Source organism: Petromyzon marinus, chromosome 61 (genome assembly GCF_048934315.1).
Source record: "Petromyzon marinus isolate PM22_M1 ecotype Great Lakes invasive population chromosome 61, UKy_Petmar_22M1.pri1.0, whole genome shotgun sequence".
In the NCBI taxonomy this organism is placed as follows: Eukaryota; Metazoa; Chordata; class Hyperoartia; order Petromyzontiformes; family Petromyzontidae; genus Petromyzon; species Petromyzon marinus.
Window position 1 is genome coordinate 8,853,084 of NC_133727.1, and position 72,089 is coordinate 8,925,172.

General features: G+C 46.5%; 1 protein-coding gene across 1 annotated transcript; it reads right to left on the minus strand.

Moving 5' to 3' along the window:
• Positions 1-26,565: 26,565 nt before the first annotated feature.
• Positions 26,566-32,294, minus strand: LOC142906078 (exosome complex exonuclease RRP44-like). The gene is made up of 3 exons (XM_076053517.1): positions 32,094-32,294; positions 30,182-30,399; positions 26,566-29,209 (listed from the first exon to the last, which is right to left on the minus strand). Exons 1-3 carry the CDS (start codon positions 32,235-32,237, stop codon positions 28,987-28,989), a joined length of 585 nt encoding a protein of 194 aa, XP_075909632.1. The 5' UTR covers positions 32,238-32,294; the 3' UTR covers positions 26,566-28,986.
• Positions 32,295-72,089: the final 39,795 nt, after the last annotated feature.

The window sequence follows — 72,089 nt, forward strand, 5'->3', positions numbered from 1 at the left end:
AATAAATATTAATTTGATAAACGAGCGAGAGTCTTGCAATACGAGCAGCTTTGTACTGCCGAGCGTCACGTGATCACAACTGATATACGAGTGCTTTGATATACGAGTGCTTTGGATTGCAAACACGTTTCCGGAACGAATTATGCTCGCAATCCAAGGTTTTACTGTACAAGAGTTTTAATACCACGAATAAACAATTTAAAATGTAGGACTATGAGCCCATTAATCTTCTGAAACCAATGTTTTTCAGTAACATATGTTCAAGCAGGGCAATTTCTGGACTGGGTTTTTTTCCAACAAAGGGCCTATGTACCTAATTGTTATTTAACGTCACATTTTGGAGGTGGAAATAGACCACTCATTTTGTTAACAAAGTAGTCACAACCATCATTAGACCTCCTTTGCCAGTACCAAAATATAATAGGGTTTTTCCCCTTTTTTCTGGCAACAAAACTGAAACCTTTTACAAGGAATCATGTGTGCGTTAACCACAATACTTGTGGTGAAAATGCAAACAAAAACACACTGATAATATTTGCAATATATGCGTACGCCTTTTGGCGTCCTCTGGTCTCGCACCAATTGGGCCGAGGCTCAAAAGAAAGCCGTCCCTGGTGTGGACCAATCAGTCTCAAGGACAATGTATATATTATCATAGTGTGTTTTTTGTTTGCATTTTGACCACAAGTATTGTGGTTAATGCACACATGATTCCTTGTAAAAGGTTTCAGTTTTGTTGCCAGAAAAAAAGGGAAAAACCCTATTATTAAAGTAGTCACAATTAACGTATATACTGTGGTTGTGGTGGCGTAGCTATCGAGTGTGCAGGCAGTGCAACTGCACCAGGACCCACAGGCCGGGGGGGCAGGAGCCAGGCTACGACACCTACGTAGGGTGCAAAAGACGTTCAAAATACAAATATTTTAGCCCAGTAGCTCTTAACCTTTACTGCAGCCTTGCAGTAAAGGTTAAGAGCTACTGCTCATGCCAAGAACGCTATGCCACTGCTTCATTATAAATTTGTTTTTAAAACTCACACAGATACGATCGAACAGCATTGTTCCTTCCAGACGCAGGCTTGTGAAACGTGTACCTCTTTATCACTGTCACCGTCCCCTCGCACACTCAGAGTCCCCTCCAGGTAATTCTCACGACTCGCAAGGAAGGTTCCCTGGACAAACCGGCCGGAGCGCACACCTTGCTGCAGCTGGGACAGCGGGAGATGTTCGGGGAAGATTACCCGGGACTCCACCACATCCTGCACACGTACATAAATCTAGGATTTATTTGATTCATAATAAAGGTTTTTGGGTTAGATCGCGTTATTTATAAATGTGTCGTAACCCTCCACCACCCGACACAGCCAATCAGCAAAAAAAGTGTCACGTTGACAAAAGACAGATAATTCACTACTTTAGCCCACCGGTGTGTTGAAGAGTGAATACAATTGAGTACTCAAACTGTAAATGTTGCGGATTCACTCTTCAACACACCGGTGGGCTAAAATAGTGAATTATTTGTCTTTTGTCAACGTGACACTTTTTTTGCTGATTGGCCGTGTCAGGTGGTGGAGGGTTCCGAGACATTTAAAAATAACGCGATCTAACCCAAAAACCTTTTTAATGAATATTGGTCGCGAAAGCCTACGTGTTAAACCGATTTATTTGATTGATTGACCATTGCTGGTGAGGATGAGACGTTCTAAAAGGGAGCTGTTTAACACGTATTATTTTGCGACCAATATGATCCATAATAAAGGTGTTTTGGGTAAGAGCGCGTAAATGTGTGTAGTTAACCCGGCACAGCCAATTAGTAAGGTTTGTTACGTAAAACAAAACGTGTCAATTAGTTACTACAGCAGCACGCCAGTGTATTGGAGAGTAAACCCACAGCACTTGCAAATCGAGAATATCGTTTCCCTGGCGATTACAACCAGCGAAACGTCGTACTCAGCGCAAGGCAAGTGTCCCTTTCTTCAGTGAGGCAGCTGGATGCAACGCGGAAGTGAGAGGTCGGACAAGGGTACAGGCCCGCACCATAAATATGAGGGGTGGGGGCAGAGCTGATGCACGCATACGGAGTCTCACCTGCTCCGAGGCCAGTGCCAGACGGTCAATCAACTCAGGGTTGTCCAGCAAGCTGCGCACGTATTCCTCCACTGGGGGTACACAGACACGCGCAGATAAACGCAGAAATTATAATTGGCGACACGATTTACCGGACGATTTAGAGTGCCAGCCAAAATGTAAATTTGTTACTTTTCAAGTCATGGCTGCTGGATTTATTAATTTTCCTGTTTAACTGAAGCACTGTTTAACAAGAGGCACTACAGGCTTGATTCAAAGCTTTCGTGACTGCAGGAATTACTCTTTGTATTTTTCCGGTAAAGTCACGTATAAATAATAAATAATAAAATAACATAATAGCGTACGACGTTTCGGTTGCAACACAAGCAGCCATCATCAGGTACAGAAGAGCTAAATTTACGAGAGAGAGGAAACACATAACCCCAGATGTACATACAGACACACAAGTAGGGGGGAACTAACACAGATACAGCAGGGGACACAGAGAGAGAAGCATACCAAACAAACAGGGTTTAGCACCCGAAACGTCGTGATTTGTTTAATTTTATACCTATATTACTTTACCGAAAGAACCAAAGAGTATGTTTAACTGTGTCTCTGTGACTGTGCGTGTTTAACTGTGTCTTTGTATGTGACTGTGTCTGTGGTGCACGTCTTTGTTGCCCTTAATATGTCTGTCTGGGTGGCGAGTGGTCGCTCAGTGGTTAGTTCACTGCGCTACGAACCCAACGGCCAGAGTTCGATTCCCGCTCACGGCCAACACCAGTGACAATTATCTGAACCGGTCTTGGGCCTCCCCAGGTGGACTCAGTCTCAAATGAGTACCTGGTGCGGTGTGTAAACATCTACAATGGGGAGACAAAGGCGGCCGGGCGTGGTGCTGGGCACCCACCCCGTCGTGTACCGTGGCCGACCTTCACAGAAGTTGCCCCAAGTTTGTTGAAGGCCACACAGGGAATTTTTTTCTTTTTTTTAGTGCATCCACCACGACCTGGCTGCGAGGAATTTGCTGGTAACGCATGGACACATCGCCAAGATTTGCGACTTTGGGCTGGTACGGAACGTCCAGACTGACCCCAACTACGTGGTGAAGGGCAAAGTGAGTCCTTCACCTTACTTAGCATCATCAGCATCATTATCAGTATCGCCAATGTCATCACCATCATCGGAATGGAAGGCCCATCACTTTAATTGTACTCAATGTTTTTATTTTATTTTGCACAGCCCCTAAGAAAAAAAGAGTGGGGGTGCTGCCACACACGGTGGTGCAATGGCTCTCCCACCCTGGACTTGCAATCCAGAGGTCGGCAATTGGATTCAATCTCCCTGCTCTGCCGACAGTTCAAAATATGGGGCAATTTCACAAATCCCCTTCCTCCTCCCCCCCACCCCCCCATGTGGTACACGGGGTAACTGGCCCAGAAAAACAACCTGTGGTGGTGACCACCAGGCTAACTACACTAATTACAACATGACTAGCTACGACAGAACGGGACCACAGCTCGGGTCCCAGTCCATGTGTTGGAGACTCGGTAGAACGTAGACGTAGACAAAGGTTTCTTCAAGATGAACAACCACGCCGGTCCCTCTGGGGGACCCGGCTTATATTCTCTGTGGCGTGGCTGGCTCCGCCCTTGGCCACGACCACCTTCTAGAATCATCGAACAGCAGGATCTGGATCCCGACCACGTGACCACCCCTAGCCCCCACTTGGGGCCCCTTTGTAGACTTAACCGGTCACGTGTCCTCTCGGGTCAACCAGAGTGCCATGGCATTTAGTAACCCGTTTCCTACGGCCAGCACTCCCACACCCTATCCTGTCGAGCTGGCACTGCACGCCAAGCGTGATGCCATCCAGCTGATCAATCAGCGCTGACCAAGCCCCTCTAGGGCCGGTACTACACCCACACCAGAGTGGTATCCGCGATGTCAATACACCGCACGCCGTGCCTCTCTAGGGCCGGCACTACACAGTGACATCCCGTGATGTCACTACACATTTAACCCTTCAGGGTAGTGGAGGGCTAGATGACGCTAATTTGGCCAGATGAATGTGGCCTGACGCAAAAAACGTATGACGAATCGCGATGCATCGGCCTGAACTGAATTTACTGAACGTATTGTTGTTGTGCTTGTGGCCATGCGGTCATGTCCATTAGGTGCCTCTGCCTGTAAAGTGGATGTCTTCAGAAAGCATGTCCCATGGGCTCTACAAGGTGCAGAGCGACGTGTGGTCATACGGTATGCTACTGTGAGAAATCTTATATTTTGCTGAGACAAACTTTCACTTGCCACAAACATTCGGGGCCCTGAGTACAGAAGATCCTCACAGCAGACAACGATTGTAGTCTTATCTTACACTATGATTTTTAATTGCGTAAAGTTCAGATTTAAAGCTTTCGTGACTGCAGGGATTCATCTTCTTGGTTCTTTCGGTAAAGTAACGTAGAATGGAAATAAAATAAAATAAATAAAACGTAATAAAAAATAAAATTTTCATGACGTTTCGGCCACAACACAAGTAGCCTTCTTCAGGTGAAGGAACATAACTGTCGGGACGACAGCACTTCAATGACTGCTGCTAAGATACGCAGTGTCGTTTAAACTAGGTGGGAGAGGTAAAGCGCCTTGACAAAGGAGTTTACATATCAAACAGGATAATTTAGCATTGAAATAGCTGCGTTAAAGTGTTGGATCAGCAGGGTGTTAAAGTCAGAAATTAGCATGTAACTGGGAGATTAGCATGATGTTAATGTGAGGGATTAGCATGTGACTGGTCACAGAAATAGCTATGTTAAAGTCAAAGTTTCCATCTCAACAGAGGCATTTAGTATATGGACGCTAAAGGACTGCAACTACCCAACTATCATACAATAAACCGATGTGAAAAAAAACTAAGTAGAAACTTCATCAATATAATAAATGTACTCAATATATTCTTTAATAAATTGAGCTATAAACATAAAGTAACTGGGTATACACTACACTATCTAATGAATACCATATAGTAAACTAATAAAAAAAACTAAAATACAAACTACATCAATGTTATCAATAAACTCTATATACTCTCCATCAGCTGAGCTACTAACAATAAGTCGTTATACATTACAATGCCATATGGCGAAAAAAATGGGTGGCGTTTTTTTCCTTCTTTCCAACGTTAGCACCACGGAGAGCGACGAGCCTCGTTCAGACGGACGAGTCCATCCATGCTCGGAACGGAGGAGGGGGGAGAAACAGCCACGATGTGCTGCTCTGTCCTGTGTTGCATTACAACCATGCCATAAACTAGACTACTATACATTGTAATGTTATACCTTCCAATCTAAACTACATTGTATAATATCGTATACACAGCCCAATGTAAGCTCTAACATTATGCATTATATTGATATGTCTCCAAATAAACTTTTTCCTACATTACACAACTATACACCGTAATATACACTACCATAGACAAACCCACCCTTGAATTATACAATGCGTTACTTTAGACTACCCTATACTTTAGACTGTAAAATATTAGACTTGTAATATTACACTATGTATTATTCTACCAACCCTACTGTATACCACACAGCTGTATATTCACAATACAATTACGATACTATATATTGCCTTATGAATTATGTTAAACATTACAATGTTATACTATTTATTATTATATAACATGCTATAAACCAGGGGTGTCCAAACTACGGCCCGCGGGCCAACTGCGGCCCGCCATCCATTTTTAATTGGCCCGTATCAAAGTTTAAAAATATAATGGACTATGGCCCACTGTATTGCATTTCTTAATTTAAACACTAGATGGCGCTATTGTCTTGAACAAGGCAGCGTCTCCACAAAGCAAGCAATCGAAGAAAACATTTGCTCAGGGTCACCAGAAATGCCGGAACCGAAGAGACGCAAGATTGCAAGCGAGTGCAGAAAATTTCAGACTCGGTGGAAAAATGATTTTTTTTTCATAGAAACCAAGGGGAAGTGTGTTTGTTTGATTTGTAATGAGAGTGTTGCCGTGATGAAAGAGTACAATGTACGACGGCATTATGAAACGAAACATCAGACCTTCACGTCTTACACTGGCGCCGAGCGGAGAGAGAAGGTAAAGCAAATGGCAAGCTAGCCTGCTAACGCAGCAGCAGGGTTTTTTTCCGTGCTAACAAAGCTCAAGAAAATGCAACAATAGCCAGCAATAAAGTAGCTCAACTCATTGCCCTACACGGGAAACCTTTCTCAGACGGTGACTTCATCAAACAGTGCCTCACTAAAGTCGTGGGAATGTGCCTGGAGAAAATGCAGGATTTTAACGATGTTAGTATGTCCAGAAATAAGGTTGTGTGGCGAATTGAAGACTTGTCGGCTAACTTAAAACGGCAAGTGTCAGATAAAGCTTGTGCTTTCGATTTTTACTCTATTGCATGTGATGAGAGCACAGATGCCACGGACACTACACGGCTGTTAATTTTTTTGCGGGGAGTTGATGAGAATTTTTGCATTACGGAGGAACTGCTTGATCTTCGGAGTCTAAAGGGGACAACAACTGGGAAGGATATGTTTTGAAGCTGTGTCAGATTCAATTAACCAGGCTGGACTTAAATGGGACAAGCTGTGTGGAATTACAACGGATGGGGCTCCAGCAATGACAGGCGAGCGCAAAGGAATGGCTTCTATGGTGAGTGCCAAGGTGCAGGAGAGCGGAGGTGAGACTGTTAAAATGCACTGTATCATCTACCAAGAAGCCCTCTGTGCTAAGATAATCCAGCTTGGCGATGTGATGAACACAGTTGTGAAAAATGTAAAAAAAAATTATGGCCCGAGGGCTTTACCACAGAGAATTGCAAGCGTTCCTCTCTGATGTCGATGCTGAATACGGGGACCTACTCTACCATTCTCAAGTGCGCTGGCTCAGTCGCGGCTCCGTGCTGCAGTGGTTTTATTCCCTGAGATCAAATATCGACAAGTTTTTGAAAGAAAAGGGCAGACCTCTCCATGAGATCAGTGACCCTTGATGGTTGGCAGGCCTGGCTTTTTTAGTTGATCTCACTGATCATCTCAACACCCCGAACAAGAGACTACAAGGCAAAGAGCAGCTGGTACCACAGCTGTATGTGCACATGAAAGCATTCCGTGCGAAGCTCCGTCTCTTCGAGTCACAACTGCGCAACTTCAATGTAGCGCGCTTCCCCACGCTGACCGAAATCAATGCGCATTTCCAAATGCCAAGCTCTCTGCAAAAATGGGAGAATATGTGTCTGTGATCACATCTCTCATGACAGAATTCAGTCAGCGCTTCCAAGATTTTTCTGTCATTGAGAAGGAAATCACACTGTTTGCGGCTCCGTTTTCAATGGATGCAAAAGAAGTGGAGGAGAGTCTGCAATTAGAACTGATCGAAATTCAGTGTGATGATTCTCTGAAGAATCAGCATCAGCTTCTCTCCCTACCTGACTTCTACCGGAGTTTGGAAAAGGCCAAGTTTCTTCTGACGAGACACCATGCAAAACGAATGATGAGTCTGTTCGGCTCAACATACATATGTGAGCAGACATTCTCTCTGTTAACGCTGAACAAAAGCAGGCTGAGAACCAGAACGACCGACAGCCATCTCCGTGACGTCCTTCGCATCTCAACCACCAAACTTACTCGTGACCTGCCAGCTATCCTTCAGACCAAAGCGCAGCATCACTGCTCCCACTGAGCGTAACATTATTCCCATTACAGGTGACTTAAAAATATACACACCGTTTTCATTTGTTAATAAGCCCAATTACTTCATAAATTCAGTCAATTAAAGTTGATGACAATTTTTTTTTAACAAACGTTAGTTGATGTGTTAACAAGCCCAATAATTTATTTGTGTAATAAGCTTGAAATATCCACATCCCCTATTTGTCTTCTTGTCTCTCCCTTCATATGGACAATGAAGGGGGATCAGCACCCTAAGAACCAATCTGAGGCTGTCACTGAGAGAATTACCTGCCAACCTTTTTGTAAAAAATAAAATTAAAATATACTAATGAAGAGCTATGATGGAGGCTTTTTTTCTTCAAACATGTTCAATAATCAAACGTAATTTACCTGCATTTGATTGATTTTGACAATATTAGTGCATGAGAAGTGAGGCAGTATACCTCACGTCTAGTGAGTGGCCCAATCCTTCGTATATTTTTCTGTATGTGACCCTCGGGAAAAAAAGTTTGGACACCCCTGCTATAAACCATACCATTGACCGTCGTGTGAAAGGTATTAAGAGGCAGTGGCAGCGAATGGACTGCGATCTGAAAGTCACCATAAAATACAATCAATTAAGTACCAAATGGTTTATAACGTCTTTCCAATGGTTACTAAGCCAGAATCCATCTTCTCGGTTGAAATTGTTTCTGTGTTTGTATATGGATGGCCTCATGAACGAATCTCTCATGGTAGCCGGATGGCTTGCAGAGAACGTCCGTCTTGGAGAAGTCAATGTCATGTGAGCCCACTGAATTATAACAGTGATCTGCCACGGCTGAGGTGCTCGTCCTACCGTGTTTCAAGTCTGCTTTATGTTCGCGGATGTGGTCCCAGATATGTCGTTTGGTTTCTCCAATGTAACTGCTACCACAGAGGCAACTTAGTTTGTAGACGCCCGGGTACTGTATGTCTGGAACCACATCTTTTACAGACGGAACCAGATCACGGATTTTATGTACTGTGTTGAATCGGACCTGGATTTTGTGTTTATTCAGGATTTTGGAGATCTTTTTTGTGACCCCCGCAATGTAGGGTAAGGTGATGGTTTTGAATGGCTCCTCAAGAGGATCCTTCTTCATGGCTGGAGTGATGGCTTTGCGGATTGTGTAGTCGGAGTAACCATTAGCCTTGAGAGCTTGGTGTACGTGCTTAAGTTCACTGGCAATGTGTTCCTGGTCGGAAATGCATTGGGCTCTATGGTATAGAGTCTTGATGAGGGAGTTCTTCTGGCATGGATGGTGGTGGGAAACCGGTTTTAAGTAAGCATTCGTATGCGTAGCTTTCCTGTCGACAGAGTGGCTCATTGAACCATCAGGTCTCCTTTTAATTAGGACATCCAAAAAGGGTAGCTTGCCATCTTTTTCGACCTCCATGGTGAATCTGATGGCTGGGTGTATGGAATTGATGTGGTCGAGGAATTGGTTTGTGTTATGGTCGAAACGTCGTGAGAATTTTTATTGTTTTATATATATTTTATTATTTTGTTGTTTCCCTTCAACGTGACTTTACCGAAAGAACTAAGAATATGAATTACTGCAGTCACGAAAGCTTTAAATCAAAATTTCATTGGAAAGACGTTATAAACAATTTCAGTTCTTAATTGATTGTATTTTATGGTGACATTCAGACTGCAGTCCATTCGCTGGCACTGCCTCTTCACACGACGATCAATGGTATGGTTTATAGCATGTTATATAATAATAAATAGTATAACATTGTAATGTTTAACATAATTCATAAGGCGATATATAGTATCGTAATTGTATTGTGAATATACAGCAGTGTGGTATACAGTAGGGTTGGTAGAATAATACATAGTGTAATATTACAAGTCTAACATTTTACAGTCTAAAGTATAGGGTAGTGTAAAGTAACGCATTGTATAATTCAAGGGTGGGTTTGTCTATGGTAGTGTATATTACGGTGTATAGTCGTGTAATGTAGGAAAAAGTTTAGTTGAAGACATATAAATATACAGCATAATGTTCGAGCTTACATTGGGCTGTGTATACGATATTATACAATGTAGTTTAGATTGGAAGGTATAACATTACAATGTATAGTAGTCTAGTTTATGGCATGGTTGTAACGCAACACAGGACAGAGCAGCACATCGTGGCTGTTTCTCCCCCCTCCTCCGTTCCGAGCATGGATGGACTCGTCCGTCTGAACGAGGCTCGTCGCTCTCCGTGGTGCTAACGTTGGAAAGAAGGAAAAAACCGCCACCCATGTTTTCGCCATATGGCATTGTAATGTATAATGACTTATTGTTAGTAGCTCAGCTGATTGGAGAGTATATGGAGTTTATTGATAACATTGATGTAGTTTATATTTTAGTTTCATTAATTCGTTTACTATATGGTATTCATTATATAGTGTAGTGTATACCCAGTTACTGTATGTTTATAGCTCAACGTATTGAAGAACATATTGAGTACATTTATTATATTGATGTAGTTTATACTTAGTTTTTTTTTCACATCGGTTAATTGTATGATAGTTGGGTAGTTGCAGTCCTTTAGCGTCCATATTCTAAATGCCTCTGTTGAGATGGAAACTTTGACTTTAACATAGCTATTTCCGTGACCAGTCGCATGCTAATCCCTCACATTAACATCATGCTAATCTCCCAGTTACATGCTAATTTCTGACTTTAACACCCTGCTGATCCAACACTTTAACACAGCTATTTCAATGCTAAATTATCCTGTTTGATATGTAAACTCCTTTGTCAAGGCGCTTTACCTCTCCCACCTAGCCTAAAAGACGCTGCAAATCTTAGCAGCGTTCATTGAAGCGCTCTGCTGATTAGAGAGCATATAGAGTTTATTGATAACATTGATGTAGTTTATACTTAGTTATTTTTCACATTGGTTTATTGTATAATAGTTGGGTAGTTGCAGTCCTTTAGCGTCCATATACTAAACGCCTCTGTTGAGATGTAAACTTTGACTTTAACATAGCTATTTCCGTGACCAGTCACAGGCTAATCCCTCACATTAACATCATGCTAATCTCCCAGTTACATGCTTATTTCTGACTTTAACACCCTGCTGATCCAACACTTTAACACAGCGATTTCAATGCTAAATTCTCCTGTTTGATATGTAAACTCCTTTGTCAAGGCGCTTTACCTCTCCCACCTAGCTTAAAAGACGCTGCGAATCTTAGCAGCAGTTATTGAAGCGCTGTCGTCCCGACAGTTCTGTTCCTTCACCTGAAGAAGGCTACTTGTGTTTTGGCAGAAACGTCGTGAGAATTTTATTTTTTATTATGTTTTATTTTTATTATTTTATTTCCATTCTACGTGACTTTACCAAAATAACCAAGAAGTTGCATAAAGTTGTTGCATGCTTGGGCTCCAGATGCCGAAATTACCTTTTAAAAAACGGCTACCAGTCTCATCAGATCTCAGAAGCTAAGCTTGCAGCGCCCAGCCCTGATGGTAACCCGGGGATACAAATTAATGTGGAGAAACAAATGTTCGCTTGTGACGACCAAGACTACGCCTGTCCTCCCAAGGGCAGGCCTCACTGATTCCGAAGACTTTCATTTTCAGGAGGGTCCTGCCGAGTATTTTTGCAGTAGGGAGGCGATGTTGTGCTGTGCAGTGCCGGAGAGTAAGCTCATGCAGCCGGTCCACCCTGTCCTCTCTCCTCCCGTCGGGATGGGTCGGTCGCAATAGCGTTCAGAAACACCCTCCACGTCACAAAACAGTTCAATTTCTCAATCCGCAGGTCAGCTCAAATCTGTATTGTGGGCGTTCCCTTGTACTCTACTGTGTACGTGGGGCTCTGGATCCAATCCCCTGATCATCATTGCATTCACTTAAATAATAATAAATTCTCCTGGCCACCCATAGAAAATAAGAGTGCACAATTATACGTGTGATTCATCACAGGCGAGCTCACACCGGCCACACTTGCAGCTTAGGGCCTCGCATTAAGAGAGGGGGGGGATCTCTAAATACGAAACAAGAAATGGACACGAGGTTTCGAGTTTTAACATAATTGTTTAATAAATATAGATCGGTGAGAAAAAAAGACTCTCCAAAGCAGTTATTTTCATTCTGCTGACAAAAATATACAGGCATTCATAGAAGGGGCCTCTTAAACTTGACAATGGCATAGGGCCCCAGCAATGCCATCATCCGGCTCTGCTGCCGAGTGTCATCCCAGTGAAGTAATTTGCAGGTAACGTTAGCATTGGGATGCTTGGCCAATACCCAGTTACATTGTGATTGTGTGTTTTCTAGCTATGTGAGCAAACTGGATAATTAATTAACCAAGGCCCTTCTTGTTGCGAGGGTCAAAGATCACCGGTGCACCACCCTGCCACCTGAAACGATAATAGTTCGCTTATAATTTTTTGGTTATTTTAGTGTGCACATTTACACGCGATAATCACATCTCATCTCAAGCATTTGAAAAGGGCACCCTCAGTGGCAACTGTTCTCTGTGTGACACACGGTTATTCAGCACCTAACCTGTAAGCAGGTCAAGTGCTGTTTGCTGCGAGCAATCCCAATTGAGTGATTCGCAGTGAAGTTTTTTTTACATGACAATTTTCGCCTGTGATGCTGACACACGATGGCCATACTTTATTTTAAATAATGTCTTGGGCTCGTTTTTATTTTTTTACGTTGAATTTTATTGAGTAAATCACGAGCCCGTTACAGTGCGCCACGGGACTGCACGTCATTCGAGTGGTGCATTCACAATGCAACCGGACCATTTATTAGTAGGGGCTGACGCGAAGGGGGGAGTGAGGCCCGCGCCCCCCCATAAACTCGGGGGGGGGGCATTGTGACAGGCGTAGAGTTGTAGTTGTAATCTGCTCCACGTTTGTCTTGATAAAGGAGACCTGTGCAACCTGCTCGGTGTGTGACGTGCGTGCTCCTCGGTGTGACGTGCGTGCCGCTGGATGTGTGATGTGCGTGGGTGTAGGAGAGGCCCCTTACCCTGGCGCATGGCAGTCGGTGACAAGTTCTACCGCTTGATCTGCGATGGCTACTGCATGCAGCCACCCCCTACTGTCCACCGCAAGTGTAAGCCGCCCCCCCATACCTCCCACACCGGGTTTTATCAAATGCTGGTCTGATGCGTTTCTATTGTCGATGCAGGTGGCTGACGGAGGAGAATGCTAAGTCTTTGTTCTGGGATATTCTTTGATTTTAATTGTAGTGATTCAATTAATTGATTGAACAATTGCTTAAGGGTGAATAATGTGATGTGTTATTGGCAGTGAGTTGTGCTGGCTGGTTCAGTATCGTTGACACGGCCATTATGAATCCTCTTAGTCTGGAATGTTCTACTTCCAGCCGTACGTGCTGTTGCGACCCACAGACTCCTCACATACAGTGAGGGAAAAAAGTATTCGATCCCCTGCTGATTTTGTACGTTTTCCCACTGACAAAGAAATAATCAGTCTATAATTTTAATGGTAGGTTTATTTGAACAGTGAGAGACAGAATAACAACAAAAAAATCCAGAAAAACGCATGTCAAAAATGTTAAAATATGATTTGCATTTTAATGAGGGAAATAAGTATTTGACCCCCTCTCAATCAGAAAGATTTCTGGCTCCCAGGTGTCTTTTATACAGGTAACGAGCTGAGATTAGGAGCACACTCTTAAAGGGAGTGCTCCTAATCTCAGCTTGTTACCTGTACAAAAGACACCTGTCCACAGAAGCAATCAATCAATCAGATTCCAAACTCTCCACCATGGCCAAGACCAAAGAGCTCTCCAAGGATGTCAGGGACAGTATTGTAGACCTACACAAGGCTGGAATGGGCTACAAGACCATTGTCAAGCAGCTTGGTGAGAAGGTGACGACAGTTGGTGCGATTATTCGCAAATGGAAGAAACACAAAAGAACTGTCAATCTCACCTCGTGGAGTTGCAATGATCATGAGAACCGTGAGGAATCAGCCCAGAACTACACGGGAGGATCTTGTCAATGGTCTCAAGGCAGTTGGGAGCATAGTCACCAAGAAAACAATTGGTAACACACTACGCCGTGAAGGACTGAAATCCTGCAGCGCCCGTAAGGTCCCCCTGCTCAAGAAAGCACATATACATGCCGGTCTGAAGTTTGCCAATGAACATCTGAATGATTCAGAGGACAACTGGGTGAAAGTGTTGTGGTCAGATGAGACACTAAATGGAGCTCTTTGGCATCAACTCAACTCGCCGTGTTTGGAGGAGAAGGAATGCTGCCTATGACACCAAGAACACCATCCCCACCGTCAAACATAGAGGTGGAAACATTATGCTTTGGGGGCGTTTTTCTGCTAAGGGGACAGGACAGCTTCACCGCATCAAAGGGACGATGGACGGGGCCATGTACCATCAAATCTTGGGTGAGAACCTCCTTCCCTCAGTCAGGGCATTGAAAATGGGTCGTGGATGGGTATTCCAGCATGACAATGACCCAAAACACACGGCCAAGGCAACAAAGGAGTGGCTCAAGAAGAAGCACATTAAGGTTCTGGAGTGGCCTAGCCAGTTTCCAGACCTTAATCCCATAGAAAATTTGTGGAGGGAGCTGAATGTTCGAGTTGCCAAACGTCAGCCTCGAAACCTTAATGACTTGGAGAAGATCTGCAAAGAGGAGTGGGACAAAATCCCTCCTGAGATGTGTGCAAACCTGGCGGCCAACTACTATAGTTGCGCTATCATTTATGGCCAGGTTATCATTTTTGGATCAGGTTGCTGCCCAAGAAACACAATATAGCTCAGTTGGCCTTGCCTGGTAAAATAAAAAAATATATTAATAGTTTTTAGTTCATTGTCAAAATAGCAGCTCAATAACTGCTCGAAAACATAAACACATGTATTAAAAATGTCAAAGCTCGATCACTACTCGATCAGATAGACATATGTTAAAAATGTCATGGCTTGATCACTGCTCGAACAAATAGACACATGCTCGATCACTACTCAATCAATGCTCAATCATATAGACACGTGTATTCTAAATGTCATAGCTCGACCACATAGACACCTGTAGTAACAATGTCATATCTGGATCACTGCTGAATTAATGATCAATCATTTCGACATACATATTAAAATGTCATTGCTTGATCACTATAGTCTTGGTTCTTTCGGTACTGACCCGTAAATGGTGGACACTGTACGTATAGGTGCCATAAGATGTGAGTCGTGGAGTTAGTTTGCAACATTGGACCCGAGCTCACTCTGCTTCATTATCTGTGGCGTCTAGGTGCTGTGGGTACGCGGTCTCGACAAGTAGTGACTTCAGTTCACCTTGAGGATCCGACGTACTTGCTGTGCAATTCAACATCGCATACGGGACCACACTTTGACAACATCGCCAACAAACATCGTTGACACAGTTAACTGACTTGGTAAACTTCGTTGACTAACATTAACGAGGCTGAACACGTCAGTAACATAGTTAACAAAGTTGTTGACAAACGCGAACATCCACGACATCTTTTGTACTGTCAAGGCGATATCTTCCGTGAGTAAATCGCCCCTCGCATTCGTCCAGATGCGTGATGTAACAGGATAAAATTTACCTGTGATAAAATAATGATACAATATGTTCATGCTTAGGGAAGCCAATCAGGTACAATGGGAGGGCTGACAGCCAAAAAAATTCACCATTGGGCTTTTTTGATCCACAAATCGTCTTTTTTATGATACGTAAATTGTCTTAAAGGAATCACTTTACTGATAAAAAAAATCACCTTTGCTTAATCACTTATTGATCACGTACACACATTTATTCAACATGTCACATAGCTCTCTCAGTCCTCAAACAAATAGATAATATGTATCCAAAATATCATAGCTCAACACAATTGATCCGTACATGGTGTAAATCATGTGTATGTGCCACAAATTGTGAGTTGTGGAGTCAGTTAGCAACATTTGACCCGAGCTCACTCGGCTGCATCATCTGTGGCGTCTAGGTGCTGTGGGTACGCAGTCACCAAAGCGACTCCAACAAGTGGTGACTTCAGTTCTCCGTGGGGGTTCGGGCCTTCTTGCCGTGCGGCTGAGCATTGCAACCGGGACCACACACCATCAACATCGCCACTTCATCAACATCGCCAAGAACTATTGTTAACACAGTTAACTAACTTAGTAAACTTCGTTGACTAACATCAACGAGGTTGAACACGTCAGTAACATAGTTAACAAAGTCGTTGACAAAGTGAACATCCACGACACCTCTTTGTACCGTCAAGACTATGTCTCCCGTGAGTACATTTGCCCCTCGCATTCGTCGACACACATGCACATATGTTACACACACCCCCGTGTCGCCTTCACACAGACAAACACACACAGACGAATGTCACCCTAGATTCGTATGGACGGCTGGGGAAAGCATCGTTAGTGTGCTTCTATTAAGACTGAGGCAGCTAACGAGTGATCCTTTTGGTCTGCACCATGCTGCCTTTCCCACCCCAGTGTTGATGTTTATACACCGCACTGGGTCATCAGTGAAAGCTTAGTCGACCTTTCTCTATTTGCTCACCCCCGCGTGGCCCCCTACAGCCGCCCCCCCCCCTGCTCGGGTGGGATAGGGGTGGGGGCACGGGAGGAGATGTGGGATCCACGTGGGGGGGCAGAGGGCAAGTGGGGGGTGTCCCGTTGTGCTATTTTCCGTAGACTTGCAATACTTTGCAGTAATTGGTCGAAGCGGTATCCACACGCGTGAAGTTAGATATGGGGAGTGACACACGTGGGGAGGGGCACGGGTTTGAGAAATAAGATGATGGTTACCATGGTGATCGTTATGGTGGTGATGATGAAGACGGTAATGATGGTGGTTGTAAGCTATGATGTGATTAGAGTCTCACATGCGCTCCTGTGATTTTGTTGCATGGTGGAGAGAAGAGCAAGCCGACGGGAAGTGAGTACTGTAATTCAACACACAGACATACACACAGATACATGCACCTGTATACAAAGACAGATCCCCGTATAGCCTTAACAGAATATTGAGTCAAGTGCTGTTAGCGAGTTAGCACCTATGATGGGGTGGGTGGTCAGCACCGCATCCGGATGCCTTTGTCTCCCCAGTGTTGATGTTTATACGTTGCACAATGTACTATTTTAAGTCTGAGTAGATGTAGGGGAGGCACACGACCGGTTTGATTTATTAGTCACTGATGGTTGTGAATGGGAATCGAACTCAGGTCAATCCCCACAGACACTACTGCTCCAAACCACTCATACAGACACTGCACATAGACACAAAGACAGAAATCTTGTGTATAGCCTTGAAACACTGTAGGAGCAAGTGCTGTTAGTGAGCACCTATGACGGCCGGCACCGCACACGAGGGGTGGGTTGCCAGCACCACACTTGGCCATCTTTGTCTCCCAAGTGGTGATGTTTACAAACCGCATCAGATACTTATTTGAGGCTGAGTGGACCTAGGGGAGGCCCCTAACCGGCTCAGATAACAACAACAGCCCTCATTCGCCACTAAGTGACGGAGACGTCACCATTCCGCTTGTGCCAGGCCTGGTACACTCTGAGGCCACTTGAAGTGTCAAAGGCTTGCCGACAGGAGATCAGCGGACAGACCCCAGTGCGATGGGTTGACTGAGATGACTGGCAGACGCACCACCTTTGCATCCTACTGTGCCAACTTGCTGCGTTTTAGTCATCCAGTGCACCGTCTGTTGTTGTGAGCATCGCTCCTCTCACCCTGCCTATATCCTTCACGAGCTTCCTCCATAGAGGCCGATCTTGACACCAGTGGTACAACTCAGCTCCGTAACCTCCTGTACTGCATCAGTCCATCTCTTCTCCAGGCCGTGCCACGCCCATTTAGCCCCCTCTATCTGGAAAAACAGAAGCTGCGTGGGCATGCGGTGGCTGAGCATGCGGGCTACATGACCCAAGCAATGCAGCCCTGCCCACCAGTGGAGCTCACTGATGGGAATGTGTCCCGATCTTTCAAGGATTTGTGAGCTCTTCACACATTCCAGCCTAGTTAAACCCAGGGTGGATCGTAGGCAGGCCAGTCTGAAAGTTTAAAGCTGGTTCAGATTTTTCTTTTATTCTATCATTGGCCGAGTGACAGACCGGGTAGATACCCCACAGTGTTATGAAGCTGATGAAAATATGCCACTTGACCAATTCGAAGTGACACCTTTGCTGCCCAGGTACGTAAATTTCTCCTCTCTACAGCTACCCCATCACTCAAGAGTAGTTGAGGGGGCGGAGTATTAAATTACACAAAATACTCAGGCGGGTGCTTAGTTTTGGTGGGGCTGATGGTAAGGCCCCACCTCTTTATCACACGCTCCATGCTTAGCAGCAGAACCTCCAACTATTTTTCAGTGTGAGCATCAACTTCCAAATTATCAGTGTACATAACATGGTTGACCAGTAGGGAGCCATCCCTTGACCTCACCCAGGCATCAATCAGCCTCCCATTGTATCTGTAGCAAATAGAAAAAAATCCACCGATGCAGCCATAAAAAGCTTCAAGAACTATGTGGTCGAAGATGATGCTAAATAATGTGTCAGCCAGAGTAGATCTCTGTCGCATCCCACTGTAAACAGGAAATTGCTCTGACTCCCATGCATGCAACTTTATCCGGGCCTGTCCACCATCGTGAAGGTCCTTAATGATTGTGAGCAGAGGGTTAGGGACTCCAAAAACACGAATAACAGTCCAGAGCCCTGGCCTACTGATTGTATCATAGGTCTTGACCAGGTCGGCGCTGCAACACTACACATACTCTTTGGTTCTATTCGGTAAAGTCACGTAGGTAAAAAATAAAACAACAAAAATCACGACGTTTTGGCAACAACACAAGTGGCCTTCATCAGGTGAAGGGACCAGGCTGTCTCGAGGACAACGCTGGAGTGAAACAGAGCCACGCTCAGACCGCGACCTTTAAGCTGTGTGCGAGGAAACAAGGTGCCTTGATAAAGGAATTAGCATAAAATTAGCATTTGATTTGCCGACTTAGCATGATGAACGGTGTAGAGGTGGTGTACATGCGGGTGCACATGCCGGTTGGCGCGGGGGGGGGGGAGTTTACCTATTGATGGTGTGGAAAGGGAATTTTTAAGAGCTGCGAAAGTTTGGGGTACCACTACTTGAAAAATATACTGTACCACTGAAAATTAGTTTAATGTTTGGTTCGATTTAGAACATCTTTCCAATTGTTGCTTAATTTGAAACCATCTTCTCGGTTGAAATTATGTCTGTGTTTGTAGATCTGAATTGCCTCGTGAACAAATCTCTGATAAAAACCCGTGGGTTTGCAAAGAACCTTGGTATCGGAGAAAATTATATCGTGATCGCCCACAGCGTTGTAACAGTGATCAGCTACGGCAGAAGAATTTGTTCTGCCGTGTTTCAAATCTGATTTGTGCTCGTGAATTCGGTCAGAGACATGCCGCTTTGTCTCCCCGATATAGCAATCACCGCAGGTACAACTCAATTTGTAAACCCCGGGGTACTGTAAGTCAGGAATGACATCCTTCACGGATGGGATCAGATCACGAATTTTGTGTACTGTATTGAACCGGACCTGGATCTTGTGTTTGTTTAGAATTTTGGAAATCTTTTTAGTAACGCCTGCTATATATGGTAGTGTGATGGTTTTGACCGGAGTATCAAGTGGTTGTTTCTGTATGGAGGGAGAAACAGCTTGGCGGATGGTACGGTCAGAGTATCCATTCCTTTTGAGGGCCAGGTGTACATGTTTTAATTCACTGGTCAGGTGGTGTTGGACCGAAATGCAATGAGCCCGATGGTATAACGTTTTGATGAGAGAATTATTTTGGGCTGGGTGGTGGTGGGAATCAGGTTTCAAGTAGGAATCTGTGTGGGTGGGTTTCCTGTAGACAGAATGTTCCAATGAGCCATCAGGTCTCCTCTAAAACAGAACATCTAAGAATGGTAGCTTGCCATCTTTCTCCACTTCCATGGGTAATTTGATGGCGGGATGTCTGGAATTGATGTGGTGTAGGAAAAGGTTCAGAGCTGGGAGGCCATGTGGCCAAATGACGAAAGTGTCATCCACATATCTCTTCCACAGGGAAGGTCTGAGGGTGGAAGTCTGGATGGTGTCTGATTCAAATTTCTCCATGAAAATATTGGCTATCACTGGTGACAAGGGGGATCCCATGGGGGTACCCTCATTTTGTTTATAGAAGGAGCCATTCCAAGTAAAGTAGGTATTGTTGAGGCAGTGCCTAACCAGTGCAGGTGTATCGGGGTCTAGTCCATGTTGGACCAAATTTTCAATTATTTCAATGGTATCAGGTACTGGGACCTTGGTGAACAAAGAGACCACATCGAAGCTGACAAGGATATCATCAGGGGACAGTACAACGTCTTTGACCATAGAGACCAATTGGGCTGAGTTAAGTACTGCTGAGGCGGTCTTGCCAGTGAAAGGCAGCAAGGTATCTGACAGAAAACGGGCTAGTCTATAGGTAGGGGAGTTTATCGTGGATACGGTGGGTCGTAGTGGGTGCCTTCTTTATGAATCTTGGGAAGACCATAGAATCTAGGGGGTCTTGCAGCAGAATGTTTTAGGGAGGGACGTTTAGTTGGGTCGATTAGGGAGGTCGAACTTGTGATGATCTTGTTGGTTTTTATCGCTAGGCTATTGGTAGGGTCATTTTTAATTTTTGAGTAACTTCCATCGTTGAGCAGACTCTGGATTTTGTTGTTGTATGAATCTTTATCCATAGTTACAGTAGCGTTGCCTTTATCGGCTGAGAGGATGACTATATCACTTCTGTTTTTTAAATTCGCGAGTTCAGAGCGTATGGATCCTTGCAGTCACGAAAACTTTAAATCTAGAACACCACACATGTAAGGTATGGATTTGTTACACTGTTCAACCACACACACAGACACATTTTAATTCAAACAAGTCCCTGATTTGTAAAAAAAAGAATCAGAGTACGAGTCATCAAATAGGCAATTGACACTTGGTCCAAAGAATATGTGATACTGTAATAGAAATACATGAATAGCTAAATTCATAATTTTGGTTAATAAGGCATAACCCAGTGCACAATGACATTGATGAAAAGACAAACAGTGCGACAAAGGAAATCAGCTTTCAGTCTGTATCAGACGGTCTCAGACGCGAGTGTTGAGAAGGTGACATGGCAGGCGTTTAGAAACCCGCTGTGCCGGCGGATGTAAAGTCGTTACACACAGTGTCTTTCGAACAATACAACAGTCAGGTGCTTGATGCAGCTGGTGACTTTCCAGATGTGGTGGGGTATTCACGATGTGTAGAACGATGCAATTGTACTTCTTTCTCGAATGGCAGGTGTTGTCGGGCTTTGACGATGTGTAGCACGATGGATTTCCTTCAGTATCCAACGTATAGAGGTGTCTTCACCATGATAATTATTCACAGGCTTGTTGGTTTACAGTCACGTTTTTCTAAACTCATGTGATTCATGGCACGTGACCTTGCAGCACAGTTTTGAGCAATGCCTTTCCTTCTCCAAGAGACACACATGTATCCTCTCTTTCTGCAAAACTCACTTTAAGTCTTCTTAATTTGACTTGCCATATGTATCGGCTCAATATAAATTGACAACTGCAAATCTTAAACTTTGCTTTTTAAATCTCCACTGTTTTACCACTATACCGTCTCCACTACCTCTGAGTGGTTACTCAGCATTTCAGCCATTCTCGTGCAAGGAATGACTTCTGTTGAGAGCAACCTCACATGTGTAGGGGTGCTATGGGGAATAAACACATGGCACGGGAAGGTGTGGTTCACCCACACCTTGGTGGCTACAACAACGTCCGCTAAGGCTCCAGTGGGTATAAAGTGCGGGGAGCCAGGGAGCTCGGGGCAGAGTGTGGGGCCCGAGGCTGAAGCAACCAGTGAAGAAAGAAGGCCAGCTAGGTGAGACCCTGGAACTCCTGTGACCGCTGCCCTTTTCAGGGCCGGCACAGCAAGCCAGTGGTGCGGCCCCAGAGCCCCAGAGTCAGAGTCCTTCTAAGGGCCGGTATGGTCGGCGGGGTGCCGAGATCTGTGCCTAACCAGGGCTGGATCTGATAGCCTCCCTTAGAGCCCTACCAGGAGGAACTGGGAGCCTAGAGCTTAGGCTAGAGAGCCTGGGGTGTGTTCCTGAGTTATACGGGTGGAGGGGCCGCTACCCCTTCTAGTGTAACCCTTGTTAAGGTTTAAATAAATAGTGCTGCTTCTATTCTGCCGTCTCCGTGTCCTGGAACCCACTACAACTGGTGTCAGAAGTGGTCTTAAAATGGACACAAGGAGTACAAACCGATCACAGGAACCCCAGGAGGAGGACGGCTCGCCTGGGATTGCGCCAGAGGCCGCGGCCGACGATCCTGGGATGCCCCAGACGCCCCAACAGCAGCCGCCGCTGGAGGAGTGGCCGCCGATGGAGGACGGGTTGCAGGCGGCTCACTCTCGACTGGCTGAGCTGCTGTATGCCGCGGCTTCCACGCTGGAGGAAATCAACCGTGCGGGGCTGCGGGCGCAAAGGCGGCAGAGAGACGAACGCCGTTCAACGGCCATTCCCGCCGAAACACAGCCACCAGATTTCGGATTTGCCGCCATGGCAGTGTCCGCCATGGCGATTGGAGGGTCGCAGCTCCACGTGGATGCTGTGGGCCAATCAGCGGTGGTGACGTCATCACCAACGGACGCCCGCTGGCAGGACCAATCGGCGGGCGCATCGTCATCACCTGCGCGACCGCCGATGGGTGTCCCCAGCCCCTGTATCACCGGCGGAAAGGCCGGAGATGGCGCGCAGCACCTCTCAGAGACGAAGCGATCGTTTCAACAACGCCTGCCGGTGTTGAAGGAGTTCGTTTCAGACGGCGGCGACTGGGGGGCCTTTCAACGCCGCTTTCTCGCTCATCAAGAGATGGCTGGCTGGACGGACAACGAGGCGTTGAGTGTGCTACCGGCCATGCTGGACGATGACGCCCTTGCTACGCTCATCACAGCTCCCAGATCAACGCGATCTACGCTACAGTCGGTGCTCCAGGTCCTCACCATAGTCTACGGGCCATCGTCGGACTGCCGCAAACTCTTCCACGAGCGGTGCAAGGGCCAGAAGGAGCCACCGCTGGCGTATCGCACGGCTCTCCTGGCCCTCGCAAAAGCGGCTTTCCCGCGGATGGACGGCGAAGGGGTGGACGCGATGGTGACGGAGAAGCTCCTGGCGTTGGCCCAGGAGCTACAGATCGTCATCGTCGCAGAGAACGACGCGGACATGTGCTCCTTGCGGGCAGCAAGACACATCCACGCGCACCTGATAGCGCAGCGTCGATCACCTCTCGTCCCCAAGGGCGCAGCTGCGGTGTGCGCTGGGACGCCGACCACCCCCCCCCTCCGAGGAGGTCTTCGCGGAGGGTCGCCCGTTGGAGTGGAGATCCGGAGGGAGGCCGGCTCGGACAACACTGGATCGCCAGGAGCACCCCAAGGCGCTCATCACGTGCTACAACTGTGGCCGCAAGGGCCACGTGGCTGCGGAATGCCGGGCGCCTCGTCAACGACAGCCGGGACGGTCGGACGGCGCTCCAGCCTACAGGCCTCCGCATCGCAACCCGGCAAGTCGCGGCACCCCACATGCTCGGCCTGTGCACACACCTGTCCCCACCTCGCGCGTTTCGGTGTACGGGCCTCGGGGTACGCTCATTGGTTTGTTGGGTGGCGGCGGGGTCGAGAGGGTGCTCAGGCCGGGGCAGTGGACAGAATTGGCCCACCGCATTGTTGCTGCGTCGGCAGGCTCGTCCGTGGTCGCGGGTCGCATTGACGGGGTCGAGGTGCGTATCCTCGTCGATACGGGAGCTTCGGCGACCATTGTGTCAGACTTGATTTATAATATTCTTCCCGTTCAAAGCCGCCCCTTGCTCCCAGTCACCGTTCTGTGTTACGCAGCGAACGGGGGTTCGCTGGGTATCATAGGCCAAATTCGAGCACAAATTTGCATTGGCGATATCAAACTCTCCGGGCCGATATTAGTCTCGTCCTCGCTGGCGGTTCCGTGCTTGTTGGGGACGGACTTTTTGGGCAAAATGCCGATTAAAATTCTAATTGATCAGGGTTGCATTGAGCTTCCCTCGGGCCGACGGGTAACATTCCTGCCTTCCCCTGTCACCTCAAGGGCAGCGTGCGCGTCGATACAAGCGTTCGTCACTCGTACTGTGCGTGTATCTCCCGGGGCGCAAATGCTCGTGCCCCTTCGCTTGTGTCGGCCTTTCGTGCCCGGTGTTCTGGACCAGGGAATTCTGTTAGGGCCCTCGAGGGCTGGGGAAAACGGGCTGGATCTGGTGGCCGCTCAAACGCTCGTTAAGGGGAGCGATGACCCGTTTATCCTCGTCCTTAACATTGGCGTACAGACGGCCGTCGTTCCTCAGGGAACTGTGCTCGCGCACGCGACGCCGGTCCCCGTGGTAGACACGGTTATGGGTAATGTGGGGACCGATCCTCTGGCTCAACCGCATTCTGAGGGGGACGATAGTTGGATGGACGCACTATGTTCGGGCACGAGTGATCTGTCCGACTCCCAGCGTGCCGGCCTACGCACCCTTCTGACGGAATTTTCCGATGTCTTTAGTAAACACAAATATGACATTGGGTGCATGAAATTGTTGCATCATCACATTGACACGGGTGACAATGCCCCGGTACGCCAGAATCCTTTTCGGTTAAGTCCGGCCGAAAAAGATCATGTCAAATCGGCAGTGGATGACATGCTGGCTGCAGACATTATAGCCCCTTCCACCAGTCCATGGGGAGCACCCATAGTGCTTGTCAAAAAGCACGATGGGTCCTTGCGATTCTGTGTGGATTTTCGCCGCCTTAATAAGATCTCCGTGGCCGACGCGTATCCACTTCCCCGGATGGACGAAGCTCTGGATGCTCTGGCTGGCGCACGTTTTTTTTCTACGTTGGACTTGTTATCCGGATTCTGGCAACTCCCATTGGATGATGAGTCCAAGCCAAAGACTGCGTTTCGCACACCACACGGCCTATTCCAATTTAACCGGTTATCTATGGGATTACACTCCGCTCCGGCGACATTTCAGCGCCTTATGGAACTGGTTTTGGCTGGCTTACAGTGGAAAGTCTGTTTGATCTATCTGGATGACGTCATCGTGTTCAGCAAGACATTTGACGAACACCTTTTGCGCTTGCGCGCCGTGTTCCTCGAAATGCGTGCTGCGAATTTGAAATTTAAGCCGCAAAAGTGCCACCTGCTACGGGAATCCGTACGCTATTTGGGGCACATCGTCAGCCGCTCGGGCATATCCACCGATCCCGCAAAGACGCAGTGTGTCAGCTCCTGGCCAGCCCCCACCTCGGTGGCTGAGGTCAGGAGTTTCATTGGATTTGCGTCTTATTACCGGCGGTTCGTTGCGGATTTCGCGACCATTGCTAAGCCCTTACACGCTCTGACGGCGAAGGGAGTGAAATTTCACTGGGGCCAGGAGGAGGAGGTCGCTTTTTGTTCCCTTCTCGACGCTCTCATGCGGGCCCCTCCATTGAGCTACCCCGATTTTTCGGAACCCTTCCTGCTCGATACAGACGCCAGCAATACGGGCATTGGGGGTGTGCTCTCACAGGTGATCTGTGGTGTGGAACGCGTCGTGGCTTATGGCAGTAGGGTTTTGTCTCTGGCGGAACAGAGATACTGCGTCACGCGTCGGGAACTCTTGGCTATTGTATTTATTATGCAACAGTATCGCCCATATCTGTACGGTCGGCATTTCACTGTCCGTACGGACCATGCGGCATTACAATATGCCTTGCAGGTGACGCAGCCTTCGGGGCAATTGTCCCGATGGCTCGAAATCCTTCAGGATTATGATTTCACGACCACATATCGGAAGGGTGCTCGGCACACTAATGCGGATGCGCTGTCTCGCCTGCCGCCCGCCTCAGATTGCGCTTGTCTCAGGGGATCGGGGCGTTGTAAGCCGCCAGAGGATAGCCCCCCCTTAGATATCCCGGTTCTCGCTGCTGCCACTGAGGACCCCTTGCCTGAGGGTCCTGTCGGGTAGGGAGGTGCGGACTCCTTGCTGGGGTTGTCCGTTGCGGAATGGGGGCGCCTCCAGATGGAGGACGCATCCCTCCTCGCGTTGCGTCGTCGCGCAGGGGGTTCCGTGTGGGGGGTCGTGGGGATTGATTCGTACGGGCTGCTCCAGGGGCTCCTAATGCATTGGGATGGGAGGGCCTGCCGTCACAGGCTTGTGGTGCCATCCGCTTTGCGGGGTAAGGCCGTTTGGGCCGCACACGAGTGGCTTTTGCACCTGGGGACCCACAAGACCCTTGCCGTGCTCCAGCTGGATTTCTTCTGGCCGGGTATGGCAAGGGATGTGGATGACCTCCTGGGTGCATACACTCAGTGCGCCCAACGAAAACCACCAGCGAAAGGCGCCTGCCCACCGCTACAATCTATCACGGTCTCTCGGGTTAACGAACTCGTCGCACTCGATATATTGGGGCCCTTCCCTGCGACCCCTAGGGGTAACAAGTACCTGCTGGTTGGCGTGGAATATTTCACCCGATGGCCTATGGCATGGCCTCTCGCTAACCAGTCAGCAGCAGCCGTTGCCGAGGCCTTTGTCCAGGGCTATGTCCTCGACAAGGGTGCTCCCGAACGGCTGCTGACTGACCAAGGGAAGAACTTCTCTGGCGTCCTTCTGCACGAGGTGTGTGCGCTTCTTGGTACGAAAAAGATTCGCACTTCCCCCTATCACCCACAAACCGATGGCATGGTGGAGCGGCTGCATAGGACGCTCACATCTATGTTGTGTCACCAGGTGTGCGGTGACTGAGGTAGAAGCAGTGGCCAAGCAGGAAGTGGTGAAAGATATAGCGGCCAATGTCATAGAGGGGATTGAGAGAGATGCAAAACAGGTATTAGCAGAAGAGGTAGAGCCAAATGAGGTCGATCGGAATGAGGGAATGGCCAAACAGGAAGTGGCGGAGAAAGTTGATAATGTTGTGGAGACAAAGAAAGAGGGAGATGATTGTGTTCAGAAGAAACGTAGGAATAGGAAACTACGAAGGATTGAGATGAAAGTTCGGGAAGTAAAAGAGATGAAGGAAAAGGAGATTGAGAGAGAGGGGAATGATGGAGAACCCAAGAAGGAAGTGGCGAGTCAGGTAGAGGCAAATGAGGTAGACGTAGCGGTGATTGAGGTAGATGCAGTGGCCACACAGGAATTTGTGAAAGAGGTAGTGGCCAATGTCATAGAAGGGATTGAGAGAGATGCCAAGGAGGACTTAGCGAAAGAGGTAGAGGCAAGTGAGGTAAATGGGAATGAGGGAATGGCCAAACAGGAAGTGGCGGAGAAAGTTGAGAATGTTGTGGAGACAAAGAAAGAGGGAGAGAATTGTGTTCAGAGGAAACGTAGGAATAGGAAGCTAAGAAGGACTGAGATGAAAGTTCGGGAAGTAGAAGAGATGAAGGTAAACGAGATTGAGGGAAAGGGGAATGATGGAGAGCCCAAGAAGGAAGTGGCGATTGAGGTAGAGGTAGCGGTGATTGAGGTAGATGCAGTGGCCAAGCAGGAAGTGGTGAAAGAGTTAGTGGCCAATGTCGTAGAAGGGATTGAGAGAGATACAAAGCAGGAATTGGTGAAACAGGTCGAGGCAATTCAGGTCGACACGATCGAAGAAAAGGCCATGCAGGTCTTGATCAATGAGGTAGATACGAATGAGGTAAAAGGCCAAACAGGAAATGGCAAAAAAAAGTTGAGAACGTGGTGGAGGAGATAAAGCAGGCAGGGGCAAATGAGGTTGAAGCATATGAAGTAGATGCCATCCAGGAAGTGGCAAAAGAGGTAGAGGAGATTGAGGGAGAGGCCAAGCAGGAGGTGGTTATGGAGGTAGAGTCGAATGAGTTAGAGGCGAATGGCGTAGAGGTGATTGAGGTAGAAGCAGAGGTAGGGGCTATTGAGGTGGAGGAGAGTGAGGCGATTTTGGTAGAGGCGAATGATGTAGAGGCAATAGAGGTAGACGCAAAAGAAGTAGGAGCTATTGAGTTAGAGGCAAATGAGGTAGAGCTGAAGGAGGTCGACACGATTGAAGACGATACAAAGCAGGAAGTGGTGAATGAGGAAGGAAGATGTGAGCAACCTTAGAGGGCAGAGAGTGTTCAGGAAGAGAAGAAAGAGATTAAGCACATCCCATCTTCTAAGGGAGAGAGAAAGGACAGTTTCTGGCGTTGGACTTGGAGCTTCCTGTGCTGCACACGGCAGCTGGAGAAAGATGAGGAAGAGGAGAATGAACGAGGAGGAGACAGAGGGAAGGAGCGCCAAGACCAGCAGCTGGGAAACAAAAAGAAAGAAAAGTGGTGGAGACTCCGCAGAGGGATAAACTAGCGTGTTCTCCCAGACATAGACATTGAGATGTGGTTGGATGGACATGGATATTTATATATGTATATATATTTAAGTTGTAATAAAAACGTACTTATGTTTCTTGAACTCGACTTCTGGTACAAAATATGTATTACCGAAGCTATCAACAGAAGGTTTGTACAGGATTAACTGCACTTATGGCCAATGTTATGTCGGGCAAACAGGACGAATGATCAGCACGGGACTAAAAGAACATCAGATAAATATTAAATACACGCGTGCCAACAAGAACACTCAATTGATAATGTTGAAGTTCTGTGCAAAAACTAGCTACGACTGGCCAAGACTAATTAGAGAATTGAAAGAAAGAAAAATAATTTTAACCATTTGGATAGCTACTAACTTAGTGCTGCGTGGAAGCAAATCATCAAATAATACATTGTGTAAATGCATGTCTATACAGAGTACCATACTTTAATAGGGATTACTGTTGATACGACTATTTTAATACACAATGGACAGGAAGGACAAGATCTAAGGGCTCGCAGAAGTGTGATCACCACATCTATGCCTCTATTTTTAGGAACGAAACATGTGGACTTCTCCACAAATCTGGCTGTCGCCTGATGAAGCTAGTTGTAATTACTGGCGAAACGTCGTACTCAGATTGTAAATCTTGTGACTTGGCTCGCCAACACACCGGTGTGCTGGACTAGTGACAAATTGGCATGTTCTGTTTACGTGATAACCCTTACTAGATGGCTGTGCCAAGTGGTGCCGGGTTTTAATGACATTTATATATTTACGTGATCTAACCCGATTCAGTTGCATGCAACCAAGTTACACTCATCGCGCAGGTATGGGGCCGCCTCAAGAAATGCTTGTAATCGATGTATTGATGATGATGCACCATGGTCCCCAGTCTCATACTGATCCCGAGACTCACGCAGTCTGTGCACTCCCAGCTTGTCGGTGAGCGCCGGGTACGTGGGGTCGGCGCCCACGCACACGGCCAGCAGCCGGTGCACAATCACATCCGAGTATCTGTAACGGTACAGGGAGACAACAACAACAATATTCACATTTGTTGTAGCCTCTATTTAATATGAAGATTAAATTTACAGTAGATACAGGCTGCGGTATGGCCACGAGATGCCAACGGAGCAGCGGTATTAATCCACCAAGCATTCATTCTGGTGGATCTCAGCGGGTTTCACGATCCACCAGAAAGCTACGCAAACAATGACTCAGATGGATTTAACGCTGTGATAGAATACTGTACTCTGGACATACCACGTTCTAGCACCATCTGCTGGTGGAAATTATCTTTGTTAATGTATGAATTTAATTCTTTGTTGAGGATTTTTTTATTTGTCATCAGATGTAACGCAAATTGCTGCCTGCTCATATCTGTGTTCTTATTTAAGATCCACAACAAAATCGTTAGCGATCCATGGCAGAATTGCAATTCACTTTTGGCCGCCGCTGCAACACGGCAATGGATTCTTGATTCTGCACGTGGAACACTGTCACCCTCCTTGTAGGCGTTGGTGTTCTCCAGATCCTCTAGTTTTTCACCAACACAAGCCAAACAACCATTTAAGGAATTGGCCAAACTTCCCGTTTATAGGACCTTTTAGAAAAATAAGTCAAAATCTGAATCTTTATCATGGAGAAATCCGATTCGCGATAAAAGCTCTTTTTGACAGATGTCCAGTAGGTAGATGATAGGAGTGCTAAGAATAGGAAAGGTAAACAAATCACTAAAAGTAAATAATAGAAAAAAGATATACAAGTTGTATGTTGAACTTCATTCGCACCGTACGTAGCCAACCGTGCTAATCGGAGGTGTGCCGTAATGACAAGTTAACATTGCATAAGTACATCAATTAATAAATAAATTCCTAAACTTGGGAAAGGCAGCACAGTCCCAGACCACACCAAGACAACAACATAGTCCCCTCAATAATTGCGAAGGTCGATTTCACGCGTGTGCCTGACGCCAGAGCATGTCACCGTCGAATGGGCGATGTGAAGTGGGTGTAGCTGGCGGTGGCGAGCCCGTAGTGGTGGGTGTCGGGCTCCATGCCGGAGCAGAAGTAGATGGCCTGCATCATGCAGCGCGTGGCCAGGATGCGCAGCAGAGTGTTGAGGTATGATGGCGCTCCCGGCACCGCCGCCCGGTCCAGGGACTCGGCCAACGCCTTAGCCGAGTCCACCTGGATCTCGATGTTCTGCGCAAAAAAATCGGGCACACCGGCGTTTGTGAGGTGACTATCCCGCACGTGGCTTGTAGTTCAGTGATGGGGAAGCAGCAAGGGTTGTGGTGTATTGGAAAGAAAACGTTATTCAGCGCACTTCCTGTAGGCATTCAGGTTTCCATAACCTGGCTTGCCAGAAGGCAGTACAGCAAGTGGATTAATCTACATCTGGCACAGTGCCTGGCTGCCTTCCAGCGTTGTCTGTGGTTCGTCAGACCTTTTGAGTTGTTCTGCCTCTAAGGGCGAGTGGAAACTATACGGCTACATCTCAAGATAAAGGTAAAAGGTGCAGCCCTGCAAATGCTCGCTCAGGCCAATACTGACATCGTTTCAAGACACCTCTGCTTCACAGTAGGGGGTAGCACATTCCCACCCATTTTGAGCATAATGTTCATCACAATAAGTCGACCTGATATTTCAACATTTCAGTGCTGGAATTTATCTAAAATTAAATACAGTACTACATTTATCGTGATGGTTTTTTGGTGCTTAATTCTGTGGAGTAGCTGGGAAACGAGCCGAGTCCTTCAACTCCCTACACTTGATAACATAGTATGTTCAATGCGGCTGCTGGATTTTGAAGCCAGGGTCCCAGCTGTAATCTCTGCGTCATAGGGTGACCCAGGTGACCCTTGCAAATGAGACTATTATGGTCTCTTGAGTTCTCACCCGGTTAAACCAAAAGACCTCAAACAAAAATTTGAGCCACCCGGCGACCTCTGAATTCCTTGCGAGGAGGATGATATTGAAGTTAGGTTAACAGCAATCTAGAGACAGTAGAACCCCTCTTAAAGACGGTAATTGGTTCCACGAACCCGAGCATTAAAGGATTTGGTCATTAAGCGAGTATAGGAAATACGTGTTAAAAGCTTAATTCGGTCTGATAGCATCGAAAGTTGTTCACCCAAAAAACGTACTTTATAATATTTAAACAATGGATATTAATACAAAAAGATACTAACGTTATAAACACATCATATTAAAATAAACACTGTTAATAAATGCATTAATTCATTTTGATTTAAAGCTTTCGTGACTGCAGGGATTCATATTCTTGGTTCTTTCGGTAAATTCACGTGGAAGGGAAACAATAAAATAATAAAATATAAAACAATAAAATTATCACGACGTTTCGACTGCAACACAAGCAATCATCATCAGGTGTGAAAACCACAAGAAAATTTGAAAAAAGTGGCGATTATTTTAACGTTAGCACCACGGAGAGAGATTTGATAAACCATTTCGGGTCTTAATTGATTGATCACGCTTAAGGTGGCTTTCAGAACGCATCCATTATTTTTCGTCTCCCCCCTCCTCTTTTCCGAACATAGATGGACTCGTCCATCTGACCAAACTGTCAAATCTCTCTCCGTGGTGCTAACGTTAAAAATAACTGCCGCTTTTTTTCAAATTTTCTTGTTGTGGTTTTCACACCTGATGATGATTGCTTGTGTTGCAGTCGAAACGTCGTGAGAATTTTATTGTTTTATATTTTTATTATTTTAATGTTTCCCTTCTAAGTGGCATTACTTCATATTTACTGTACCTACAACAGCCCGTCGTTAACAGAGAAATGGTCGGTTAACCCTACACATTGAGCTCTATGGAGGCCCATTGTTAAGCGATTAGTTAACAAGGGTGGTCGTTAAAAGGGGTTCTAACTCTACCTTTGATTTCGCCGCCTTCACCAAGATGTCGTAGTTGGAAGGCGGAGGCGCCGGGTGGCGTCGGAGCAACGCACACTCGAGGAATTCGTCTACGATGCGCTCCGCCACGGAGACGTTGGCGAGCAACATGAACTCCTCCACCATCGAGTTGGTCTCCCTGTGTACATGCACCAGTTTCCGCCACCACAACACATCAACCACAAGGGTCAAGATTCTTTATCTTAGATTATTTTGCTGATAATAAATTTCCCACGTGATAAGCCACTTTGTTCAGCTATCATTTGTGGTCAGGGTTTTACTTGGTAAGATAAAAATAGTTTAGTTTTATTTGTATATTTGTTTAAGTTATTTGTTTACCTTTCCAATACTTTGCAATCCTAACGTGTGCTTGTATTGTTTGTTGTTGTAACGTTGTGACCTGCCCCAACTGGACATCTGTGAAAAAAGAGCTTTATAGCTCATCGGATTCTTCCAGTAGAAATATATATTTTGATTCTGATAGAGAGATCTGCACAACAGTCGGATTGCAGTCATGGGAGGTGTCTTGTTGACGAGACTCACTTGAGTTCCTTGGTCTGCAGGTCGATCGGGTCATGGGTTTCGCTGTCCATGTGGAATCGGACCTCAGGGGATGCCAGAGTCAATGCCCTACGGGTGGAGAAGGGACATGAGCGATTATCATGTCCAGCCAAAACAACACAGAATCTTAATATAAGACACTTCACAAACTCAGATATTTGAGTTGAACATGCACAGCTCGTTAAGTCAATCCACTGCTGGATGAGGGCCGCCCCATGTCATGCGGGTCGTGGGGTGGTTTTACCGTACTTAACCGTGGTGGTCAGTACGCGTTGGCAAAGGTGGGGGAGCACAGACATGGGAGCATTAAGTAGAGTAAAACAATTTATGTCACTGCATTGTCCTCTATTGCCCACAATGTAGCCCCGCAGCAGCCTGTAACACTCCAATCTAAAAGCATGTTATTAACCAGGTAAAACCTTAACTTCTTTATTGTTGCCTTCATTTCCGCATCTCCAGCTTCTTCAGCCTCCCACCCCCAGCCCCGCTCACTTCCCCCCCCCCCCCCGGCATTTTGCCGTGCTCGCCCCTTTACTCCCTCTAGCAGCACCCCACTTCCCCTGTCCCACACCCCCCCTCTCTATCTCTCCCCCCTTGCTCCCCCCCACTCTCTTACCTATATAGCCTCTTGTTACAACAGCCCTTTTTTGGCCACTTCAGCAATTGTTTCTGGCTGTGGTTGTCCCACCTGAAGAAGGACGCTTGTGTTGCGCCCGAAACGTCGTGATTTAATTTAGTTGTTATTTTATTTTATAGTTTTACCTACGTGACTTTACTGAAAAAAAAACAAAGAGTATGAATCCTGTAACACTTGTTTGTGCATGGTATTCACCCAAGCCTCATGCATCATGGGGTCAAAAAAAGCTACAGGTGCAGCTTTGCAATTGCTTGCTCAAGCCACTGCTGGAAGAAGGGGGCTCCCATATGAGGGGGCCCCTCTAGAGATACACCCTTTTACAGTTCCTCTCAATGTATTTTAGCCAACTCTTCCACGCTGGCCGGATGTCTTAGAAGACACGGGAGTAACCACACTTTACCGCGCCACAGGCGACCTGCCGATCGACTAAATGTGGTGCACCCATTAATACTGCTCAGCGCTCCAGAGGCGGTGGAGGGGATGAGGATCTGGACAATGAGTTACCCGTTTTGAATGCGCCTCTGCTTGAGGATCTTGGCCAGGGAGTTGAGGCCACGCAAGCTGCTGGTGACCGGGTCCTTCCGCCCGGCGTCGTGCATCATTAGCTGATCCTCTGCGCATGTCAGAGACGCCTGCGGGGATACGATGAACACACCACGGGTGAACCATGGGGTCCTCGCAATTACACAATGCCCACGCCTGATCCAAGCCCAAGCCAGAACTCAACAGATGTCTACGTGGCTCCCGATGACCACTGAGGGTTACGCTCACCCAAAGACAGCAAAATTGATATTTTTTGAATTCTCAAAACTGGAATTTAACCAAATTTTGTGCAATGTAATTTGATGGTCTTTTGTGCAGTGAGTTTAACACGTAGGCTTTCGTGACCAATATCATCCATAATACAGGTTTTTTGGGTTAGATTGTGTAAATACATAAATGTGTCGTTAAACCCGCCACCACCCGACACAGCGGACTAGTAAGGGTTGTCACATAAACAGAACGTGGCCAATTCGTCACTGGTACAACACACCCGTGTGCTGTACTCGTGACGAATTGGCATGTTCTGTTTACGTGACAACCCTTATTAGTTGGCTGTGTCGGGCGGGTGGGGGTGGGTTTTAATGATACATTTACATATTTACACGATCTAACCTAAAAAAAAACCTGTGTTTTGTGCAGTGTTTGTTGACTGGACATAGACCATCAACTCACTACTTTCATGTCCTACCTCGCACCTCCGATTAGCACAGTTGGCTACGTACGGTGCAAAAGAAGTTCAACATACATACTACCACTTGTGAACCCGGTTCATCTCGCTACACTTGTGAACCCAGAGGTGCAAGCTCAATGCTCTGACCTCTCAGCCATCCGGAAACCTCAACTGCACTAACATAGCAAGGCACCGATACAATACACGTGAAAGCAAACGAGAGTTTTACAAAAACTGAACGTCTGTGGGGGGGGGGAAATCACCTTGGAATTGATGATGCTCTTGGTAAAACGTGTGCTCACGATCTCAGCCTTTGGAGTCATCTCCCATATGCACGAGAACGCCAGCCTGCACGCGCACAGCACATGCACCGTCGCCATTCACCGTCGAGTGGCGGAGTCGTCGACATTGGAGTGGTGCAGGGTGTTCACTCAGGAAAGCCTCGCAAAGTCTCGAGACTCTTTTTCAGGAGGGTCTTGCCAAGTTTTTGGTAGTCGAGTCATTCTTTCAGCAGCGGGATTTTGACAGATGTCCAGTCGGTAGATGATAGGAGTGCTAGGAATAGGAAAGGTAAACAAATCACTAAAAGTAAATAATAGAAAAAAGATATACAAGTACGTAGCCAATCGTGCTAATCGGAGGTGTGCCATAATGACAAGTTAACATTGCATAAGTACATCAATTAATAAATAAATTCCTAAACTTGGGAAAGGCAGCACAGTCCCAGACCACACCAAGACAACATAGTCCCCTCAATAATCGCGAAGGTCGATTTCACGCGTGTGCCTGACACCAGAGCACGTCACCGTCGAATGGGCGACGTGAAGTGTGTGTAGATGGCGGTGGCGAGCACGTAGTGGTGGGTGTCGGGCTCCATGCCGGAGCAGAAGTAGATGGCCTGCATCATGCAGCGCGTGGCCAGGATGCGCAGCAGAGTGTTGAGGTATGGTGGCGCTCCCTGCACTGCCGCCCGGTCCAGGGACTCGGCCAACGCCTTAGCCGAGTCCACCTGGATCTCGATGTTCTGCGCAAAAAAATCAGGCACACCGGCGTTTGTGAGGTGACTATCCCGCACGTGGCTTGTAGTTCAGTGCTGGGGAAGCAGCAAGGGTTGTGGTGTATTGGAAAGAAAACGTTATTCAGCGCACTTCCTGTAGGCATTCAGGTTTCCATAACCTGGCTTGCCAGGAGAAGGCAGTACAGCAAGTGGATTAATCTACATCTGGCACAGTGCCTGGCTGCCTTCCAGCGTTGTCTGTGGTTCGTCACACCTTTTGAGTTGTTCTGCCTCTAAGGGCGAGTGGAAACTATACGGCTACATCTCAAGATAAAGGTAAAAGGTGCAGCCCTGCAATTGCTCGCTCAGGCCAATACTGACATCGTTTCAAGACACCTCTGCTTCACAGTAGGGGGTAGCACATTCCCACCCATTTTGAGCATAATGTTCATCACAATAAGTCGACCTGATATTTCAACATTTCAGTGCTGGAATTTATCTAAAATTAAATACAGTACTACATTTATCGTGATGGTTTTTTGGTGCTTATTTCTGTGGAGTAGCTGGGAAACGAGCCAAGTCCTTCAACTCCCTACACTTGATAACACAGTATGTTCAATGCGGCTGCTGGATTTTGAAGCCAGGGTCCCAGCTGTAATCTCTGCGTCATAGGGTGACCCAGGTGACCCTTGCAAATGAGACTATTATGGTCTCTTGAGTTTTCACCCGGTTAAACCAAAAGACCTCAAACAAAAATTTGAGCTACCCGGCGACCTCTGAATTCCTTGCGAGGAGGATGATATTGAAGGAAGGTTAACAGCAATCTAGAGACAGTAGAACCCCTCTTAAAGACGGTAATTGGTTCCACGAACACGAGCATTAAAGGATTTGGTCATTAAGCGAGTATAGGAAATACGTGTTAAAAGCTTAATTCGTTCCGATAGCATCGAAAGTTTCCCTTGTTCACCCAAAAAACGTACTTTATAATATTTAAACAATGGATATTAATACATAAAGATACTAACATTATAAACACATCATATTAAAATAAACACTGTTAATAAATGCATGAATTCATTTTGATTTAAAACTTTCCTGACTGCAGGGATTCATATGCTAACGTTAAAAATAACTGCCACTTTTTCAAATTTTCTTGTTGTGGTTTTCACACCTGATGATGATTGCTTGTGTTGCAGTCGAAACGTCGTGATAATTTTATTGTTTTATATATTTTTTATTTTATTGTTTTCCTTCTACGTGGCATTAATTCATATTTACTGTACCTACAACAGCCCGTCGTTAACAGGGAAATGGTCGGTTAAGCCTACACATTGAGCTCTATGGAGGCCCGTTGTTAAGCGATTAGTTAACAAGGGTGGTCGTTAAAAGGGGTTCTAACTCTACCTTTGATTTCGCCGCCTTCACCAAGATGTCGTAGTTGGAAGGCGGAGACGACGGGTGGCGTCGGAGCAGCGCACACTCGGGGAATTCGTCTACGATGCGCTCCGCCACGGAGATGTTGGCGAGCAACATGAACTCCTCCACCATCGAGTTGGTCTCCCTGTGTACACGCACCAGTTTCCGCCACCACAACACATCAACCACAAGGGTCAAGATTCTTTATCTTAAATTATTTTGCTGATAACAAATTTCCCACGTGATAAGCCACTTTGTTCAGCTATCATTTGTGGTCAGGGTTTTACTTGGTAAGATAAAAATAGTTTAGTTTTATTTGTATATTTGTTTAAGTTATTTGTTTACCTCTCCAATACTTTGCAATCCTAACGTGTGCTTGTATTATTTGTTGTTGTAACGTTGTGACCTGCCCCAACTGGACATCTGTGAAAAAAGAGCTTCATAGCTCATCGGATTCTTCCAGTAGAAATATATATTTGATTCTGATAGAGAGATCTGCACAACAGTCGGATTGCAGTCATGGGAGGTGTCTTGTTGACGAGACTCACTTGAGTTCCTTGGTCTGCAGGTCGATCGGGTCGTGGGTTTCGCTGTCCATGTGGAATCGGACCTCAGGGGATGCCAGAGTCAATGCCCTACGGGTGGAGAAGGGACATGAGCGATTATCATGTCCAGCCAAAACAACACAGAATCTTAATATAAGACACTTCACAAACTCAGATATTTGAGTTGAACATGCACAGCTCGTTAAGTCAATCCACTGCTGGATGAGGGCCGCCCCATGTCATGCGGGTCGTGGGGTGGTTTTACCGTACTTAACCGTGGTGGTCAGTACGCGTTGGCAAAGGTGGGGAAGCACAGACATGGGAGCATTAAGTAGAGTAAAACAATTTATGTCACTGCATTGTCCTCTATTGCCCACAATGTAGCCCCGCAGCAGCCTGTAACACTCCAATCTAGAAGGTTGTTATTAACCAGGTAAAACCTTAACTTCTTTATTGTTGCCTTCATTTCCGCATCTCCAGCATCTTCAGCCTCCCACTCCCAGCCCCGCTCACTTCCCCCCCCCCACCCCGGCATTTTGCCGTGCTCGCCCCTTTAATCCCTCTAGCAGCACCCCACTTCCCCTACCCCACACCCCCCCTCTCTAACTCTCCCCCCTTGCCCCCCCCCACTCTCTTACCTATATAGCCTCTTGTTACAACAGCCCTTTTTTGCCCACTTCAGCAATTGTTTCTGGCTGTGGTTGTCCCACCTGAAGGACGCTTGTGTTGCGCCCGAAACGTCGTGATTTAATTTACTTGTTATTTTATTTTATAGTTTTACCTACGTGACTTTACCGAAAAAAAACCTGAGTATGAATCCTGTAACACTTGTTTGTGCATGATATTCACCCAAGCCTCATGCATCATGGGGTCAAAAAAGCAACAGGTGCAGCCTTGCAATTGCTTGCTCAAGCCACTGCTGGAAGAAGGGGGCTCCCATAAGAGGGGGCCCCTCTAGAGTTACACCGTTTTACAGTCCCTCTCAATGTATTTTAGCCTACTCTTCCACGCTGGCCGGATGTCTTAGAAGACACGGGAGTAACCACACTTTACCGCGCCACAGGCGACCTGCCGATCGACTAAATGTGGTGCACCCATTAATACTGCTCAGCGCTCCAGAGGCGGTGGAGGGGATGAGGATCTGGACAATGAGTTACCCGTTTTGAATGCGCCTCTGCTTGAGGATCTTGGCCAGGGAGTTGAGGCCACGCAAGCTGCTGGTGACCGGGTCCTTCCGCCCGGCGTCGTGCATCATTAGCTGAGCCTCTGCGCATGTCAGAGACGCCTGCGGGGATACGATGAACACACCACGGGTGAACCATGGGGTCCTCGCAATTACACAATGCCCACGCCTGATCCAAGCCCAAGCCAGAACTCAACAGATGTCTACGTGGCTCCCGATGACCACTGAGGGTTACGCTCACCCAAAGACAGCAAAATTGATATTTTTTGAATTCTCAAAACTGGAATTTAACCAAATTTTGTGCAATGTAATTTGATGGTCTTTTGTGCAGTGAGTTTAACACGTAGGCTTTCGTGACCAATATCATCCATAATACAGGTTTTTTGGGTTAGATTGTGTAAATACATAAATGTGTCGTTAAACCCGCCACCACCCGACACAGCGGACTAGTAAGGGTTGTCACATAAACAGAACGTGGCCAATTCGTCACTGGTACAACACACCCGTGTGCTGTACTCGTGACGAATTGGCATGTTCTGTTTACGTGACAACCCTTATTAGTTGGCTGTGTCGGGTGGGGGTGGGTTTTAATGATACATTTACATATTTACACGATCTAACCTAAAAAAAACCTGTGTTTTGTGCAGTGTTTGTTGACTGGACATAGACCATCAACTCACTACTTTCATGTCCTACCTCGCACCTCCGATTAGCACAGTTGGCTACGTACGGTGCAAAAGAAGTTCAACATACATACTACCACTTGTGAACCCGGTTCATCTCGCTACACTTGTGAACCCAGAGGTGCAAGCTCAATGCTCTGACCTCTCAGCCATCCGGAAACCTCAACTGCACTAACATAGCAAGGCACCGATACAATACACGTGAAAGCAAACGAGAGTTTTACAAAAACTGAACGTCTGTGGGGGGGGGGGGGGGGGGGAAATCACCTTGGAATTGATGATGCTCTTGGTAAAACGTGTGCTCACGATCTCAGCCTTTGGAGTCATCTCCCATATGCACGAGAACGCCAGCCTGCACGCGCACAGCACATGCACCGTCGCCATTCACCGTCGAGTGGCGGAGTCGTCGACATTGGAGTGGTGCAGGGTGTTCACTCAGGAAAGCCTCGCAAAGTCTCGAGACTCTTTTTCAGGAGGGTCTTGCCAAGTTTTTGGTAGTCGAGTCATTCTTTCAGCAGCGGGATGTTTGGCCAAATACCGGTTTGGGTTGTTACAAATTACTCAAATGGAATATATACGTAGCAACCATTGTTCGAATGCAAAAGCTTTGCAGTACCCTCCCGAAGTTATGAGATTCAGTGAGGCTTTCCTTGGTTAAGGATCATAGTAGTAATAACACGTTTATGTTAGCGATGAGAGGAAAACTGATAACCTGGAGTCAACCCATGCTAAATAGGGGGAGAACATACAAAATCTACATGGAAAGGCAACCAAGTCGGGCATCAATCCTAGGCCATTCTTGCTGTGAGACACGTGTTACCATTGTGCCATCCTGGTTTGGCTGCTTATGTATGTACACATGCTTGTGTGGATCTGTACAATGACACTTTAGCAGTGCCACGCATCATGGGATTACATGTGCACCTGGCAACAATGCACGTTAGCTGCTGAGTATGGGTTGCAATGTGCGCACTCGCGAGTTCACAGTTGTTGGTGCATCTCACCGGTCGACGTTGGATCTCAAGGAACACAGGTTTGAGCTCAATAACTCTGGCACCATATCAATCCTCTGCAGGCGCACAAACACATAAACGCAACCACTTCTCTGTCAATAAACACAATCTGGCAAATACATATGCACCAACTCAACGAGTGTTTTGCAAGCAAACCCACACATGATTAAGTCACCTGCAGGTAACTGTTCAGCAAGGGGATGTTTTCGCGAATGCCAGTTAAGATTGTATGCGTTTTATTTAGAGGAAATCTGATGAATCCAGAGGAAACCCATTCACTAACAGGGGGGAGAACAAACAAAACTGGAAGCAAAAAGGCACAAGAGTTGAGTAATCAAACCCAGCGTCTCCTTGCTGCAAGGCACGAGTGTTACCACTGTGCCGATAGCCTGCCGCTCATGATGTCACGGTACATCATATGATAAGAAATCCACAAAAATCACCTCGTTTAAAACATCATGAGAGATATTTAGCATTGTTGTTGCACATTTTTAAATACTAATTCATTTTAAAGTTATCGTTATTCATACGGGAAGTACTGAAAAGCACACAAAAAAACGTGGTGAAAATGTCAAATACAATTACAGTTGTGGGGAAACTGGTACCGCGATGATCGTTACATCATAATATTTTACATCATGTCGTAAAGTTAAGAATGAAAAGATGAAATGGGCGGGTCGTAAAACACTTGATATTGTGGCAAGAAGAAATCCACATCTCACCTTCTCACACAGGTAAACTGTGGTACCACGCAGAGATGCCTCCTCATCCAAGGCATTCCCCGGCCGGATAAAGTAGCTCACATCGGCGATATGTACCCCAACCTAGAACACACATTAATACACCGTCACCACCCTCACATGCATGGATGTGTAATGACAGGGTGATACCTGCCGGCCTGTAAGGGTGATTAAGGTCATAGCTGCATTACATAATGCCTTATTATGAAGGGGCGTATCTGGGGTAAAGGTCAACGGTGGAGTCAGTCGAGAAGCTCCGGGAACCATCCCGAAGGGCCTAGAAGGTTCTAGAAAGGGGGCGTGGCCAGAGGTGGAGCTTGGCCACTCCAGGCAGATATAAAGAGCACCGAATCAGAGCTTCGGGGCTGTTAGCGTGGGGTCTGGGTCCTGGTTGCGTCGCTACCGTCGTCATTTCTTCATCTTCGACCACTTGGCTGGTTCTTCTGCAAGAGCAGCTCTGTCTCCGCCGCTACGCTCGTCAACCAGCCAGCGTAGCTACGCAGGACGGAGATGGGCTGCGTGTTTGTACAGCCTAGGTGTAGCCGCGTTACGAAGTGTATCGCCCTGTGTGCTTTTAATAAATAAGACGCCTTCTACTAGACGTCTGTCGGAAGTCGCTCACTACACATGCATGCATAACCTCCACCATAGCCACTCCAACCAAAGCACAATAATGTGAAATGAAATGCACACCCATTACTACCTGGTGCATTCATTGTGAACCAGGCATTCGGCCAGTGACGTGGACACTTAGGCCAGTGGGGTCTTAGCCATGGCTTGGCTCAGGCTTGGCTCTCGCGCAACATGCATTGAGATTATTTCTATTATTTTGGCTGCTATAAATGTCCAAATGATGGGCCACTTTGTTGAGCTATTCGCTTGTGGCCAGGTCACTAATCAAAAATAAATCAATACCTCAGTGGGCTTTGCCTGGTAAGATGGGGATGGTTTAGTTGTATTTGTTTGCGTTTGGGTTATTTATCTTTCTTGTACTTTGCACTACTATTATGTTTTTGTACTGTTTGTTGTTGTAACGTTCTTACCCGCCTCTACTGGACATGTGAAAAATAGCTTTATAGCTCATCGGATTCCTCCAGTATAAATATTCTGATTCTAATTCTCAATAAGCCACATCAAAGCAACGCTTAAAACCCGAGCTGCCTCTAAGCATGGTTCCAGCCCTGAGCCTCTGTGTCCCTTGTACCTCCTCGTATATCTCTGCATGCTCCCAGCCACGCTCAGAATTTCCGTGAGCTGAGCCTAAGCCAAGGCACAGCTAAGCCACTCATACGTCTTTGGAGGCAACGGAGCAGATCAAGCCAGAACCGAGCCGTGTTGAAGTCAGTCCTGAGCCGAGCAGAGACCAAGAATATGGGCACTAAGGCAACAATGTTTGGAAACTTAATAACAGGAATATTGTCCACCCCTTTGTCAATCCACTGCAGGATGAGGGCTTCTTCATGCCGTAATGGGTCGTGATTGTCATTTGACCTTGCTTTATTACGATGGTCAATGCAGGTGGTGAAGGGGAGAACTTGGGCAGTTTTTTTAGATATCACTCTGTACCGGTGTTAGCCATGACTGGGAATCTAAGCCAGCTTGACAGGATGACTGTGCAGTGCACTTATCATTGTGCCACTAAACTCCCCTTGTCACCTCCGCTAGCATTGACAAAACCATGAAAGGAATAGGCACGAATTACCGCGACCGTGACCACGATTACCACCACCAAATGAATACCTCGGTGTTCCCATTGTCGAGCGGTTTGCAGTGTAGGGCATCGTCGATGTCTGTACAGCCTGGAGGATCAACACTGCAGATGGACAACGCACGGAGGTCCTCCCTGCCAGCCTGGTCCTTGTACGGGACACACACAGCACCAGGTTCAACAAAACGCTGCCTTACAACAAACAAAACACAGGGTGAGCCATACATGGGTAAACCAACTTCATTCTAATGGCGTTCTATCTTCTCAATAGGCGACTGAATATTTTGAAAGTACAGTCCGTTCTCCTATAACTCTGCGTGTTTTCATATCGTGAATTAGATATAATGCGATGAATGCATTAGGGAACACATTTTTTTCATAACATGGATGTGAATTGGATAAAAGGCGATCGAGTGAACAGAACTGCGTTGTGCGAGGCAGAATAGGCGGTTGTACGGTTGCCTTGGTGCAGCATCACACAAGGCGGGATGCTGCTGGATGCTTCTAGATGCTACTCACGTACCCGAAGTCTTTGTTAAGCCTGTGTACGCATCTCACGTGTCTTTGCGGACTGTGCTTTACCCTATATTATTAATTATGCGATTTTTCCACAATTCGGTGTTCTTCAGGGACGCAAGTACAGCGTTATAGGAGAAAAGTCTGTAGTCCCCTTGCTCCATTCATTTCTGTACTGGACCATCTCCACGGCCACTGCAGAGTCCTCCACATCCTGGCTCACCACTTTGATCCGCATCTCTCGAGGCCTGCCTCTTGGGTCTCCGCCCTGGTGCTTCCATAAGTCCGTCGCCTTCCTTCCTCCGATGTGAATTTCCTCTCTTCTTACGATGATGTGTCCGAGCCATCGACTTTCTTTCAGGTCGACGGCTTTTCTATATACGGTCTGCGGTAAAGGTGTAGAGCCCCGTGGCTTCTCGTTCATGCCAGTGCAGCGGAAGGACCTCGACTGGAGGGAGAGCTCCAGAGAGGCCCTCTAGAAGGTATTCTACGCAGGCCAAACATCTTGAAACTATATTCTTAGTTTTTTCGGTAAAGTCACGTTGAAGAGAAACAACAGAATAACAAAATATATATAAAACAATAAAAAATTCTCACGACGTTTCGACCATAACTCAAACGGTCATCATCAGGTGTGTGAAACTATCTTGAAACTATTGAGGTTTGACAGCACGATGATGATGATGGGGGGTGTTTTCGCATTTGTCTATTGTCGGGGGCCTATACGTCGGGGGCCACACGTCGTGGGCCACACCAAAGGCCACCCAGGGGCCACCAGTGGCCCGTGGGCCTTGTAATAAAGAACATTGAAGTAAAGGATTCTCACATGCACGACCAAGCACACCAACACACCGCAGGCGTAAGAATTGAACTCAATCGATGAATTGACATATCGTCACACGTCTCATGCATACCTCTGCTGTGATGCTGAACGTGGGAGGGGGCAGGCATGCAAGTACGGCCTGGCTGAAGGGCTGGTGTGGCACGTCGTGCTCCAGCAGCAGCACCTCTGTCTCCGTCTCCTTATCCCCACATTCGCCCAGAGAGTGCACAAAATGGCCCTGCACAGGCACACCGACGATTAGCACGGTTGTCTACGTATGGTACGGAAGAAGTTCAACATGCATATGCACATACGTGGCCAATCGTCACCGGTATCCCTGTTCCACCGGTACATTGGAACCCAGACAGCGCAGAGCTCTCGAGGTGTCTGTGGTCACCCACTGGCTTTTTGCCGTGTCGAACCAGAACCAAACCGTGATATGCTGGCCCCACAAGGCATCCAAATCTATCCGGGGGCCGAGCAGGGCCAGGGGCGGGGCTAGCGACACGTTGTGTGATGGCAGTTGGTACACCACGGGGATGTGGCACCACAGCGTCATCTGCATGTGCCTAGACTTGTTCAAAGCATTGACCGTCCATGGCATGGATCTGCTTTTGCAGTGGATAAACAACCTGCAGCCTACTAAACCGTTCCAGCCATGGTGCCGCTCGGTTGTGCAGTGGCAAATAGGTATGAAAAGCACAACCACAATGCCAACCTTGTACCTAACGTTCATGATGTAGAATATTAACCGGCATCTGTTTAAACAAAGATACAACCCAAATAATACATCTTAACAATATATTTAGCTTTTCACCATTTTTTTTTCTCATTGTGTTAATGGTATCACACAAGACAAGCAATCTATACCACCCTTCGTGGTCAAGGACGACCCACAGGAGCAGACATAACAGAGCTACTTCTAAGATCCAATGAAGTGAAATGCGGTCCAAATTGTAGGGGGGCAGTGCTTTTCCAACCACTCTGCCAATCAAAGTAATGTTCATCACATGGCAGTCAAAAGCAGTAGTTTTCTCAGAGATGGAAATTAAACAATCGAAGTGCACGACCAAATTTAATATCGTTTTTGGTGCAGTTATTGGTGACTGGGCTGAGACTATCAACTGACAACACCTTAATAACCTAGGTTGAATCACAGGTGAGTTTGCCATGCTTTCAAACAAAAAAAGAAGTGTTGCCAGCTCATCCACCCTGACTTCCAATTCACCGTGTCACCGTTCGTGTTTTGGGTTCGACGGCTGTATTGCATACAGAGCCGCGTGGCCGCGCGTCAAGTGACAGAAGGATGAGCCCAACGATGCCGCCCACGGGACGGGTGAGGTGTCACGGCGTGCGGGGCGTCACGGTGCAGTCGTACGTTTGGGTAGCGGGAGTGTCGCAGCCAGCCATCAATGGCCACCACGATGCGGTGGGCCTGCAGGGACGCTGCTTGTCTTGTCTCCACCCGCACTCGTGGCATGCGGCGGTCCGCGGGCGTGAACAGGTGGCGGGTGGCCTGCAACACGCACAAAGAGCCCCCAGTAAGGCATTCAACAAACTGTTTGGGCGAGTGCCGTCAGCACACACCTATTAAAGCTGGTACGGCAAACGACGGGGTGGGTACGGCCAGCACCATGCCCGGCCGCCTTTGTCTCCACAGCGCTGATGTTTACATGCCACATCAGATACTCATTTATGGCCAAGTCGACATAGGGAAGGGCCCAAGACAGGTTCAGACATTTGCCGCTGTTTATTGGTTATGAGCGATAAATATAATCCAACTCGGGTCCCAGGATTCGTAGCGCAGCGCGCTAACCGCTACATCACCGCTCCCCACACGTACACACACACATGCAGATCAGCCCACCTCCTTGATTGGGCTGGGCATGAGCATGCCGCACAGCGGCCTCGAGTTCCGCTTGATGATGCCGACCACTTTGCCAGTGGGCCGACGCATCTTCCCACTTTCGGCTTGGGATAGCACCGGGAGATGACAACGCAAACTCAAATGAGCACTCACCACAGTAGCGTCTCTCTCACACACTGGAATAATGAAATAACTATTGTTTAACCAACTCACTGCGTAACACAATACAATTTGGCTTGAAGGGGAAGGAGCAATCCAAAACAATAGCGCTTAACCTGCGGATGTGGTTTCATGCTGTGTCTCATCAATGTCAATAATGAGACTGACGCTTTGTTAAAATGACAAAAGATCACAGTGAGGAGTCCTCTGTAAATATTGATAAGTTAAAACAGTTCTGGCGATTGATAGAATCAACCGGAACACGCCCATCAGATACCACACGTTTAAAAAAACGCGTAGGCTTTTGCGACCAATATTATCTACAACAAAGGTTACCCTCCCATCTAATTCACAATTTGATGCTTAATCTCTCGATTCTTTATGATTTCACTTGCAATTGTGATTGACATTTTCTCTTACCTGCTTAGCACATCAGTCACCCTATATGTGTTTAATGTTTACGTAACGTTTTTATAAGTATAACTGTGCAATGATCAGTCTATAAATAATCTGCCCAAGCCAACTTGCACTACATGCGATTTAATATCTAACACTTGTTTATGTTTGTGAAATATTGTCGACTTTTCATAAACCACGGTTGTTTTTGTGCCAATTTCAATTAACTTCATTGCTGTACTTTATTATGTTTTGCATTTTGTCACTGTGGTATGTATGCATGTAGAACTTATTTCGCACCGTACACAGCCAACCATGCTAAAAAGAGGTGCGTGGCAAGGACTACAATCTAAATACAAAAAGCAGTTCTAAAGAAATTAGTTTTCAATATAGAGGCCACCCTGTGACCCAGGTCACTCACGCAAATGATACGTGTCCTGATCTCTTGAGTTCTAATTAAGTTAATTAAAATAAACATTAAAAAGGAGCTCAGACCGTGGAAGCGACGCCGTGTTGAGCCTGCATATGCATAACAGGTGGTATAGGCTCTGCGCCAAAATGGCTGGCAGCAGAGCGCAGTACAGCAAAATGAACTGTTGTCCTGTCCTTCTATGCTCCTGATCTATGCCCCCAACCCCCTTCACCAACCCGCACCGAAGTATGGTCAAATAACCCCTACGTACATACAAAAATAGTACGAAATGATTAGCACTCCTGACTTGATTTTGAAGTAATGTAATGTAAAGTCATTTAATAAACGCAAAATCAAGCTAACAGCATCTCTAATGTGGATTGTTGTCTGGTCACACGGTGTTCATTATGTTTAAGGTCTCTCTTGAAGTGGTTGAGTCTTTGTTGTTATTCTTTGTTTAAACTATATTAAAACTATTTAAAAACTATAAACTATTTTAACTTTCCCAGGTAAGGACTCTGAGAGCTATATAGCTCTTTTTAAGTGACCTGGCCACAAATGATCGTTCAATGAAGTATCTTATCACATTTGAAATTGATAGCAGCCAAATACTCTAAGTGCATGTCAGATTGTAACTGTGGAGGGAAAAGCCGGAGGACCTGGAGAAAAATCCATGCGACCACGGGGAGAGAGACACGCACACTGCAGGTGTCTGGGTTGATTTTGGTTCGGCAGTGTTGACGCTCCACTCACCACATCCTCCTCATTCTCTTCTGCAACGTCCCCTGCGACGCCCTCATCGTGCAGGACCAGCGAGGAGGGGGCAACCCAGCGCTCCTCGGGGAACATCTCCACGCACATGATGTCGTCGTGCATCGCGCGGTTTAAATGCTGCAGCCCCAGGATCAACACCTGCACGGAGACAAAAAAGATCCCCCGTATAGCCTTAACAGACCGCTGGGCCAAGTGCTGTTAGAGAGCAGCATATACAGTAAAACCTTGGATTGCGAGTAACTTGGTCTGCGAGTGTTTTACAAGACGAGCAAATTTTTTAATAAATATTAATTTGATAAACGAGCGAGGGTCTTGCAATACGAGCAGCTTTGTACTGCCGAGCGTCACGTGATCACAACTGATATCCGAGTGCTTTGATATACGAGTGCTTTGGATTACAAACACGTTTCCGGAACAAATTATGCTCGCAATCCAAGGTTTTACTGTACAAGCGTTTTAATACCACGAATAAACAATTTAAAATGTAGGACTATTAGCCCATGAATCTTCTGAAATCGATGTTTTTCAGTAACATATGTTCAAGGAGGGCGATTTCTGGACTGGGTTTTTTTTCCAACAAAGGGCCAATGTACCTAATTGTTATTTAACGTTACATTTTGGAGGTGGAAATAGACCATTCATTTTGTTAACAAAGTAGTCACAACCATCATTAGACCTGCTTTGCCAGTACCAAAATATAATAGGGTTTTTCCCCTTTTTTCTGGCAACAAAACTGAAACCTTTTACAAGGAATCATGTGTGCATTAACCACAATACTTGTGGTCAAAATGCAAAGAAAAACACACTGATAATATTTGCAACATATGCGTACGCCTTTTGGCGTCCTCTGGTCTCGCACCAATTGGGTCGAGGCTCAAAAGAAAGCCGTCCCTGGTGTGGACCAATCAGTCTCAAGGACAATGCATATATTATCAGTGTGTTTTTTGTTTGCATTTTGACCACAAGTATTGTGGTTAATGCACACATGATTCCTTGTAAAAGGTTTCAGTTTTGTTGCCAGAAAAAAAGGGAAAACCCCTATTATTAAAGTAGTCACAATTAACGTATATACTGTGGTTGTGGTGGCGTAGCTATCGAGTGTGCAGGCAGTGCAACTGCTCCAGGATCCACAGGCCGGGGGGGCAGGAGCCAGGCTACGACACCTACGTAGGGTGCAAAAGACGTTCAAAATACAAATATTTTAGCCCAGTAGCTCTTAACCTTTACTGCAGCCTTGCAGTAAAGGTTAAGAGCTACTGCTCATGCCAAGAACGCTATGCCACTGCTTCATTATAAATTTGTTTTAAAAACTCACACAGATACGATCGAACAGCATTGTTCCTTCCAGACACAGGCTTGTGAAACGTGTACCTCTTTATCACTGTCACCGTCCCCTCGCACCCTCAGAGTCCCCTCCAGGTAATTCTCACGACTCGCAAGGAAGGTTCCCTGGACAAACCGGCCGGAGTGCACACCTTGCTGCAGCTGGGACAGCGGGAGATGTTCGGGGAAGATTACCCGGGACTCCACCACATCCTGCACACGTACACAGCACACGCACGGCACATGCACGCGTCAACAACAATTTTGCAACCGCCATCACGTAACGAGACGAAGGATCCAGTCTGATTTATCTCAGAGCAGTACGGCCATCCGTGTTAGAGAACGTTCCACAAAAGCGGATATCATAGAGCTACCTCTAGAGTTTCACCCTTCCGTCTCTGCTTTTTGCTAAATATGCCACGTTATAAATCTAGGATTTATTTGATTGATTGACCATTGCTGGTGAGGATGAGACGTTCTAAAAGGGAGCTGTTTAACACGTATTCTTTTGCGACCAATATTATCCATAATAAAGGTTTTTTTGGGTAAGAGCGCGTAAATGTGTGTAGTTAACCCGGTACAGCCAATTAGTAAGGGTTATTACGTAAAACAAAACGTGTCAATTAGTTACTACTGCAGCACGCCAGTGTATTGGAGAGTAAACCCACAACACTTACAAATCGAGTATATCGTTTCCCTGGCGATTACAACCAGTGAAACGTCGTACTCAGCGCAAGGCAAGTGTCCCTTTCTTCAGTGAGGCAGCTGGATGCAACGTGGAAGTGAGGGGTCGGACAACGGTACAGGCCCGCACCATAAATATGAGGGGGGGGCAGAGCTGATGCACGCATACAGAGTCTCACCTGTTCCGAGGCCAGTGCCAGATGGTCAATCAACTCAGGGTTGTCCAGCAAGCTGCGCACGTATCCCTCCATTGGGGGTACACAGACACGCGCAGATAAACGCAGAAATTATAATTGGCGACACGATTTACCGGACGATTTAGAGTGCCAGCCAAAATTTAAATTTGTTACTTTTCAAGTCATGGCTGCTGGATTTATTAATTTTCCTGTTTAACTGAAGCACTGTTTAACAAGAGGCACTACAGACTTGATTCAAAGCTTTCGTGACTGCAGGAATTACTCTTTGTTTTTTTTTCGGTAAAGTCACGTATAAATAAGAAATAATAAAATAACATAATAGCGTACGACGTTTCGGTTGCAACACAAGCAGCCATCATCAGGTACAGAAGAGCTAAATTTACGAGAGAGAGGAAACACATAACCCCAGATGTATATACAGACACCCAAGTAGGGGGGAACTAACACAGATACAACAGGGGACACAGAGAGAGAAGCATACCAAACAAATAGGGTTTAGCAAAATTTGGAAACCATATAAAGCAACACAGACGGTCGGTCAAAACACAATTAACGCATAGTCTGGTTGATTACGCTATTTCAAAAATTGCTAAATTGCAAGTTAAGTATGAAATTTAAAATACAGACCGCGCACACACACATAGACATCCAAGTAGAGCGAACCAGCACAGACACGCACACAGTGAAGTCGCCTTAAACAGGCAGAGAAGGTAAGGCTGAGAGACAATGGGACAATTTAGCATGAGGTATGCATGGAGCAAAGGGGGTGCAGCAGCACACACTCGGAAACACCAAGGCCCACACACAGGCAGAGACAGCACAGAGACACAAATCCAAGCCAAGACACAAAGGCAGATACACAAGCAGAGACAACACAAAGACACAAACCTCATACCTCCCCGTAGAGGTGGTTCAGACTTGATTCGAAGCTTTCGTGACTGCAGGAATTACTTTGTTTTTTTCGGTAAAGTCACGTATAAATAAGAAATGATAAAATAACAAAATAGCGTACGACGTTTCGGTTGCAACACAAGCAGCCATCATCAGGTACAGAAGAGCTAAATTTACGAGAGAGAGGAAACACATAACCCCAGATGTATATAAAGACACCCAAGTAGGGGGGAACTAACACAGATACAACAGGGGACCTGGCTGCGAGGAAATTGCTGGTAACGCATCGACACATCACCAAAATTTGCGACTTTGGGCTGGAACGGGACGTCCACACTGACCCCAAATACGTGAAGGGCAATGTGAGTCCTAACCTTACTTAGCATCATCAGCATCATTATCAGTATCGCCAATGTCATCACCATCATCGGGATAGAAGGCCCATCACTTTAATTGTACTCAATGTTTTTATTTTATTTTGCACAGCCCCAAAGAAAAAAAAGAGTGGGGGGTGCTGCCACACACGGTGGTGCAATGGCTCCCCCACCCTGGACTTGCAATCTAGAGGTCGGTAATTGGATTCAATCTCTCTGCTCTACCGACAGTTTAAAATATGGGGCAATTTCACAAATCGCCTCCCCCCCCCCCCTACCATGTGGTACACGGGGTAACTCTGGCCCAGAATAACCTGTGGTGGTGACCACCAGGCTAACTACACTAATTACAACATGACTAGCTACGACAGACCGGGACCACAGCTCGGGTCCAGGTTCACGTGTTGGAGACTCGGTAGAACGTAGACGCAGACAAAGGTTTCTTCAAGATGAACAACAACGCCAGTCCCTCTGGGGGACCCGGCTTATATTCTCTGTGGCGTGGCTGGCTCCGCCCTTGGCCACGACCACCTTCTAGAAAACTCGAGCAGCAGGATCTGGACCCCGACCACGTGACCACCCCTAGCCCCCACTTGGGGCCCCTTTGTAGACTTAACCGGTCACGTGTCCTCTCGGGTCAACCAGAGTGCCATGGCCTTTAGTAACACCTTTCCTACGGCCGGCATTCCCACACCCTATCCTGTCGGGCTGGCACTGCACGCCAAGCGTGATGCCATCCAGCTGATCAATCAGTGCTGACCGAGCCCCTCTAGGGCCGGTACTACACCCACACCATAGTGGTATCCACGATGTCAATACACCGCACGCCGTGCCTGTCTAGGCCCGGCACTACACAGTGACATCCCGTGATGTCATTACACATTCAACCCTTCAGGGTAGTGGAGGGCTAGATTACGCTAATTTGGCCAAGTGAATATGTGGCCTCACGCAAAAAACGTATGACGAATCGCGAAGCATCGCCCTGAACTGAATTTACTGAACGTATTGTTGTTGTGCTTGTGGCCATGCGGTCATGTCCGTTAGGTGCCTCTGCCTGTAAAGTGGATGTCTCCAGAAAGAATATTCCATGGGCTCTACAAGGTGCAGAGCGACGTGTGGTCATGCGGCGTGCTACTGTGAGAAATCTTATATTTTGCTGAGACAAACTTTCACTTGCCACAAACATTCGGGGCCCTAAGTACAGAACATGCTCACAACAGACGATTTTAGTCTTAGCTTACACTATTATTTTTAATTGCATAAAGTTGTTGCGTGCTTGGGCTCCAGATGCCGAAATTACCTTTTGAAAAACGGCTACCAGTCTCATCAGATCTCAGAAGCTAAGCTTGCAGTGCCTAGCCCTGATGGTAACCCGGGGATACAAATTTATGTGGAGAAACAAATGTTTGCTTGTGACGACCAAGACAACCCCTGTCCTCCCAAGGACAGGCCTCACTGATTCCGAAGACTTTTATTTTCAGGAGGGTCCTTCCGAGTTTTTTGCAGGAGTAGGGAGGCGATGTTGCTGCTGTGCAGTGCCGGAGAGTAAGCTCATGTAGCCGGTCCACCCTGTCTTCTCTCCTACCATCGGGACAGGACGGTCGCAATAGCGATCAGAAACACCCTCTACGTCACAACACCGCCAGTCAATTTCTCAATCCGGAGGTCAGCTCAAGTGGTTTGGATTACAAACACGTTTCCGGAATGAATTATGCTCGCAATCCAAGGTTTTACTGTACAAGAGTTTTAATACCACGAATACACAATTTAAAAATGTAGGACTATGAGCCCATGAATCTTCTGAAACCAATGTTTTTCAGTAACATATGTTCAAGCAGGGCAATTTCTAGACTGGGTTTTTTTTCCAACAAAGGGCCAATGTACCTAGTTGTTATTTAACGTTACATTTTGGAGGTGGAAATAGACCATTTTGTTAACAAAGTAGTCACAACCATCATTAAACCTCCTTTGCCAGTACCAAAATATAATAAGGTTTTTCCCCTTTTTTCTGGCAACAAAACTGAAACCTTTAACAAGGAATCATGTGTGCATTAACCACAATACTTGTGGTGAAAATGCAAACAAAAACACACTGATAATATTTGCAATATATGCGTACGCCTTTTGGCGTCCTCTGGTCTCGCACCAATTGGGTCGAGGCTCAAAAGAAAGCCGTCCCTGGTGTGGACCAATCAGTCTCAAGGACAATGCATATATTATTATAGTGTGTTTTTTGTTTGCATTTTGACCACAAGTATTGTGGTTAATGCACACATGATTCCTTGTAAAAGGTTTCAGTTTTGTTGCCAGAAAAAAAGGGAAAAACCCTATTATTAAAGTAGTCACAATTAACGTATATACTGTGGTTGTGGTGGCGTAGCTATCGAGTGTGCAGGCAGTACAACTGCACCAGGACCCACAGGCCGGGGGGGCAGGAGCCAGGCTACGACACCTACGTAGGGTGCAAAAGACGTTCAAAATACACAACAGACGATTTTAGTCTTAGCTTACACTATTATTTTTAATTGCATAAAGTTGTTGCGTGCTTGGGCTCCAGATGCCGAAATTACCTTTTGAAAAACGGCTACCAGTCTCATCAGATCTCAGAAGCTAAGCTTGCAGAGCCTAGCCCTGATGGTAACCCGGGGATACAAATTAATGTGGAGAAACAAATGTTCGCTTGTGACGACCAAGACAACCCCTGTCCTCCCAAGGACAGGCCTCACTGATTCCGAAGACTTTTATTTTCAGGAGGGTCCTGCCGAGTTTTTTGCAGTAGGGAGGCGATGTTGTGCTGTGCAGTGCCGGAGAGTAAGCTCATGCAGCCGGTCCACCCTGTCCTCTCTCCTACCATCGGGACAGGACGGTCGCAATAGCGATCAGAAACACCCTCTACGTCACAACACCACCAGTCAATTTCTCAATCCGGAGGTCAGCTCAAATCTGTATTGTGGGCGTTCCCATGTACTCTACTGTGTACATGGGGCTCTGGGTCCAATCCCCTGATCACCATTGCATTCACTTAAATAATAAATTATCCTGGCTACCCAGAGAAAATAAGAGTGCACAATTATACGTGTGATTCATCACAGGCGAGCTCACATCGGCTACACTTACAGCTTAGGGCCTCGCATTAAGAGAGGTGGGAGGGCTCCAAATACGAAACAAGAAATGGACACGAAGTTTCGAAGTTTTAACATAATTGTTTAAAAAATAAAGATCGGTGAGAAAAAATGACTCTCCAAAGCAGTTATTTTCATTCTGCTGACAAAAATATACAGGCATTCATAGAAGGGGCCTCTTAAGCTTGACAATGGCATAGGGCCCCAGCAATGCCATCATCCGGCTCTGCTGCCGAGTGTCATCCCAGTGAAGTAATTTGCAGGTAACTTTAGCATTGGGATGCTTGGCCAATACCCAGTTACATTGTGATTGTGTGTTTTCAAGCTACGTGAGCAAACTGGATAACCCATACAGAACAAAGGGGAGAACGTAGAAAACTCCGCAAAGTGCCAGTCGGATAATTAACCAAGGCCCTTCTTGTTGCGAGGGTCAAAGATCACCACTGCACCACCCTGACACCTGGAACGATAATAGTTTGCTTATAATTATGATTTTTTTTTATTTTAGTGTGCACATTTACACGCGATAATCACATCTCATCTCAAGCATTTGAAAAGGGCACCCTCAGTGGCAACTGTTCTCTGTGTGACACACGGTTATTCAGCACCTAACCTGCAAGCAGGTCAAGTGCTGTTTGCTGCGAGCAATCCCAATTGAGTGAGTCGCAGTGAAGTTTTTTTTTTACATGCCAATTTTCGCCTGTGATGGTGACACACGATGGCCATACTTTATTTTAAATAATGTCTTGGGATCGTTTTTATTTATTTAACATTGAATTTTATTGAGTAAATCACGAGCCCGTTACAGTGCATTCACAATGCAACCGGACCATTTATTAGGGGGGGCTGACGCGAAGGGGGGAGTGAGGCCTGCGCCCCCCCATAAACTTGGGGGGGAGGAGGGGGGCATTGTGACAGGCGTAGAAGAGTTGTAGTTGTAATCTGCTCCACGTTTGTCTTGATAAAGGAGACCTGTGCAACCTGCTCGGTGTGTGACGTGCGTGCTCCTCGGTGTGACGTGTGTACCGCTCGGTGTGTGATGTGTGTGGGTGTAGGAGAGGCCCCTTACCCTGGCGCATGGCAGTCGATGACAAGTTCTACCGCGTGATCTGCGATGGCTACTGCATGCAGCCACCCCCCTGCTGTCCACCGCAAGTGTAAGCCGCCCCCCCATACCTCCCACACCAGGTTTTATCCACTGCTGGACTGATGCGTTTCTATTGTGGATGCAGGTGGCTGACGGAGGAGAGTGTGAAGTGTTTGTTCTGGAATATTCTTTGATTTTAATTGTAGTGATTCAATTAATTGATTGAACAATTGCTTAAGGGTGAATTACGTGATGTGTTATTGGCAGTGAGTTGTGCTGGCTGGTTCAGTCTCGTTGACAAGGCCATTATGAACCCTCTTAGTCTGGAATGTCCTACTTCCAGCCGTACGTGCTGTTGCGACCCACAGACTCCTCACATACAATGAGGGAAAAAAGTATTCGATCCCCTGCTGATTTTGTACGTTTGCCCACTGACAAAGAAATGATCAGTCTATAATTTTAATGGTAGGTTTATTTGAACAGTGAGAGACAGAATAACAACAAAAAAATCCAGAAAAACGCATGTCAAAAATGTTATAAATTGATTTGCATTTTAATGAGGGAAATAAGTATTTGACCCCCTCTCAATCAGAAAGATTTCTGGCTTCCAGGTGTCTTTTATACAGGTAACGAGCAAAGATTAGTAGCACACTCTTAAAGGGAGTGCTCCTAATCTCACACTCTTAAAGGGAGTGCTCCTAATCTCACACTCTTAAAGGGAGTGCTCCTAATCTCAGCTTGCTACCTGTATAAAAGACACCTGTCCACAGAAGCAATCAATCAATCAGATTCCAAACTCTCCACCATGGCCAAGACCAATTTTCTTGGTGACTATGGTCCCAGCTGACTTGAGATCATTGACAAGATCATCCCGTGTAGTTCTGGGCTGATTCCTCACCGTTCTCATGATCATTGCAACTCCACGAGGTGAGATATTGCATGGAGCCCCAGGCCAAGGGAGATTGACAGTTCTTTTGTGTTTCTTACATTTGTGAATAATCGCACCAACTGTTGTCACCTTCTCACGAAGCTGCTTGGCAATGGTCTTGTAGCCCATTCCAGCCTCGTGTAGGTCTACAATCTTGTCCCTGACATCCTTGGAGAGCTCTTTGGTCTTGGCCATGGTGGAGAGTTTGGAATCTGATTGATTGCTTCTGTGGACAGGTGTCTTTTATACAGGTAACAAGCTGAGATTAGGAGCACTCCCTTTAAGAGTGTGCTCCTAACCTCGGCTCGTTACCTGTATAAAAGACACCTGGGAACCAAAAATCTTTCTGATTGAGAGGGGGTCAAATACTTATTTCCCTCATTAAAATGCAAATCAATTTATAACATTTTTGACATGCATTTTTCTGGATTTTTTTGTTGTTATTCTGTCTCTCACTGTTCAAATAAACCTACCATTAAAAATATAGACTGATCATTTCTTTGTCAGTGGGCAAACGTACAAAATCAGCAGGGGATCAAATACTTTTTTCCCTGCCAATGAACATCTGAATGATTCAGAGGACAACTGGGTGAAAGTGTTGTGGTCAGATGAGACCAAAATGGAGCTCTTTGGCATCAACTCAACTCGCTGTGTTTGGAGGAGGAAGAATGCTGCCTATGACCCCAAGAACACCATCCCCACCGTCAAGCATGGAGGTGGAAACATTATGCTTTGGGGGTGTTTTTCTGCTAAGGGGACAGGACAACTTCACCGCATCAAAGGGACGATGGACGGGGCCATGTACCGTCAAATCTTGGGTGAGAACCTCCTTCCCTCAGCCAGGGCATTGAAAATGGGTCGTGGATGGGTATTCCAGCATGACAATAACCAAAAACACACGGCCAAGGCAACAAAGGAGTGGCTCAAGAAGAAGCACATTAAGGTCCTAGAGTGGCCTAGCCAGTCTCCAGACCTTAATCCCATAGAAAATCTGTGGAGGGAGCTGAAGGTTTGAGTTGCCAAACGTCAGCCTCGAAACCTTAATGACTTAGAGAAGATCTGCAAAGAGGAGTGGGACAAAATCCCTCCTGAGATGTGTGCAAACCTGGTGGCCAACTACAAGAAACGTCTGACCTCTGTGATTGCCAACAAGGGTTTTGCCACCAAGTACTAAGTCATGTTTTGCAGAGGGGTCAAATACTTATTTCCCTCACTAAAATGCAAATAAATGTATTACATTTTTGACATGCGTTTTTCTGGATTTTTTTGTTGTTATTCTGTCTTTCACTGTTCAAATAAACCTACCATTAAAATTATAGACTGATCATTTCTTTGTCAGTGGGCAAACGTACAAAATCAGCAGGGGATCAAATACTTTTTTTCCCTCACTGTAGAGACCCAAAGACTGCTTCTCTCTCTACGAGATAAACACGCCCAGTGTTTCTGCATTACGTATGGAGATGCGGTGGCATTTAGACACCGCTGTGTGAATCCATACTGTTGGTATTTTATGCCCTCTCCCTACTCACCCCCCCCCTCACCCCCCTCGCCACCTGACCCCCTTCATCCCCCTCTGTGACGTCATTAACATCATCGGCACTCATTCAACCATTCTGAGAACGAACGCGCACTGGAAGAGGTGAAAGCGCAGTCCGAGCTTGTGCGCGATTCGCCTTCCTCGCACCCTCACCGCACCTTCCCCTCACCCCACAGCCGCAAGGTGATGCACCACTGCTGGAGCCACGCGCCGTAAGAGCGCCCCACGTTTGAGGCGATCCTCACAGAGCTGAGACCGGCCTCCAACGATGACAAGATCGACAAAGGCGAAGAGGTCGGCTGGGAGCCGTCGTCCGTTCCGTCCGAGCACAGCTCTCTCGCTTGCTAGGATCGCCCTCGCTACCTTGTCCACTCTAGGGGTGAATAGTTTATTTTATTATTTCAAAGATTACCGTGCTACATTTGTTTATTCAGGGAAGTCTCACTCTTTTGCAGGAGGGTCCTGTCCAGCTTTCACAGAAGGGGGCGATGTTGCCACGGTGTGTAATCCCTGTTTAAGTCATTTGCAAGTAAAATCTCACTGTTAGAATTGGTTGTTCTTTTTTGAAAGCTGAGAACCCTGAGAAAACGCGTGCACAACAGGGGAAGAACATGCAAAGTCCACAAACTCTCACTTACACGCCAAGACTAAGATCCCCCCATTTAACAGACTGTTGGAGTAAGTGCCGTTATGAGGACTTATGCAGGCCAGCACAGCATATGGGGTTTGTCTCTGCCAGTGCTGATGTTTTCACAATGCACCAAGTACTCATTTGAGGCCGAGGGTAGGTCCAGGAATGGTTCAGATAATTGCCACTGGTGTTGGCCATGAGCAGGAATTATACCAGGATTTATGGCTTCATAGTACAGCTCGCTAACCCGCTGCACTAACGCTCCCCGTAAACATCGGTAACATAAACAAACAACAGCTCGTACAAATACAAGAACAAATACAAGAACCCCCCATAAGGTACATCGTGTTGTTTTGATTTCACGACTCGGCGCGACTCGCGAATACTCAAAGCGAGATGCTCGTGGTTAGTAAACAGGTGTCCAGTAGTCAATCCGTGTTTACTAAAATCTCGTGGTTGGTAAATTAGCGGTTGGCAATGGATTCCTGTACATGTATGCCTCTACTTACGAAAGGGATGCGTTCTTCTAAAAACGCACGTAAAACAAAATATCGTAAATCGGAATGGCTTTTCCCATTAATTGAATACGAAAAACTAGCAATGTGTTTCAGACAGTCATTTCTACTATAAACCCAAAATAAACACCAATATTTCACAATGCAAAAAATAATAAAGAACAAATATTACAACAGTTGAATAATAATCAATTTTAAACAAAAATAATTAACATCTTCAAGGAACTCACCAAAAGATCTGCATGTTGGAATGACTGGAGAGGTGACGAGGCGTTACTTTTGCACTATGGGGATACCGTGAGACTGTCGTGGATGGATTACAGCTTCTTGCTTGATGATCTCATGGTGCGTGCCATGTGATATATTGTTTCCGCTGAAATTCTATTTCGTAATTCGAAAAGTATCCTTAATTTGTCAATTTCGTTTTCACTAAATTTCGTGAATGGAACATTCGTAAATCAAAACACAAAGATTTCCTGTACAACCAATATAGACTGTTGGGCCAAGTGCTGTCGTCAAGCACCTAATACAGAAAATAAAATACACGTGCATTCATGCACAACCACGTACAAATACACGTGACCATTATAAGCACATGCTTTCAACAGAAATTACAAATGTTATATATTGTGCTTTAATTATTACATTTTATATTAGTGTGTCTTAATATTACCATCATCAACACCATCATCACCAAATGTATCATTATCATCATCCTAACCATCTGTATAATGAATCACCATCTGTATCATCACCACCAAAGCAAAGACTCCCCATATAGCCCGAATAGACTGTTGGGGCAAGTGCTGTTAGCGAGTACCTGTGAAGGAAGCAGCATGGCACACGAGGGGTGGGTGGCCAACACAACGCCCGGCCGCCTTTGTCTCCCCAGTAGTGATGTTCACACCACACCAGGTACTCATTTGAGGCTGAGTCGACCTAGGGGAGGCCCATGACCGGTTCAGAGAGTCGTTACCTGCGTTGGGCATGAGCGAGAATTTAACTCGGGTCGCCGGGTTCGTAGCGGAGCGTGCTAAACGCTACACTACCGCTACCCACCACCTGTATCACCATCATCTTCCAGAGTTAATACATTTCATGTCAATAGCTGGAAATGCTTGTATTTGTAATAACAAAAAATGCATAAGTAGTTGTCACTCACTCACCCACACTCAAACGGTCAGAAAGGACTGAAAGATGAAATATCTTCAGAACCCTACATCCTGAAACTAAATTAATTATTTCAATTTTACCAAGAAAGGCCCACTGAGCTATATCGCATGCTCAGGAGTCCTGATTCCACTTCTGGGAGTCTCAAGTCCAACGCCATGGAATTGTATATGTTTAAACATGTGCGTGCATGTGTGTTTGTGTGCACGTATGTGTGTATGCGTGCCTTCATATGTGCATGCGTGTATGCACGTGCGTGTGTATGCACGTGCGTGTGTAAAATAACTTTAGCCATGACATTTGGGATATGTTAGGTTTAGGGTTAAGAGCTTTGCGCACGTAAATAGGTGGGTGTGTTAACTCACCAGTGTGTAGCTCACCTCACCGGTGAGCTGGTGTGTACGCTATCTAATCTGTAAGCTTACGACTGTGTGTGTGCACACTAGTGTGTAAGCTCACTGATGTGTAAACCTGCTGGTGTGTGGCCTCAATAATGTGCAGCACATTTTGTGGAAGCTCACTAGTGTGCTTGCACATGAGTGTGCCGGTGAGTGTGAGTGTGTGTGAGTGTGCGGTGAGTGTGTGAAAATTGGTGTGAGTGTGTGTGAGTGTGTGTGAGTGAATGAGTGCGGTGTGAGTGTGTGTGAGTGTGTGTGAATGCGGTGTGAGTGCGGTGTGTGTGAATGTGCAGTCAGAGTGTTGGTAAGTGAGTGTGCGGTGAGTGTGTGTGAATGTGCAGTCAGTGTGCCGGTGAGTGCGTGGTGAGTGTGCAGTGAGGGTCCAGTGAGTGTGTGAATGTGCAGTCAGTGTGCCGGTAAGTGAGTGCGTGGTGAGTGTGTGGTGTGTGAGTGTGCAGTGAGTGCCAGTGTGCGAGTGTGCCGGTAAGTGAGTGTGCGGTGAATGTGGTGTGTGTGAGTGTGCCGGTGAGTGTGTGGTGAGTGTGTGGCTTGACGTGTCTCCGTATCAGTCTTACTCAGCCACCCCCTTACTTGCCCACGCGTAGATCCGTCCTGCCCACCAGACAGCTACATGCGATTCAAATGTCCACGTACACATGACGTCACATTGCGATGCGCATGTGTGACATACATGTGCCACGTGTTGCACACACTACGCACGTCCCATGCACAAAGGGCATGCCTTACAAGTGATGACCACGCGATGCAGGTGCTTGCCTTGTAGATGTCACGTACCCGTGACGCACGTGGCCCGTGCGCGTGACGCGCGTGCTCCGCGCTGCCGTGTGCTTTGACCAGGGCCGTCCATAGGGGGTGCGTGGGCCCCCCCCCCCCCCCCGATGCCTTCAAACTAAACCGGAAGCATTACATGTGACACTGATGTCTACACGTGGGGCCTCCCCGAAGCGCGGGGCCCGGGATAGTCGGTCCAATTTGCCGGACACTCGGGGACGACTCTTGATTTGGCATACGCGACGCGCACGTTGTGTGCGCTGTGCGTGGGGTGACTGGCCCGATGTGCGTGCCAGGCAGGGCAAGGGGGACTGCCATTGTGTCCAGACCTTTTGTATGGGTGACGAGATGAACGCCCAAATTCAATGCAGGCCGCCACACAAGGGCTGAACATTTCAATGTTGAGCAGGTCCCTGTGTGTCCGTGCGTGTGGGTCCCTATGTGTGTGTGTGTTGTTTCTGTGTGCGTTATGTGAGGGTAGCAGTGGCGCAGTGGATAGTACGCTACGCTCCGAACCCCGCAAACATCCGAGTTGGAGTCCCGCTAATGGCCAACACCAATAGCGATTATTTATCTGAACTGGTCCTGGGTCGACTCAACCTCAAATGAATACCTGGAGCGGTGTGTGTGATACGTCACCACTTGGAAGGCAAAGGCGGCCGGGTGTGGTGTTGGCCACCTACCCCCTGGTATACCATGCCGACCTTCATTGGTGCTTGCGAACAGCACTTGCCACAACAGTCTGTTAAGGCTATATGGGGGACCTTCGTCTCTGTAGTGGGAAACTCGTAGGTGTGTGCATGTGTGGAGGGAAACCTGTACTGCTGTCGTACGTTGTGACCGGGCGAGGCCAATTTCCGTCCTCATGGTCGGCCACGGCGTCCTGGTCTTCGTACTACTGCTTGTTTTTGGCTGTAATGACACCCAACATGGACAACCCCATCACCTGCGTTCAAACAAGTGTTACACAGTATGAACAACATGCGCAATAAAGCAACCACAAAGCACATACACTTTTAAATATAAAAGCACTGCGGGTCTAGTACTGTAGTCACCAATCCGTGTGTATTATTTATTTATTTGTTGGTCATTCTGATGGCAGCACAAACAGAAGCTGCATCCATAACTTCTCAATCCCCACAGTCCCAGGCCAAGGTCCATTCATGGAATTAATACAAATAGTTACTTATTAGAGGGTGTTTTTGTTTGTTTGGGTTAGATCGCGTAAATCTTAGTCAAGTTTGTCACGTAAACAAAACATGCCAATTAGTGACTATTTCAGCACATCAGTGTGTTGGAGAGTAAACCCAAAACATTTACAATTCAAGTACCGTGACGTTTCGCCTGTAACTACAACAACAACCCGCCTCGTCAGGTGACAGCCAGAGTTGTGGTGAAATCCTTCCCCTGTTTCGGTCTTTAATAGACGTAGACGGGGGATAAATGTGACGTCGTCGCTTGTAAGCAGATCCGATACGAAGACGGGGGGGGTAATGTATTGATGTAAATTACAATGGATATCTGTTATTGATTGGGTTATTCGCAGTTAATCAACATACATAATTGTTACTCCTGCTATTATGGATTGACTCAAGCAGCTAGCGAAGGATGCTAGGTTTAGTAATATATGTTATATATGTCGCTATTGTTAACTTTCAATCACATTTCTTATGATCACTGTTGCATTGTTTTTATAGCATTATTTTAGTAACTTCTAGAAGGGTTTAGTTTAGCCTGATTTTTACATAGTGGACACTGTGTGTGTGTGTGCTGCGAGCTGAGTGGTGGAGGTACCTGGCAACAGTTGAACCGAGCCCGCTCGGCCTCTTCATCCGTGGCGACCAGGGTACAATCGTTACTATATTCTTGGTTCTTTCAGGTAAAGTCACGTAGATAGAAAATAATAACAATAAAATAAAAATAAATTAAAATAAAAGCAAAAAACCCACGACGTTTCTATCGCAACACGTGATGAAGACCGCTTGTGTTGCCACCGAAACCTCGTGGTGTTTTTGCCTTCACTTAAAATGTAATTTTCTATCTACGTGGCTTTACCGAAAGAACCAAAAATTATGAATTCCTGCAAGTTACGAAAGTTTAAAGTAAAAATTTGACAGTCGTGTAACTAATCAGGCCTGGAGGATACAGTGGACCACGTGGTTTCCGGGGTTCGTTACCTTAATAAGTGACGTCACTTCCCTAGCAACGGTCGATCATTACAGACGGAGGTGGACGCGCGCTCTGTGTGCTTAAAGATCGCATTCGGGAGCACACTTCGACAACGTCGTCAGTGAACATCGATAACGCGGTTAAATTACTTGGTAAACCTCATTGACAAACATCCGTGAGGTTGAACACTTCATTAACACAGTTAACGAAATCTATTGACAAAACGTGACCATCCGTGACTTCTCGTTCTGCCTTCAAGGCGATGTCTTCCGTGAGTACATCCACACGCGCGCTGTATCAGGATAACATTAATCTGAGAGAACATCTATATGTGAATGTGTGTCTGTTCGAAATGTTTAATGATGAGGACGGTAATGATGATGGTGGTGGTGGTTGTAAGCTGTGATATGATTAGAGTCTCACGTGCGCTGCTGTGATTTTGTTGCAGGGTGGAGAGATGAGCAAGCCGACGGGAAGTGAGTACTGTAATTCCACACACAGACATACACACAGACACATGCACCTGTATACAAAGACAGATCCCCGTATAGCCTTAACAGACTATTGAGTCAAGTGCTGTTAGCGAGTTAGCACCTATGATGGGGTGGGTGGTCAGCACCGCATCCGGATGCCTTTGTCTCCCCAGTGTTGATGTTTATACGTTGCACGAGGTACTATTTTAAGTTTGAGTAGATGTAGGGGAGGCACACGACCGGTTTTATTTATTAGTCACTGATGGTTGTGAATGGGAATCGAACTCAGGTCGATCCCCACAGACACAACTGCTCCCAACCACTCATACAGACACTGCACATAGACACAAACAAAGACAGAAATCTTATGTATAGCCTTGAAACACTGTAGGAGCAAGTACTGTTAGTGAGCACCTATGACGGCCGGCACCGCACACGAGGGGTGGGTTGCCAGCACCACACTTGTCCGTCTTTGTCTCCCAAGTGGCGATGTTTACACACCGTATCAGATACTTATTTGAGGCTGAGTGGACCTAGGGGAGGCCCCTAACCGACTCAGATAACAACAACAGCCCTCATTCGCCACTAAGTGACGGAGACGTCACCATGGCGCTTGTGCCAGGCCTGGTGCACTCCGAGACCACTTGAAGTGTCGAAGGCTTGCCGACAGGAGATCAGGGGACAGACCCCAGTGCGATGGGTTGACTGACTGAGATGACTGGCAGACGCACCACCTTTGCATCCTACTGTGCCAACTTGCTGCGTTTTAGTCATCCAGTGCACCGTCTGTTGTTGTGAGCGTCGCTCCTCTCACCCTCCTTTTTTGCTTGAGGGCAACTGCCACCAACTTCCCATAAGCATCCTTCACGAGCTTCCTCCATAGAGGCAGATCTTGACACCAGTGGTACCAGTCTTTAGCAAGTCCACTTAGTTCCGTATCCTCCTGTACTGCATCAGTCCATCTCTTCTCCAGGCCGTGCCACGCCCATGTAGCCCCCTCTATCTGGAAAAACAGAGGCTGCTTGGGCATGCGGTGGCTGAGCAAGCAGGCTACATGACCCAGGCAATGCAGCCCTGCCCACCAGTGGAGCTCACTGTGAGCTCTTCACATATTCCAGCCTAGTTAAACCCAGGGTGGATCGTAGGCAGGCCAGTCTGAAAGTGTAAAGCTGGTTCAGATTTTTTATTTATTCTATCATTGGCCAAGAAGACCCAGCGTTTTGTGTCGAGTGACAGACCAGGTAGATACCCCAAAGTGTTACGAAGCTGATGAAAATATGCCACTTGACCGATTCGGAGTGAGACCTCTGCTGCCAAACCAGAATTTTTTCATAAGCACACTATCCAGGTACGTAAACTTCTCTCTACAATTACCCCATCACTCAAGAGTAGTTGAGGGGGCGGAGTATTAAATTACACAAAATACTCAGGCGGGTGCTTAGTTTTGGTGGGGCTGATGGTAAGGCACCACCTCTTTGTCACACGCTCCAGGCTTAGCAGCAGAACCTCCAACTATTTTTCAGTGTGAGCATCAACTTCCAAATGATCAGTGTACATAACATGGTTGACCAGTAGGGAGCCATCCTTGACCTCACCCAGGCATCAATCAGCCTCCCATTGTATCTGTAGCAAATATAAAAAAAATCCACCGGTACAGCCATAAAAAAACTTCTCGAACTATGTGGTCGAAGATGATGCTAAATAATGTGTCAGCCAGAGTAGATCCCTGTCGCACCCCACTGTAAACAGGAAATTGCTCTGACTCCCGGGCACGCAACTTTATCCGGGCCTGCCCACCATCGTGAAGGTCCTTAATGATTGTGAGCAGAGGGTTAGGGACTCCGGAAATACGAGTAACAATCCAGAGCCCTGGCCTACTGATTGTATCATAGGCCTTGACCAGGTCGGCGCTGCAACACTACACATGTAACGCATGGATTTGTTACGCCGTTCAACCACACACACAGACACATTTTAATTAAAACAAGTCCCTGATTTGTAAAAAAAAGAATCAGAGTACCAGTCATCAAATAGGCAATTGACACTTGGTCCAAAGAATATGTGATACTGTAATAGAAATACATGAATAGCTAAATTCAGAATTTAGGTTAATAAGGCATAACCCAGTGCACAATATGACATTCATGAAAAGACAAACAGTGCAACAAAGGAAATAAGCTTTCAGTCTGTATCAGACGGTCTCAGACGCTAGTGTTGAGAAGGTGACATGGCAGGCGTTTAGAAACCCGCAGTGCCGGCGGATGTAAAGTCGTTACACACAGTGTCTTTCGAACAATACAACAGTCAGGTGCTTGATGCAGCTGGTGACTTTCCAGATGTGGTGGGGTATTGACGATGTGTAGAACGATGCAATTGTACTTCTTTCTCGAATGTCAGGTGTTGTCGGGCTTTGACGATGTGTAGCACGATGGATTTCCTTCAGTATCCAACGTATAGAGGTGTCTTCACCATGATAATTATTCACAGGCTTGTTGGTTTACAGTCACGTTTTTTCTAAACTCATGTGATTCATGGCACGTGACCTTGCAGCACAGTTTTGAGCAATGCCTTTCCTTCTCCAAGAGACACACATGTATCCTCTCTTTCTGCAAAACTCACTTTAAGTCTTCTTAATTTCACTTGCCATATGTATCGGCTCAATATAAATTGACAAATGCAAATCTTAAACTTTGCTTTTAAAATCTCCACTGTTTTACCACTATACCGTCTCCACTGCGTAACCACTATACCTCTGAGTGGTTACTCAGCGTTTCAGCCATTCTCGTGCAAGGAATGACTTCTGTTGAGAGCAACCTCACATGCACGGGAGCACATGCTATCCAGCCAACATAAACATTAGGGTTGCCCCTGGCTCTCTGGCCCCTTTGGGCACCCTCCTCTTCTCCTCTCCTCCCTTTATCTTCTCTAACGTAGCCCACTAATATACTAATTGTATGAATGGACCAGTGTATAAGAATTAATAGTGTATTTCTTATCCAATTCATGTTCTCTCTTGTGAAACAATGGACATCTTATAAATTTAGCCAGACCTCCACAGCTTGCCCATCAATCTATCTTACTTTTTCTGAGATAACGGAAGTTTATCTATGTTTGCCCTGGAGTTTCTAGACCTCGCAAACTTAATATGGCCTCCCCAACCAGCCCATAATCCTAATGAAGTTATTTGGAGGAGGAGGTGTCTCCGGCACATGAGTCAACCTCCAGACCTCCCTATAGTGTTATCATTGTTACATCGGTCTCAAGTTAAGTTAGATTCCTGTCAATGGTGCCAAGTTTCTTTACCAAAATAACATACAGGAAATACGCCTTTTGGCGTCCTCTGGTCTAACACCGTTTGAGACGAGGCTCAAAAGAAAGCTGTCCCTGGTGTGGACCAATCAGTTTCAAGGACAATGCATATATTATCAGAGTATGTTTTTTGTTTGCATTCTGACCACAAGCATCATGGTTAATGCAGACATGAATCCTTGTAAAAGGTTTCAGTTTGGTATTTTAACATCTTAACACCTGTTTTGTTGCCAGTAAAAACGGGAAAAACCTATTATCATACAGGAAATACTCAAATACCAATTAATGAATCAATTGTGGTGCTGCTCTCTCCTCCCCATGTGACTCCCCAGACCGTCGCTCGAAGGGGCACCGAAAGAGGTTCCTCGTTGACACAAGACTAGAAGCTAAGCGCCAGATTCTGGAGCTTGAGATGATCCTGCTGGATCATTGTGAACAGCAGCAGGCCAAATATCAGCGGGAGCTGCTGCAATTCCAGAACAGCACCGAGCTGAAGAGCTTCATCATCCACCACCAGCAGCAGCAGCAAAAGGCAGAAGAGCAGCAGCAGGCAGGAGTCAGCACCAATAATGAGGATGTGAAGCAGACATGTCAGAATAGCAACAAGGTTCAGAACGAGATTGAAGAGATGGAGAAAGTGGGGAAGAGAAATGGTATGAAGAGAAAACGTGGGAATAGGAAGAAACATAAGAACAAGAAGAAAGTTCTGGAGGAGACAGTGAAAGAAGACGTGGCTGAGAGAGAGGGGAGTGAGGGAAAGCCCATGCAGGAAGTGGTGGAGGTTGGGACGATTGAGGTAGAGATGATTGAGGCAGTGGCTTTGGAGGATATGATGAATGAGGTAGAGTTGAATAAGGTAGAGGTGTTAGAAGGAGATGGCAAGCGGGAATTAGCGAATGAGGCAGAAGTAGCGGTGATTGAGGTAGAAGCAGTGGCCAAGCAGGAAGTGGTGAAAGATATAGTGGCCAATGTCATAGAGGGGATTGAGAGAGATGCAAAAAAGGTATTAGCAGAAGAGGTAGAGCCAAATGAGGTCGATGGGAATGAGGGAATGGTCAAACAGGAAGTGGCGGAGAAAGTTGATAATGTTGTGGAGATAAAGAAAGAGGGAGAGGATTGTGTTAAGAGGAAACATAGGAATAGGAAGCTACGCAGGACTGAGATGAAAGTTCGGGAAGTAGAAGAGATGAAAGTAAACGAGATTGAGGGAGAGGGGAATGATGGAGAGCCCAAGAAGGAAGTGGCGAGTGAGGTAGAGGTAGCAGTGATTGAGGTAGATGCAGTGGCCACACAGGAATTTGTGAAAGAGGTAGTGGCCAATGTCGTAGAAGGGATTGAGAGAGATGCCAAGGAGAACTTAGGGAAAGAGGTAGAGGCAAGTGAGGTAAATGGGAATGAGGGAATAGCCAAACAGGAAGTGGCTAAGAAAGTTGATAATGTTGTGGAGACAAAGAAAGAGGGAGAGGATGGTGTTCAGAGGAAACGTAGGAATAGGAAGAAACACAAGAACAAGAAGAAAGTTCTGGAGACAGTGAAAGAAGAGGTGGCTGAGAGAGAGGGGAGTGAGGGAGAGCCCATGCAGGAAGTGGTGGAGGTTGAGACGATTGAGGTAGAGATGATTGAGGCAGTGGCTTTGGAGGATGTGATGAATGAAGTAGAGTTGAATAAGGTAGAGGTATTAGAAGGAGATGGCAAGCGGGAATTACCGAATGAGGCAGAGGTAGCGGGGATTGAGGTAGAAGCAGTGGCCAAGCGGGAAGTGGTAAAAGATATAGCAGACAATGTCATAGAGGGGATTGAGAGAGATGAAAAACAGGTATTAGCAGAAGAGGTAGAGCCAAATGAGGTCGATCGGAATGAGGGAATGGCCAAACAGGAAGTGGCGGAGAAAGTTGAGAATATTGTGGAGACAAAGAAAGAGGGAGAGGATTGTGTTCAGAGGAAACGTAGGAATAGGAAGCTACGAAGGATTGAGATGAAAGTTCGGGAAGTAGAAGAGATGAAGGAAAACGAGATTGAGAGAGAGCGGAATGATGTAGAGCTCAAGAAGGAAGTGGCGAGTGAGCTAGAGGCGAATGAGGTAGAGGTAGCGGTGATTGAGGTAGATGCAGTAGTCACACAGGAATATGTGAAAGAGATAGTGGACAATGTCGTAGAAGGGATTGAGAGAGATGCCAAGGAGGACTTAGGGAAAGAGGTAGAGGCAAGTGAGGTAGATGGGAATGAGGGAATAGCCAAACAGGAAGTGGCTAAGAAAGTTGATGTTGTGGAGACAAAGAAAGAGGGAGAGGGTGGTGTTCAGAGGAAACGTAGTAATAGCAAGAAACATAAGAACAAGGAGAAAGTTCTGGAGGAGACAGTGAAAGAAGAGGTGGCTGAGAGAGAGGGGAGTGAGGGAGAGCCCATGCAGGAAGTGGTGGAGGTTGGGACGATTGAGGTAGAGATGATTGAGGCAGTGGCTTTGGAGGATGTGATGAATGAGGTAGGGTTGAATAAGGTAGAGGTGTTAGAAGGAGATGGCAAGCGGGAATTAGCGAATGAGGCAGAGGTAGCGGTGATTGAGGTAGAAGCAGTGGCCAAGCAGGAAGTGGTGAAAGATATAGCGGCCAATGTCATAGAGGGGATTGAGAGAGATGCAAAACAGGTATTATCAGAAGAGGTAGAGCCAAATGAGGTCGATGGGAATGAGGGAATGGCCAAACAGGAAGTGGCGGAGAAAGTTGAGAATGTTGTGGAGACAAAGAAAGAGGGAGAGGATGGTGTTCAGAGGAAACGTAGGAATAGGAAGCTACGAAGGACTGAGATGAAAGTGCGGGAAGTAGAAGAGATGAAGGAAAACGAGATTGAGGGAGAGGGGAATGATGGAGAGCCCAAGAAGGAAGTGGCGAGTGAGGTAGAGGTAGCGGTGATTGAGGTAGATGCAGTGGCCACACAGGAATTTGTGAAAGAGTTAGTGGCCAATGTCGTAGAAGGGATTGAGAGAGATGTCAAGGAGAACTTAGGGAAAGAGGTAGAGGCAAGTGAGGTAAATGGGAATAAGGGAATAGCCAAACAGGAAGTGGCTAAGAAAGTTGATAATGTTGTGGAGACAAAGAAAGAGGGAGAGGATGGTGTTCAGAGGAAACGTAGGAATAGGAAGAAACACAAGAAGAAAGTTCTGGAGACAGTGAAAGAAGAGGTGGCTGAGAGAGAGGGGAGTGAGGGAGAGCCCATGCAGGAAGTGGTGGAGGTTGGGACGATTGAGGTAGAGATGATTGAGGCAGTGGCTTTGGAGGATGTGATGAATGAGGTAGAGTTGAATAAGGTAGAGGTATTAGAAGGAGATGGCAAGCGGGAATTAGTGAATGAGGCAGAGGTAGCGGGGATTGAGGTAGAAGCAGTGGCCAAGCAGGAAGTGGTAAAAGATATAGCAGCCAATGTCATAGACGGTATTGAGATAGATGCAAAACAGGTATTAGCAGAAGAGGTAGAGCCAAATGAGGTCGATCGGAATGAGGGAATGGCCAAACAGGAAGTGGCGGAGAAAGTTGAGAATATTGTGGAGACAAAGAAAGAGGGAGAGGATTGTGTTCAGAGGAAACGTAGGAATAGGAAGCTACGAAGGATTGAGATGAAAGTTCGGGAAGTAGAAGAGATGAAGGAAAAAGAGATTGAGAGAGAGGGGAATGATGGAGAACCCAAGAAGGAAGTGGCGAGTGAGGTAGAGGCAAATGAGGTAGAGGTAGCGGTGATTGAGGTAGATGCAGTGGCCACACAGGAATTTGTGAAAGAGGTAGTGGCCAATGTCATAGAAGGGATTGAGAGAGATGTCAAGGAGGACTTAGGGAAAGAGGTAGAGGCAAGTGAGGTAGATGGGAATGAGGGAATGGCCAAACAGGAAGTGGCGGAGAAAGTTGAGAATGTTGTGGAGACAAAGAAAGAGGGAGAGGATTGTGTTAAGAGGAAACATAGGAATAGGAAGCTACGAAGGATTGAGATGAAAGTTCGGGAAGTAGAAGAGATGAAGGTAAACGAGATTGAGAGAGAGGGGAATGATGGAGAGCCCAAGAAGGAAGTGGCGAGTGAGCTAGAGGCGAGTGAGGTAGAGGTAGCGGTGATTGAGGTAGATGCAGTGGCCACACAGGAATGTGTGAAAGAGTTAGTGGCCAATGTCGTAGAAGGGATTGAGAGAGATGTCAAGGAGAACTTAGGGAAAGAGGTAGAGGCAAGTGAGGTAAATGGGAATAAGGGAATAGCCAAACAGGAAGTGGCTAAGAAAGTTGATAATGTTGTGGAGACAAAGAAAGAGGGAGAGGATGGTGTTCAGAGGAAACGTAGGAATAGGAAGAAACACAAGAACAAGAAGAAAGTTCTGGAGACAGTGAAAGAAGAGGTGGCTGAGAGAGAGGGGAGTGAGGGAGAGCCCATGCAGGAAGTGGTGGAGGTTGGGACGATTGAGGTAGAGATGATTGAGGCAGTGGCTTTGGAGGATGTGATGAATGAGGTAGGGTTGAATAAGGTAGAGGTGGTAGAAGGAGATGGCAAGCGGGAATTAGCGAATGAGGCAGAGGTAGCGGTGATTGAGGTAGAAGCAGTGGCCAAGCAGGAAGTGGTGAAAGATATAGCGGCCATTGTCATAGAGGGGATTGAGAGAGATGCAAAACAGGTATTAGCAGAAGAGGTAGAGCCAAATGAGGTTGATGGGAATGAGGGAATGGCCAAACAGGAAGTGGCAGAGAAAGTTGAGAATGTTGTG

Coding starts and splice junctions, on each gene's coding strand:
- LOC142906078 (XM_076053517.1), bottom strand. CDS start 32,237: ATGGTGGAGGAGTTCATGTTGCTCGCCAACGTCTCCGTGGCGGAGCGC. Junction 30,400..32,093: donor TGAAGGCGGCGAAATCAAAG/GTAGAGTTAGAA, acceptor TTTTTTGCGCAG/AACATCGAGATCCAGGTGGA. Junction 29,210..30,181: donor TTCACATCGCCCATTCGACG/GTGACATGCTCT, acceptor GTACCGTTACAG/ATACTCGGATGTGATTGTGC.